Below are 72089 nucleotides of genomic sequence, written 5' to 3' on the forward strand. Positions count from 1 at the left end.
TCCGAGAGGATGGTGCACATCGGCTTCCTCCATCACCTACGGCGACAACATCAACGCTGCACCTCCTCACCTCCCGCTGCGGCCGGGATTCGGCCGGATCTGTGACCACCAGTGAGGAGAGAGATTGAGTGGACACTATCATCTTGTTTTGATATGGAGAGGGTGAGATAGCGAGATGCAAGAAAACCTATCAAACAAGAGGCTATATATACAATGGAGTAAAAAATCTCTCCATAGCAGTGGTATTAAATAGAATATGCGCGTTCCCGGAAAAAAAGAAACGAAAAAGAAAGAAAACTCGATCAAAAACACGCCCCCGCTTCTAGGTCGCGAGAGTCGTCGTGCACACACACCTAGACATAGACATGCATATCCGTGTTTACGTAAAATTCCATCTCCATATCCATCTCCAATCATATTTGTCCAACTGGCACATTATTTACGTTCTTAATTATATACACAACAATATTAACGTACATCATCTCTTGTTTGTGGGCGTCCGGACCGCTGCCACGCCCGCTCCTGACCAACCCGAACCCTCTTCATTACCCGCGCGTGCTTCCCGCCCAAAACAGTCAGTGCCGCATTCATGCCCGGCCAGAGCGGACGCGACCTCTCATTGGCGTCGGCATTGAAGCGGTGCGCTGGCCGAGAGAGCGTTGCCCGCGCCACTTCTCGGTGCACGCGACTGCTCCATGTTCAAAGGTCGCAATAGCCATCCACAACATGCATGTAAAATGTTCTTGGGAGTCCGTGTGACAGCTAGCTGTCCTGCCACAACTCGTCAATCTCTTCCAGTAGTGCTAGTACTACATGGCGCGATCCATCGACAAGCAGGCGGGAAAGTTATCGTTTACTCAGTTTGCGGTGAATGGCATGACAAGTGACTGTTTGGAGTGGATCCGTGGAGGAGGATGAGACATGAATGTGATAGACGTGATTTAAACGTTAGTTTTGCTCGATGGCACGATCCAACAAAACGAAACGTTGGTTTCTCTCCGTTTCCATTTTTTCTCCGGAAAAACGGAAACTTTCCACTCCATTTTCATTCCTACTCCAAGGTTGCCCCATTACAACATTCCATCAAATACAAAGGAAAACTAACACGCATGCTAATGCATCTCAATGATTCATAGATCATAACCAATTTTTACTTCACAACTAAAGACAAAAGTTGTGAGAGCGTGTAGAAAAGAAAAACTACTGATGGGGTCACTACGACTTAAACCCTAAACCCTAAAGAGGATTTAATTTCCTGGCTAGGTAGAACCTGTCGAAGGAAAGACGGCTGGCACCCTCGGATCATATGATGCTTTTGTGCAGTTCCACTAAAATCGAGCTGAGCATCCCTGATGGCAAAGATATTGAAGAAGTGTGATTATAATAATAATACTGGCACTAGTTCAAGAGACATAAACTCATCAAAAATAGAAGCCGGTAGAAGTAGAGAAAGATCGACATGGAGATGGAGCTACGTGGGGAGCTGCAGCAGTGGAGCAACCCGGCTCCAAAAGGAAGATGTACTACTACCTGGGATGTCGGGTTGTACCTAGAAGGGTGGTTGGGACGCACCGACTGTGGGTTTTCTCCCTTGCCGATGTTGACCGTGTCTACGCAGAACATTGTTCCCTTCCCCCAGCGGTGGGATCAGGCCGGATATGTGACCGGAAGTGTGTCCACCGTCGTTCTATGCTTGTGAGGAGAGCAACCCAAGCAAGCAGGCTTGTAGCTCAGGCTCCTGCTAGTGTATATATAGTGGTTTTCTTTTTCTCTCCATATCAACCATTTTATATTGCGTATGTGTCATTGAAGAGTGAAATGATGGTTGCTTCTTCCGACTAACTTACTATGTGATTTGACTGCTCCTTAGTGGCCCCTACACGTACCCCCCCCTACGTGTATGACTGTTCCCGAGTCTCACTTGTACTTATCTCTATTTTCTTGCATGACATGTAGACAGGACGCGCATAGAGGAATTTTACAGCATGTTGTTACGTAGTACTGTACTACTAGTACCTACTCCCTCCTTCCGGTTCACTACTGGTACTCCCTCCGTCCTGGCTTATTGGTCCCCTTTGTACTCAATTCATGGGCTCATTTTCCTCAAGAAATTTTCTTTACCAACATATTAATATCAAGAATGCATGCGTGAACAATGAATGATTAAACCTTGCATGCAACATTTTGACAAAGCATTGACTTACGAACATGTGAATGTGAGGGACTACAACCTTGTGCATGCATGCAACGTTTTGACAAAGAATTGACTTACGAACATGTGAATGTGAGGGACTACAACCTCGTGCATGCATGCAACAGTCACACGTACACATGGATGCAAAAACGCGCGCGACGCCCTAATGCATGCATGTCCGAGCACACGACGGAACACACACGGTCACGCTCAAGTGCTCAACCTACACGTGCATGCACACACATACTCAGCCAGGGTGAGCTAGTGACCGTATAAACAACAGAATATATATATTGAGTGCAATGAGCATATTATGAAGTCTACTGACTGTATTTTTACAAATATATAGTGACAGACAGTGTATTTATCTTGTTTGAAATTAAGCCATATTAACCGGAAAGGAGGCACTATGGACTAGCATTACTTTGTTGTGTCCCGTCAACTTGCCGAACAAGGAGAAGCTTGCAGGACGGGAGAAGCTTGCGCGCGGTGGCTCATAGGACAAGGAGAAACTTTTGACTAATGCAAGGTCTCCCTCGCTCAGGCGGTGGATGTGCAATCGTTAATTCGGTGTTAGGTTGCCAGAAGCATACACTATACTAGTACTATTATTGTTCGACTTCCCGAAGAGGCGAACAACCAAGCGCAAAGTTTACTAGTACTAGTACTAGTACTATAGAGGTATGTACTATACTACTAGGAACCGGATGGAGGAGCGTATGCACTCTTATTATATTTTAAAAATGTGATAAAGCAATCTTCAACACATTTGGTTCTCTTCGAGGGTTCTCGCATGTGATAATGGAAGTTGATTGCATGGAACACTCGCCACAATTCTCGCTTAATTCTGGCTCATATCCTGTTACAAATAGGAGCGCTCAGTAATATTTCCTCTTTTTTGTTATTCAGCATGTACACAGGTCAACAAACCTTGCGGCACATCTTTGTGCGAACCGTGCTTGGTGCACTTTGAATGTGGCCGAGAGCTGGCTTGATGAAACACCTCGCTTCCTTCTTTTTTGCGGGGTACATCACTTCCTAGTGAGTAGTCTCTTGACTGATCGTCCTAAGAATGCTTATATATGAATAAAGCTCTCTCATTGACCCGCAAAATGGATTAAGCCATATTAACCGGAAAGGAGGGAGTATGGACTAGCACTACTTTTTGGTGTGTCTAGTCAACTCGCAGAATGAGGAGAAGCTTGCAGGACAAGGTGAAGCTCGCATACGCCTTTTGCCTAATGCAACCTACCCTCGCCCAGGCGGTGGACATGCAACTGTTCATTCGGTGTTAGATTGCCAGGGGCATACATTGTAGTACCCAACATGCGGCGTACCGTCATTGTTTGACTTCACGAAGAGGCGAAGAGCCAAGCACAAGGTTTAGTAGTACGAGTAGTACTACTACTAGAACTGCATGCTGGAGCGTCTGTACTCTTATTTTATTTTGATCTCTGATAAAGTACACATTTATTCAGGAGAAGGGCGGAAAACGGCAGCCCAATAGTATAGTATTAAAAACATCGAACATGTAATGGTGATATCGATCAACCATGCTCGAATATATCTTGGCCTCCGTGCGAGCCCGTCTATTTTTTCTCGCTCCTCGTCTCTCTCATGGAACGGCGAGTATGCCATTTTGCCGTCAATTGAGATCGCTTTGCTCACACTATGGTCCCACATGTTAGTGTTATGCCAAGAGGAGGTGCGTTGACCGACTGGCCAAATGCGTTCTTGGTTTTGCACCTTCATACTACTCCTCCCTCGTCATAGTTTACAGGGCGCGCTTCATTCTGATGCATTTCTCTCAGTGCATTTCCACCACTAGAGAGACTTTAGACGTGTTTACTTTAATGCTCTATTAATTAGGGCGTGATAACTGCAATCAAGTCCACAATTTTCTCTTGATGTACTACGGAGTGGAGTAAGTGCATGCATGTGTGTACCCAGGGTGGAAGCACTGCATGTATGTGTGTACGCATTATTTCCTCTAGTAATAGATGTCGTGCTATAACTACCAATGCTATTTCTCAGGCCGATCGCTAGTCGCCTTGGTCCCAGAGATTTTATTATTATTTTTGAAGCGCACTCTATAAACAGTGACGGATGGAGTAGTATGAGCGGATTCAAAGAAGAGCGTATTGATGGTTGCTTATTCCGAGCAACTTATAGTGGGAAAGGTTGGGCTTATGATTTGACTACTCATTACTCACTATTAATGTGGCGCAACGAGCGGGCTGAGTCTCCCATGCGGTTGTGCACTACTCCCTCGATTCTTAAATATACTCCGGAGTATTTGTCTTTCTAGAGATTTCAACGAGTGACTACGTATGAAGCAAATGAGTGAATCTACACTCTAAAATATGCCCATTTGAAATTTGTAAAAAGACAAATATTTAGGAATGGAGGAGTATAATTTTGTGCATGGCACATGGACCCAGATGCTGAAGAGGCTTCTGGCAATGCTATCAAGCTTCCAACATTTTGTTTACATAATTGACGTACTATACAAATAATTTTACAATGACATGAAATTGTACAATGCTCTGAGCTTTCAGCTTTTGTTTCGTGTGTCTTGCCATCAATGCTCTTTCGGAAACAATAAAAAACTAACTTCCTTGCTAATGCATCTCAATGATTAGCAGATCAGAGCTAATATTTACATCACAACTGAAGACAAAGTTGTGAGAAGGTGTTAAATTAAAATTGATCCATGCTTTCATTGGCAACAATGTCCCCCACCAAGATTCAGAGACAGATGACCAGTCTTATTCCCCCACCGAGGTGTATGCTCTAACTTGGCACGGTTATACTTCTCATCCATGCATATGGTGTCTTGAATTGCATAGTTTAGACATCATATACACAATATTCAACACCATGTTCTTAGTTCAGACATCATATGAATGCCCTCTATTTAGCATATAAATCACATATGTGAATTAAATCATGCGATCCTGATTACTTAGATAACATGTATGTGAATTATGTCATGTGATCCTGTTTAGTTATTCATCATATCTTTGCATTATGTTATGCTATGCTATGCTATCCAGTTTAGATATACATCATATATGTGAAATTATGTCATGCTATCCGTTTTAGTTAAACAATATACATGCCAACTATTTTATGCCCTCTTTTTTCTACACTATCTATTGCATCTGTCTCTCATATAATGTATGTACATTCAACTATGTTTCTTGTTTACCAGCCATATAATTGGAGCGGGTGATGGCAGTATCTAGCAGAGTAAAAACACAGTCTTCAAATAAAACAGTGCTACCTCTTGGTGGAGATAGCACCCCGGTTGTACATGCACGATAGCCAGCCCTACCACACATAACCCAAACTCTCGCAGATTGTACCCCTACTGCGACGGTGAGAGAACCAGCTTCACCCTATCTAACCCCAGCAGATAGTAACCCAGTTCATGTTGAGACAACACCATCTCCAGCACAGAGCTCCCAAACAAGAGCAGTTAGTAAGGCAGCTCTGGTGCCCAAAGGGCCAGTACTACCATGGCGAACGCCAACTCCACTAGTTAGTACGCCTATTCCTGTGGAGGAAGCACAACTATCCAGTCGTAGTTTAGCATCTATTGCATTTGATGTTGTTAAATTCTATGCGCGGATCTTCCCATCTTGGAAATATTATACTGAAGATGAAGGAAAATGCCAGTTGCAGGTGTTTGTCCAGGAGTTATGTGTAAGGAAATATTATACTTCGCTTTGTCCCATACATTCTACCTCCATGATGGTTATAATACAGCAAATTTTCCCATTTTTATCTATAGAGAAGGACCGATTTGGAAACTCAGGATGAGGTAACCTATGCTAATACCTCTGCTATCTTCAAGAATGCTTGGTGGCAGTATCGAAATTACCTGAAGAAAACGTACTTCACTGGCAAAGAAACTCATCAAATTCCCTTACGTTCTCCTGAGACGCATTTACTGGACGATGACTGGGAACGCCTTGTTATGTACTAGTCCCGAACGAAGAATGTGGTAAGGTCTATGAGCTCATTTATTTAAGTATTGTATTCTTGTGTCTTACTGTACTCTGTTCATGTAGAAAAAGTGCTTAAACCTGAAGAACAACTATTCTAATTTAAGATTCCATTGCTATCATGCATACTACTTTGCTCTTGTATCACTGTATTTACTCATACAAACTTATTTTAAAATTGAAGGATCCAGTCAAAACTCCAATGGCACAGCAGGTATGTTCACGCATGTTTCTTCAACAGGTTTGCTCTTATCAATAGCTCTGTTGATTTCAATTTCAATTGTGTATACAGTTGACTTCTCATATCATGCACATTACTAGCATCACAACAGAGCCAATAGTGTTGTTGTACATGTAGACCCGGCGTACCCATCTGAAATCTTGTTGTGCCTTGTAGTTTCCCACGCTTTGTATTTTTTCACTACTGCTTTGTCTTGAACTAATATGATTTGAATCGTGTCTCTATTTTGATTTGGCAAGACAATGCAGTGACCATAGGACATAGATATATGTTTGTTTGATGCTTTTATTAGGTACTAGTACTTGGCAATAGAAGACTTAGTAGTTTAGTGTCCACCTTACTAATGAACTGGTTCACCGAAATGAGTTTCATATACTAGTACATGCTAAAACTGTTATGTGTCTGCTTGTTGCTGACAGAATATTGGGGAAGAGTGCCTTATTAAGCAATGGTAAAGGAAGTAATGCAGATAAGGTTCAGGATAGTGAGATATCCTTGTTGGTCTCCAACAAAGATGATAAAACAGCTTAGGAAGACTATCTTGAAGACAGGGAGACAACCCCAAAGTCCTGTCTTGGTTTAGTGTTCGAGTTACTGGCCACTACCGCTTGCACAAGCTATTCAAACTCACTGTCTGAATCAGTTCGGTTTCTTGAGTCTCAACTACAAGGTGAAAGACATCGATCAGCTATGCTGCGACAAGAAGCGGAAGGACTGCAGAAGTCCCTGGAGCATTCAGATGCATACTTTCTGGTGCAACAGCAAGCGTTGGAGGATTTTAGCGCCAAACAGGACAAAGCTAGTAAGCTTGCTAAACTTATTGCCAGCATGGTGGATACCCATGATAAGGTGTCTTGAGCTCTTCTGAAGTTGTTTCAGTTATGCTCTTGTTTTTCTGCCGCGTTTATTTGCACTGGTGGCCAATTTTGATGGCCAGTGTATGTAATATGCTGCTTTGTTCCCTATATTTGCACTGGTGGCGAACTTTGATGCCCCGTGGATGTAATATGTGTAATAGGTGTAATAGGCTAGCGTTAGTTGCTTGCTTATTTATTTCCTTATTATCTTGTTTAGTTGTTTGCTTGTAGTCACTGCAGTTCTTTTTCTGCGTTTTTGTAGTGGCCACAATAACCTATTTTTGGTAACTAGGCCACAATAATCATGGAAACACACGGACTGTTGTAACCATGGGCCTCCTACGGGTCGTAGGATCCATGGGCCTTCTACGGGCCGTAGGATCCATTTGTCTTCTACGGGCCATAAACAACTGGGTGCTCCAGGGTGCCCCAACCAATCCACCCAGATGTGTATTAAAGTAGCCACCTTAAGTTAACCATTGAATAATAACTCTCTCATCTGTCATGAATTCTCTCAAACCAAATCCATGTCTACGAGCATAGCATAGCAATATGAGCATAACGTAAAAGTAACTCCCAGGGTTTGAATGCAGGGCAATAGGTTCCTACCTCATCAACTACTTCCCGATACCCACATGTTATAAATGCCTAACCATGCAATGTTTGAGGGTGAAACTAATGCATAAAAACTGGGTATGAAAGGGATATGATCAAAGTGTGAACTTGCCTGCAATGCTGATGAAGATGATTCGCACTCATAACTCTTGATAGTTCTACTAGTCACACTCCGTTCAATCTATCATAGGCAAGCAATAGTAACCACACATAAGCAATGACTCAAAAGGTCGAAAAGAACGAAGAACAATTCAGAAAGCATCAAAACCAAGCAAATAACTCTTGCAACATAAAACAATTTCTAACAGTACCAAAATTATGTGTATTTGGCCTTATCAGAAAGTTTAGGTCAAGAGCTTCGATTGGCAAAAACAATCAACTCAAACGGAGCTACGAAACGCAAGTTATGATCAAATGAAGTTTGAATTCAAATCTGGTATAATTCAAAATTTTAAACTTTCGAAAACATGTTTGAGTTGGATTACTGGATAGAGGAGATCATAATGAAGACGTGAGCATTTGTTTCGTTGGATTTTGATAAACGGGTAAAAAGTAGTGATCGTTTGAAGCAGAGGGACTAATCTGTAAGAAAATTCATCATGAATAGGTCCCTGACCGAAAACTAAAAAGAAAAAGCAAAATCCTATCGAGCGAACGCTCGCTAACATAACCTAACGACCGAAACCGTTCGCTGCTAAGACCTAACCTAGCGAACGTTCTCTAAATAACCTAACTAAAATAATAAAACTGGCTAAAAGAAAAACCGAAGAAAACCAAAAGAGAAAATAAACCGGATCTAGGGTTTGGTGGTTTTACCAGTTCGGCCGGTTCGGTGAGAAAAACCGCGGCGGCTCCGGCGAAGTGGTGAGATCCGGCGATGACGGGGCGGTTCCGGCGACGGTGCGAGATGCGGGCGGCGGCGCAGGCGAGCGTCGAGGGGAGGTGGCGAGCGGCGGATGCGGCAGAGGGCAGCGCGGGCAGCGGCGCGATGCGACGGCAGCGAGGCGAAGCGCGGAGCAGCGTCGGCGGCAGCAAAGTCGGCGGCGGCGATGAGATGCGGCATGGGGTGCGGCGGCTTCGGCGAGTGTAGGTGCGGGGAGGAGAGAGAGAGGGCGGTGCGACGGATCTCGCCTTATAAAGCCCAGGGGAGGGGCGGGTGTTGCGTGGGCGAGGGGTAGAGCGAGGAGGACGCGGAGTCCGGCCGGACTCCGGCGGCGGCGCTCCCATGCGGGAGTCAGTCTCCTGCGGGAGATCGGGGACGAGGCAATGGGCGAGCTGGGCTGGGCCGGCCCAGTTCGACAGAGGGAAGAGTCTTTTTTTGTCACACCCTGATTTTCATGCCTCAACACTTAAGCTAATAAATCATGATAAAATGTGGTTTGACAAAAACTTTTGAGTGTTTTGGAACTTGCCTTGATTTGGATTTTTGTCTCTTGTTTGCAAGTGCTCTAAAAATCAAATAAATCCTCCAACTCCTATACTTCATCTCCTTGCTCCAAACTCTTGAACCAATGATCATGCCATGTGTATAGGGACATAAAAATAATTTCTTGCAAAAATAATTTGGCCAAATAGTATTTTCAAAAATTACTTTTCCAAAAACCCCTGAATTAAGATTTGTACTGCAAGTACTTAATTCAGGGCAGTAAAAATCTTTCCAAAAATATGTTTGACTCCTATTAGATATAGGATACCCAGAAACCACAGAAATGTAATTTTAAAAGTTATTTTCCTATTTGATTTAAAGGCTTTTTCTTAAAGCCAGAAATGGTCTTTAATAGGGAAAAATTATTTTATTGTTTCAAAAATATTTGACAAAAATCAGGGAAACAAAATAGACATATATTGTCCATATATAAGAGTTTCAACACATGGTCATGTTCAAAATATTGGTCAAATCCCTCAAAAACCATTTCTGCCCATTTCAAGGATTTGAAATATTTCTACAGGAAATATTCCCCAACAATTCCAAGAAAATTCTAGCATGTCACATATGACATATTTGATGATCTTGCCAAGTATCATGTCATGGAGAATAGTATAACCCCATGAAATCTCCTCAAAAGTTTGAGCAACTTTACATTGCCAAACATGTCCAAATGTTCTCAAACCTTGTGAACATGCTCAAATGGTCTAATTATTCATCTACACCAAATGGCACAAGTTGGAGAGAATGTTATCTTGCTCAAAGTACCCCAAAACCCTTCGTGTTCAGAACCAAATTGGAACAACTCTACATTGGCAACTTTCTCCTTTTGATCTTAACTTTTTGGACATGTTCATAACCTCAAATGATGACACTACACCAAGTGGTGCATCAAGGAGAATAGATATGCATGACTAAACCTTGGTAAAGCCATTTCTGTTGATTTCTAGGGTTTACCAAAGTTACATTGGCTACTTTGCCCAAATGAGCTCAAACTTGGTGGAACATCCTACTTCTATGTGCCATTCCATCCTGTTAATTCTCATGGCAAGTGGAATTAATTTTCTTGCCCAAACCAACAACAAACACCTTCTGCCATTTTTCCAAAAACACCATTTTGACCCCTTGCACTAATCTCCTTGAGCTCAACTTTTTACCACAGCTCCTCCTAGTCCCCTTTCACCTCCAGTAACAATGGCAAATCCACAGCTCACTTATTGGATGGGTAAAACCTCTCTCTCCCTCTCTGGACAGCCACTTTCTCTCTCTCCCTCACCCTCTTTCCTCTCCTACTGGCTCTCCAGGGCATCCAATGTCCCTCCCCTCTTCTTTACTCCCTCCTAGAGCTGCCAGACATCAGTGGCCGCGCCCACAGGGCATATAATATGCCATGGCATGCCAAATGCACACTCCAGAGCGCGCTACAGTGCGGCTAGGCACTGTAGCCGCTCTCTGCCCAACGCCTCCGACGACCTCGGGCCTCCCCCGCGCGCCTGCCGATGCGCCTCGGCGTCCGCAGCACACTACGCGGTCCGCCCCCTCCTCTCTCCTCCTCCCCGCGCCTCCACGCTAGCAAACACCGGCCGCCCGGGCACGCCAATGGCGCGGCTCACACGCGCGCACCTCTGACCTCTCCCCACTCCCTCTCTCTGTCCCTCCCGACGTAGTCGACGTCTAGGAACGCCCCAGACATACCGCGACGAGCTCCTGTGACCCGTGGTGACGGCAACGAGCTCGCCGGCGCACGAGTCCTCGGTGGACCATCGCCCGCCTTATTAAGGGCCTCCCCGAGCCCTCCTCTCCTCACCACTCGCCCTCTCTCCCTCCCAGAGACCCACGGGACGAAGCCAAACCTCTCCCCGAGCCCTCCATCGCTCCCCATGGCCGGAGCCGAGCCGCCGGCCTCCACCTAAATTCAGCCGAGCCCGTGCTCTTCTCCCTCTCCTCTCTCCACCAGCAGGCTCCCCTGAGCAAGGCGGAGCTCCCACGCTCTTTCCCTCGTCCGAGGACGCACCATAGCACCGTGCCCAATCTCGCCCAACGCCACCGTCCGCCGGCATCCAAGCCGTTGTCGCCTCGACCATCCCCGGCAGCCGTGGCATACACGAATGGATGCGGCGCTCGACGCCGAGCTCATCCATAGCCAGAGCATCGCCAGAGGTGCTTCATAGCGCCGGCAGTCGCCGTCGGGGCTCTCTGCTCCCTCGGCCAGGCAAGCGCGCGGGAGGAAGAGGAAGACAAAGGCCCTGCAGGCGGGCCCCGCTCGTCAGTGGCCCAACCACTAGGCCACGCTGGCAAGTGGAGGCGGGTTTGCCCCCTCTCGCGTCCCCGCGGATAAGGCGCACTTCGCGTGGGCGCCTTCGACGTCGCCTCGGTCACCCCGCGCGGCCATTCGGCTGGGCCGGCCCACGGCCTATCTGCCGCCCCGTGCGCAGGATAAGGTTAAAACCTTATTTCCTTTTTCTTTTTCCAGTCAGCTTCAAAAATCCATAAACAATTCAAATTAACTCTAAATTTGATGATTCAAATTTCTAGTAGTTTCTAAATTCATTCCCTACCACATGGTGCTACATGCACATTTTTATAGAAATATTTCTTTCACAAATAATTAGCAAATCCTATTTTTCCATTTCTGTGATAAACTTTAGAAAATCACAGAGAGCCCATTTTTGATCCAAATTCCATGATTCAAAATCCTAGGTGTCTATAAGTTCAAAACTTAGTTTTTGAACATATTTACTAATACTTTCTGTATCACCTCAAATAATGGTCTATTTCTTCATATTTGTCAACTTTGCAAATTCATAGGAAAACCATTTGAACTCCAAGACCAGTGAAACCAACTCCTAGATGCTTCTAAAATCATGGTTTGTTAAATGGGTGCCTTTGCTCATTTTTCAAAAATATGTTTCTCTACACTTCTTGCAAATCCATAAACCCCTTGATTCCATCATATCAAAATGTTTAGAAATATCCATTGATCCAATTCCAATGAAATCACTTTGGTCATTCCTCACATGACCAGAGGTATCCTAGAAAAGTCAAATCAATATTTTTGGAGCACTTTTATTTCTGCCTTGTTGTGTTGCTTATTATAGTTGCTTTCAACGATAGTTGACAAAGTAGACGAAATGCTTGGAGTTGGACCAGAGCTATTTGAAGACCTCGAAGACTTTGTTAAAACAGGCAAGCAGCCCTTTGACCATGATGAACCATTTTTTCCATCATAATAGCATTTTCGTTGTTTCATCGAGTGCATGATGTATATCTTGAATGGCAACCTTGCTAGGCTTGCCTCCGTTGCATACTCCATTGATAATTGCATTGTTCATGACTCTACCCTTGCTTAGAGTTGTGTTGGTGGGTTGTAGAAATATGCGATAGTAAATGGCTACGCAAAGTGGGTCAGGGTTATGCATGGAAAGAAACAAGTGTGGTTTGACATACTTGCAAATAGCCCAGTGGGTGCCACTAATGCCCCTGGGAGATGATGATGAACTTGGGCACTACTTGGTGGAGAAGTAGTGTACCGAGGCTCGATAAAAGTGTTTTTTACGGATTAGATTTAAGATTTGTCGACTATCCCAACCTTACATGCGCAACCACTCTACCCTTATATGGGAAAGGGCATTATTGATTACCTAGGCCGATACTAGCTTGGAGCCCGCATTACTAGTGACGGGAGAGTTGTTGGTGCACTCTCTCGGGACGGGGTCGTGCCAGGTAGGGCGGCCATGACTGTTTTCACAGGGCACCGGATACACCGTTGTGTCCCCTCTCGGATGTTACAATCTCGAGTGAGTCTCGTATGATGTACATCATGAGGATACGGAACAACGAGTGGACTCCTTGTTAGTGTCGTCTAGGGAAAGATAGTGATCGGGTGCTTACGCCGGGTACTTGAGGTACCGCGGGTCGTGGATGACACGGAAGTTCCCCGGATCTTGTGGGTAAAGTGTGCAACCTCTGCAGAGTGTAAAACTATTCGAATAGCCGTGTCCACGGTCAAGGATAGTTGGGTGGTGCTGCTTAGATTACGTCCATATGTTTCTGACAAACAACACGGTTTGGTAAATCTGTTGACGTGATTTGTGAGGAAGTCACGATGAGCTTGAGTATGAGTTGTTCACAACTCTATCCCGATGTTGATGTCTGTAACCTCCTGATACTTGTTGCAGACGCATTCATATCCTTGATAAATGTTGATCATACTTGCATGAGAAAAACTAGCTTTCCGCAAAAATGCCAAATTAGCAGTAGTGCCTTGCATAATTATTCTGTTATCTCCCTTGGGTTGCTTGCGAGTACATTCAAAGTACTCATTGGCTTGCCGCTGGCTATTTTATTAGCCAGGCATGAAAGAACATAATATGAAGATGAGTACCTCGGTGACGAACATGCGAGCTAGGACGCTTCCCAGTCAGAATGCCTGTAGGGTTAAGGCAGATGGCATGGGTCCAAGTTATCGACGAAGATTTCCGCTGCGATGTTATACTCAAGACTTGACCATAATGGTCCTACTTGTCTAATACGGTATGTATGGATGTAAGACTCTTGTTATTCAGCTTCTGTGTGTTCAGTGAGCATTGATCTCTGGGATCACTGTACACGTGCATTCGGTGATCGCGACTTATGAATCGGGGTCCTCACATTTTTTATAAACATTTTCTCAGACAAATAAAAACAAAATAAAAAAATATTATATAGGCAGATAATATATGAATATTTTTAGAAAAAGATTGTCTACAATGTGAACATTTTCCTAGCATTAAATAAAATTCACACAAATTTAGATAATTCAAAGAGTGCTACTGGTCTAATAAAATCCAATAAAAATCGTTTTAAAAATACAAAAATGATTTCAAATTTATTTATCTCCAATTTTCTGATGTAGGGAATCACGTTACCCTATTTTCCGTATAGTTTATTTTTGGAGAAAAATAATTTGAATAAAACCCAAATAACTCCAAATTGAAAATAATTTCCAAAAGGTCTTTAAATTTGATCCTTTTAAACTCCCACCTCATATTTCATATGTTTTGAAGAAGTCATTTTATCTTCTCTCATGAAAATCATTGAGTCACTTGAAGTTTCTGAATTTGAAATATTTTCAAATGAAATTCAAATCATTTCATAACCCTTTATCATTTATTTAAATGGAAGAAGTCATATTATCTTCACTCCAGGGTTTTGTGATGAAAAGAATTTGAATTCATTGAGATCAAAATGCAAAAGTGAAAGTTTGGGAAAGTCCTTTTATTCCCTCTCATTTAACTTTCAAAAAGTTTCAAATTCACTCACTTTCAGTTAATCAATCAAAGAATCAATCAAATCTATCTATTTATTATAACATTCCAAAATTTAGAATTTTGGGAAGTTACACGGAGTGACCGATTCGTCATAGACTTAAACTTCCAAAATCTCTTTGTGCATTTCGGTCTGACCGATTCATCCTTTTCGGTCACACCGAGTTCACAGAGTTGATCTAGGTTTTCAATCTCGGTGCAACTAATTAGAACCATTCGGTCACACCAAGTTGCAGTAGCCGCTTGCGATTCTGCATCTCGGTGCCACCGAGTTGTTCCACTCGGTCACACCGACAGGGTCAGGATATATATACCGATGGGTCAAATTTTGGAAATTCCTCCAAAACCTCTTCGCCCGCGTGTGTGTTGCTTTGCCGACTTGGGTCTCTCGATCGTCCTCTCATCGCCAGCGACCCCCACTGTTGGACTCTGTCGCCGTCAACAAAAATCTTCACCGCCATAGCGAGCTCATCACCGAGTTAGGGTATGAGTTTGAATCTTTGTGCAATTCTTTCCTCTGATTCTTAGCACAATGCAAATGCCATGATTCTTACCACATATGAGATCATCCTATCCAGCAAAAACTTCCTTTAGATTTGTTTTGATTCGAAAATTTAGGGTTAGGTTTCCGTCGAACTCATCTCGGCCCGACCAAGTTGTGGAAATCGGTCTCACCGACTTGGCTTAGTCCATTGAACTTGTAATTTTTGATCAGACCGAAACTTGCAAATCTGTGTGACCAAGTTCAACTCCCAGTGAAACCCTAGCAATCTCGGAGTCACCATTCTGTGTCTTGGTCTGACCGATTCCACTAGTTTAGACTCCAAAAGTTGTTTCGGTGTCATCGAGTTTAACAAATCGGTAGCTCCGAAATGATTTCTGTGGAAAACTAAAACTAAGTTTTTGAGTCATTTATTTTACAAAACCTCTGCACTTTGTGATGATCATCCACTCTATCTCATCTATAACTATTCATAGGGTCAGCTTTCAGTTTGCAATATCAACCATGTCTGATCAAAGTGATAGCTAGAACAAGTCTGAGGAGCAGGTGAATCTGAGTGAGGGAACTAGTCCCTCTGACAATTATGATGATGGCAGCAGAAAAACTCCTACCAACCTGCCTAAGGCTGCTACTAGGCACATGAGGAAGAGAAATTCGATTCTGAAGATGAAGATTATATTGCTGCTGAGGAGGAGGTCAGCTCCAAGAAAAAGGTTGTCAAGAAAGAATTTGGCACAACTGTATCTACAAAGCCTGGTTTGAACAAGAAGGCTCCTACAAAGAGAGTGCGCATGTCAAAGGCCACAGCCACCACTCTTGAAGCTTCCAAATCTAATGTTGAAGAGGCTGCTGGTGAGGGCAAGAAGAGGAAGGATAGGGCCAAGAAAACTATGGCCAAAGTCATAGGCAAGCCCTCTATGATGATTCAGTCTGATGAGGAGGAAGAGGAAGAAGAGGATGCTGCACCAGCACCTAAAGCTCAAAAGCTGATGGGGGATGCCATCAAATCTGGGGCTGCTCCTTCAAAGCCCAAGACTGCCAAAAAGCCTCTGCTTCAGCCCCCAAGACTGCACCAAAGAGGAGCACAAGAAATATCCCAGTTGCTGAGAAGAACAAGGCCCTAGTGCCTGAAGTTGAAGAAGAAGATGATGAAGCCCAAGTGCTCAGGAAGCTCAAGCCCAAGATCCCTGACCATGATGACAATCATCAAGTGGCTGAGAACATGAAAATCAGAAAGGATGCAGGACTCAGATTATGGAGACAATTAGATCCATATGCTGTGAGGAGAGGGATTGCTGTGGACTATAGGTTTCATACCAAGGAGCAGCAGGACTTCTATGAGACTATTCTGTTGGACAAGAAACCCATCATCCGTGATATGAAGTGGGCAGACTGGAAATACATCGACAACAATGAAGACCACTTCCCAGGAGTGCATGAAAGTTTTAGGCTATGTGGAGTAGTGTGACGCCCGGATAATTAAGCTACAGTAACCTCACCCTAATGGTGCCACGTCATCACCTTTTTGCTAAGCCAAATGTCACTTGATCAAAATTCCAGTCAAACTCAATTTAAAATAAAGTAAAAATAATATTTTTTTCAAACGGCAAAATAAAAATGTTCATAGTGTTACAAATATTCACTAACAAATTGTCTTAAAGTATTCAACATCAAATTGGTTATTTGAAATGCCCTTAACCTAACAAAAGGTGAACCCGCGACTATTAATTGAGCCAATTCTTTTAAACAAATGTTTACAAATGTTTTTACTTTTCAAAATGATTTGAGACTTGGTGTGCTAGTTGAAAAAATTCCTACTAATTATTTGCCAAGTTTCAACTCAAACAAAAATTGTTTGCTATTTTAAATAAATGCAAAACTGAGACAATTGTTCGGCAGAATAGAAAAAGAAACAAAAAAAGGAAAAGGAGAAGGGCCAACTAGCCTAATGACCGGCCTAGCCCACCTCCCCTCTCCTTCAACCTGCTACAGGGAGAGAGGGGATCGTGGCGCCCATCCGACAGCCATGCCGTGCGTGGCGGCCACCCCCGCCTCCCCGATGGCTACAAGGGCACCCTCAAGCCCCCCCTCTTCGCCGGTCAAACCCTAGCCGCCACTTCTTCCTCCCTCGCGCCTTTTCTTGCTTTCCTGCACACACCCGAGCGCCATCAACGTCGCGTCATCATCCATCCCGCGGCCACCATGCTCCTCGAGCCCCGCTAGGATGTCCCGAACTCCGTCATGTCCGTCTTCTTCGACTACGTCCCTGGATCAAGCGAGATCGGCCCCACGTCGTCACCTTCGTCCATCTACCTCAACTTCAGCCACCACCGCCCTCGCCGTTGATTCACTGCACTCCGTCCACACCTTGACTACTCGAATAGATCATTGCCTAATCTGTGAGCTCCTCTACTCCCCCTCTCCTCCTATCCTTGCTCCTCATCTCTAGCCGTCGCTAGACACCACCGCATCCCGGCCGAGCTCTGCCATTGCCACCGAGCTTTTGGTCAACGCTATGGTCCACCCCCGGACCCGCTGAGCTCACCAGCGAGCTCAGGGCGTCGCTCGGACCTCGCCTATGCCCTTGGAATCAGGAATGCTTGCACGTGGCTTCGTTGCCGCACACCACTCCGCTCTGGCAGCTGCTCCTTACCGTGCCCTCGTAGCCCCGTGCTGCCGCTGCTTCTTGCTGCTGCGGCTACCGCCTGCTGCCCTCGCTACTTTGCCTGCTACTGCCGCGTTACGCGCCGCGCGCCCGTGCCATCCCATTGCGCCATCCTGCCTCATTCGCGGCCGCGCCCACCAACGGCCGCCGGTGCCGGTGCCGCGCACGCACCCCACGCCACTGCTGCTCTGCCTAGCTGTCACCGCCTACCGCCTCCGGCCTCCCCTGCCGCGCCCCGCCTGCGCCGGCTCCGCCCGGCCGCACCCGCGCTCTCCCAGAGCGTGCTGGCACCCGCGCCGCGTGCGATGACCGCGCGCACCCCACGCCATCGCCCCACGCCCCACCTCTGCCTTCATCCCCACGGGCCATCGCCGCGCCTGCCACCAACTCCGGCGCCCTGCAGCGCCCCGCTTGAGCTCTCCCGCCTCGCTCCTCTCTGGTCGCCGTTGTCAGCCACCACCGCCGCCGCGCCCGCGTGCTACCCTCCCTCGCTGCTCCCTTGCCGCCTGTTCCCCCTGGACGCCGCCGGCGGCGGTCACCTGCCCTGAGGCCACCACCGGCCGTGGCCTCGTCCCCTTCTGGGCTGGTGCCCGATCGGTCCGCCCCCGCTTTGCGCCTAGCGCCCGCTAAGGCCCATGGACAATGAAACGCGGGGTCCACTGAAAATGAAAAATAAATAAATGAAAAGATATAAAAATTATAATAATTAGTTAATTAATTAACCAAATGAATTAATTAATCTAATTAATCTTGTTAATTAACCTGTTAACTACCTAATTAGTCTAACTAAAACTGTTAGTTAACTAGGCAGTCAATGACAGGGGCCCACCCTCTATTGACCAGTCAAACTTTGACTGGTTAACTGGGTCCCCTGGCCCACATGTCAGCCTCTGTGTACATTCTGTGCACACAGGGCTGGGTACCCATAGCATTTTGTCTATTAATTTTGAATTAATAATAATTTTAGAAAATGAATAAAACTTTGAAAAATCATATAAAATAAATCATAACTCGGATGAAAATACTTTGTACATGAAAGTTGCTCAGAACAACGAGACGAATCCGGATACGCTACCCATTCGTCCACCACACACTCCTAGCGTAGCGAGCACGCAACTTCCCCCCTCCGGTTCATCTATCGGAAAACGCGAAACACCGGGGATACTTTCCCGGATGTTTCCCCCCTTCGCTGGTAGCACCTAGTACTGTGTTAGGTCACCCCAAGCACCGTGTATTGCCATGTTATGCTTTGTGATGCTTTGATTGTTCTGTTATTTATTGGGTTCCCCCTCCGTTACTCTTTTCCGATAAACCCCGAGATCGCGGTTGAACCTATGATCGACTACTTCACCTTAGAGGGTCAATTTTTTTCTGCAGAGCAACCAGGGAAGCCCCCCCGTTGATCACTAGATATCGCCTATTCTTCTCTCTACTGCTTGCATTAGAGTAGTGTACCATGTTAATGCTTTCCGTTAATCCTATTCTGATGCATAGCCTGTCCTTGCTACTACTGTTGTTACCTTACCTGCAATCCTAAATGCTTAGTGTAGGATGCTAGTATCCCATCAGTGGCCCTACATTCATGTCTATCTGCCATGCTATACTATCGGGCCATGATCACTCGGGAGGTGATCACGGGTATATACTTATATACAAAATATATGATACTTGTGGTGACTAAAAGTCATGTCGGCTCGTAGAGTACCCGCGAGTGATTCACGGATTGGGTCGGAAAGGACGTTTGTCCTGACGGCCCTCTGAGTGAACCTTTGTGGCGGAGCGACGGGGTAGGTTGATACCACCTCTGAGAGAGGTGGGCCTGGCCATGGTCGGCGTCCATGGTTAATTCAATCAACACGCTTAACGAGATCTTGGTATTTGATCTGAGTCTGGCCATTGGCCTATACGCACTAACCAACTACGCGGGGACTGTTACGAGCACTCTACGTCGTGGTATCAGCCGAAGCCTTCGTGATGTCAGTGACCGAGCGGCGCACTCCGGATTTTACTGGAACGCCTGCTCTTGTATTAGGGAGGCTAGGTCTGTTTCCGGCCGCCCTCGCAACATGTAGGTGTGCAATGGGTGATGGGCCCAGACGCCTGCGCCATAGGATTTAGACCGGCGTGCTAACCTCTTTGTTGTGCCTAGGTAGGGCTACGACGTGTTGATCTTCCGAGGCCGGGCATGACTTAGGAAAGTGTGTCTGGCCAAAGGGGATCGAGCATGTTGGGAAATGTGGTGCACCCCTACAGGGAAGTATCTATTCGAATAGCCGTGATCTTCGGTAACAGGACGACTTGGAGTTGTACCTTGACCTTATGACAACTAGAACCGGATACTTAATAGAACACACCCTTCCAAGTGCCAAATATAACACGGTGATCGCTCTCTCACAGGGCGGTGAGGGGAGGATCGCCGGGTAGGATTATGCTATGCGATGATACTTGGTGAACTTATTACCATCTACTCTCTTCTTCTGCTACAAGATGGAGGTTACCAGAAGTGTAGTCTTCGATAGGCCTAGCTATCCCCCTCTTTTTCTGGCATTTTGCGGTTCAGTCCACATATATTACCCCTTTCATTTGGTACATTGCATATGTAGTGTAGCTCCTTGCTTGCTAGTACTTTGGATGAGTACTCACGGTTGCTTTGCTCCCCCTTTTCCCCCTTTCTATACACGATTGTTGTGACCAGACGATGGAGTCTAGGAGCCAGATGGCACCGTCGACGACGACTCCTACTACACTGGAGGTGCCTACTACTACGTGCAGGCCGCTGACGACGACCAGGAGTAGTTTAGGAGGATCCCAGACAGGAGGCCTGCGCCTCTTTCGATATGTATCCCAGTTTGAGCTAGCCATCTTATGGCAACTTGTTTAACTTATGTCTGTACTCAGATATTGTTGCTTCCGCTAACTCGTCTATGATCGAGCCCTTGTATTCGAGCCCTCGAGGCCCCTGGCTTGTAATATGATGCTTGTACGACTTATTTTATTTGTAGAGTTGTGTTGTCATATCTTCCTGTGAGTCCCTGATCTTGATCGTACACGTTAGTGTTTATGATTAGTGTATGGTCAAATCGGGGGCGTCACAAGTTGGTATCAGAGCCAACTGCCTGTAGGACTCCCCTTTCCACATTCCCTGGCCGAAGTTGAGTCTAGTCATTGAAAAACTTTTACTAACATTGCTGTATGGCTTACAGTCCCACGTCGCCATTGGGTGGTGTTAGGATCTTTTATTCCTCATCTATACTCTGGGATTCTGAACTCTCTTCTATTCGGGTTAAATGATTTTGCTAACTCTAAACTCTAGGTTCTCATAATTACTTCCTCCCGGAGAGCCCCTCACTCCAGATGATTGCTTGGTGCAATGAAGGATTCCGAAGATACTCTCCGATTTTCTCTCGAGACTTTGTGCCCATTGCTTTTGCAATTCCCTACCACCGAAGTATCCCTATGGATGAATACATACACCTGTCATTATTACTTTTACCCAAGCTGATCTTGTTATTAGAAGATAACCCAAGGTTTTCTCTATTCTTTCGAGAATACCTTGTGCCTACTGCCTTGTAGTTCTTTGCCACCTGAATACCCCTATGGATAATTTCCTGCACTTATCAACTACCTTCTCATCCCCAGTTGATTCATGTATTTCAAAAAGGTCTTCGAAATACCATTTGATATTCCAAAAAATCCTCAACAGACTATTGTTCTTGAAATCCTTGCTTTCTTGCATTATGGTTAATCCCATAAGTCTAGTAATCTTATTGGCACCTGTCGGTGTCAAAACCGATGGATCTCGGGTAGGGGGTCCCGAACTATGCGTCTAAGGTGGATGGTAACAGGAGGCAGGGGACACGATGTTTTACCCAGGTTTGGGCCCTCTTGATAGAGGTAAAACCCTACGTCCTGCTTGATTGTTCTTGATGATATGAGTATTACAAGAGTAGATCTACCACAAGATCAGAGAGTCTAAACCCTAGAAGCTATCCTATGGTATGATTGTATGTCGTCCTATGGACTAAAACCCTCCGGTTTATATAGACACCGGAGGGGGCTAGGGTTACTCAAGGTCGGTTACAAAGGAGGAGATATGCATATCCGTATTGCCTAGCTTGCCTTCCATGCCAAGTAGAGTCCCATCCGGACACGGGACGAAGTCTTCAATCTCGTATCTTCATAGCCCAACAGTCCGGCCAAAGGATATAGTCCAGCTGTCCGGAGACCCCTTAACCCAGGACTCCCTTAGTAGCCCCTGAACCAGGCTTCAATGACGATGAGTCTGGCGTGCAGTATTGTATTCGGCATTGCAAGGAGGGTTCCTCCTCCGAATACACCACGGAAGAGTTTGAATACAAGGATAGTGTCCGACCCTGCAAAATAAGTTTCACACACCACCATAGAGAGAATAATATTTCCATAAATCTAATCTGCTGACATGTTTTGATAGCATGACATCACGCCACGGCCCGGTCATTATTTGAACCGTTTTTCTTTAACCAGCCCCGCACATAATGCGAGGAAGTTTCTTAACACGTCTTGTCAAAGCAGAGATCGTCTTCCCCTTATCACGGGATTCTCATCAATACAAACGTGGGTAACCCAGCCATGCCTGTTGGTATGACTCCTAGATCTTAGGTAAGTCTCGAACGGCCACGAGGAGGACGCCTGATATTCATCCCCTTTATAAAGGGACAAGGCTTTTTCTTTGTCCCCTCTCGTGCTCAATCGAATCCTCCCCCTGCCTTGAGTTCGAACACCCAAAGCTCAGGTCAGGTGCTTCGGACCTTCAATCATGTCCGGATCCAGCCTTCAAGGCCGGTGGATGCCTTCCTCCATCACGGAGGAGGACATCAAGAAGTTGAGGGAGGCCAGATATCTGACCGTCGAAATTCCGCATAGGCTGCCCGCCCGAGGGTAGGTCGTCCCTACTCCCGAACCCAAAAAGAGCGTTGTGTTCGTCTCCCACTTCCTCCGAGGATTGGGCCTCGCTATGGATCCCTTTGTTAGGGGTCTTATGTTCTATTACAGGCTGGATTTTCATGATCTGGCCCTGGATTCCCTCCTTCACATCTCATCATTCATTGTCGTATCTGAGGCCTTCCTCTGCATTACCCCTCACTTCGGCCTGTGGCTCAAGACCTTCGATGTGTAGCCGAAGATGGTCAAGGGGTAGTACGCAGCGTGCGGAGGTGCTTTAATAAGCAAAATTGCTAACGCTCCATGGCCAAAGGGTTCTTTCTAGAGGTGCTCGGATTGTGGCAGCGGGAGTGGTTTTACATCACAGCTCCCCGAAGTGACAAATGGGTAGCGGCCCCCACCTTTCGCTCGGGCCCCCCACCACAACTGACGTCATGATTCAGCAGGGGCTGAGCTGGGGTCCAGCCAAGGACGTGCCAATACTGCAGAGCCGTATCCGAGATCTCTTCGAGGGAGATTTCAGTCTGGTTATGGTAATGCAAGTTATGCTGGTTCGTCAAGTCCATCCTTGCAAACGCTGACCCCTCCGCATGTGGGAATTCAACCCGGAAGGACCGCGCACTATTAAGCATTTCCTCGGCATGACGCACGAGGAGATGTGCAGATCGTTCTTCGGACCCCAAATAGAGTGTCTGGACACCACTGAGGACGTGGGCCTAAGCTGCAACCGCCCCGCTGCCCAAGTAAGTAATCCCATGGCCGAATGCACTGTCCTTTTATTTATTATGACATCATTATGAAGAATCGCTCTTTGACCAGGACTGGATAACAAAGGCGAAGCTGATCCGGTGTTCGGCTCCCCTTCCTGAGGGCTTGGACAACCCAGTGCTGGAAAAGATGCTCGAGCTAGCACCTTGTCTAGTGCCCTCAAAGGAAGATGAAGGGGGGAATAAAGAGGGCGAAAGCGGGCCTCCATCGCTACCTATTCCAATCAAGGGAATGAGCGCCTCCACGAGGGAGGATAACCAAGGGGAAGAATCTGACATTCTCTCTCCCCAGGGAAGGAAGAGGACTACCTCTGAAGATCCGGAAACTAAGGTTTCCAAACGGGGGAAGAAATCTTCGCCAGAGGGACCTGCCTCGGAGTGTATTCTGGCTGCACAATGTCCGCACGGGGATTAGCCCTCTACTGAGCTGTGAGTAATCAAAAAGTACTTAATAGTGAAGATATCCTATCTTACTTCCGAAGGCAATGACCGATGCTTATAAATTGTAGTCCGAATCACAGCCCTTCTTGACAAAGTTCATCTTCGGGGGATCTTCTTCCGGAGATGATGGAGAGCGAAACGCCTCCCCCAGACTCCCCAGCTCAAGAAGCGGGCGACCTTGAAGTGTCTTCGTGAAGGGTATCTCCGGATCCACTAGGGCTAGAGGATAACCCTTTGGCTGCCCGGCATCCCCGGTATTCGGCTCCTGAGGGGAGCGACAGCAAGGGTCCGTACAGTGTGCGGTCGGACGCGCTAAAGGATCTTCTGGGGCATGCTATCATCTCGGAAGCGCATCATATGCTAATGGGTACGGTGATTGAAAGGATTTCATCCGCTGAAAGCAGTTTGCACGAAGCTTTTATGAGTCTGCTGAAAGGCTTCAAGGTACGTGAAATAATCTATGCTTTTAACAGTACTGCATACGTGAGGTATGCCCATGCAAATAGTAGCCCCTGAAACTCTGGTTGTCGTCGGGAACAATGGCAAACAGAGGATCATAGTCCCAGGTAATAACCAGATTGCCTTTATGTGCAGGTGGTTGAAGCTCCGGTGGTTAGCCGAACTGATGGTTTTGCCGAACTAAAGCGGCAACTGGATGCGGCAGATGCCGACATCGTGCTTGTCAACAAGCGGCTTGACAAGGCATAGGGTGAGTGATTTTTTTGGTGATCGTCACGTAATAAGGGCAGCATGATGCCAGTATCGTTAATATGTTGTGACTATAGATGGAGCTGCCACCGTGGAGACCCTTCGGGCGGAGCTTGCCCGAGCCAAGGAGTAGCAATACGGCCGCTTTAAAGGCGGCTGAAGAGTTAAGGGACGAACAGGCCGCACATTGCGAGAGCAAGGAAAAAATAGCCAAGATGGCTGTAGAGTTAAAAGATGCTGCTGATCGTTACCAGGTTCTTGAAGAAGAACACCGGGCGAAGGCGACAGACCTGGAGAATGCCCGGGTGGCCGCCAAGGAAGCCCGCTCCAAAATTAGAGCGACGAAGGAGGAGCTGAATCAAGCTGCAGATATCGTGTCTGGGAAGCCCTTCTTGTTGCAGACTAAGTTCAGAGATCCGAAATATGCTCCTCTGGATCGGCTATGGAGTTCTGCGGACGCGTACATGGATTTGGCTACAGGTGCTGCTGACGCAGCCGAGTACTTCAAGGATCGGAAAGGTCCCGAAGTAGAAAAGCTGTTCTGGTCACAGTTTCACGCCCTAGTCCGCCCGTTGCTACTGAATGAGCGATTGACCGGTTGGGCCGAGCTCCATAGGTTGTCCGGACTTGCCATGAGGTCCGTTGTGGATCACCTATGGCCTGGAGGGCCAAGGCCGAGTAGCTACTTTAGCTTAGTGCTACAATTCCTTGAAGCTGTGCCACACGTCGATGCTGTAAAGAGATCAGCGTGCATAGAAGGTGCGCGGATGGCCCTTGCGCGTGTCAAAACATACTGGGCGGAGATGGAGGCCACCACTGTTGCGGCACAGGGTTCGGCCATAGGCCGAGTTGCTGCCGAGCACTACTTTGAAGAAGTCCTTGAAGGCGCTCGTTCGATAGAGGCTCAGTGCTTGAAGAATATTATTTTCAAGTGACATGTAGTCCCATTGTACAAACAATGTTTTTCAGAATTAATCAAGGCTGTATTTATACTTTTGCCTGGAAGTACTATGATGCCTCATGTGCGACCGTTTATGTATGTTTGTATATAACCTAAAAGTTTGCAGTGTCGGCTTCCGCCCCCATGCATATAATGCGGGGGTGTTCGCAAAAGATGCATATTCACACTTGATCCAACGTCTTGGTCCGTTAAGGAGGTGATAGCGTAGCGAACGAGGCAATCAGACTATATTGCTTTAACACTTTCACTTAGCCATAGGAGTTTGACAGTCACTACAACAAGAACATACATACACCAACACATACTTAGCAACGAAGAGACATCATGCGTTGTTGGGCAGTAGCCTCAACCTCTCCCACCTCACCATGAATAGCTAACCTCCTCCCCTTCCTTTTCTCCTCTCCACTAAAAAAAAGCTAACCGCCTCCCCGTAGCCACCTGCTCCTAATCTTCCTCTCCGTCTCCACAATCATCTCCTCTCCACCCTTGGTTGGTTTTCTGATCAAACGCAGATCAAGTCTCCCAGCATGCTTATCCCGGAGCAAGGTACTGAGATGCAGGGTCGAGAAAGGATCAAGAAACACCAGCAGAATCCCCTCACCCAAATCTTTCTCGCAGGAAATTTTGGAATTGATTTACCTGATGGCCGCCACGATCTGGGGCGACGGCGAGGACGTCCGGAACGCCGACCTATCCGAGTTTGAGATCTAGGCCAGGTTCATGTCTGGTATGCCGTCTACAATGTCTCCATCAAGATGGTGAGCCAACTAGAGCTGGACACCGCACTCGCAGCCTAGTTCGAGCGCAGTTTCAAGGTCTCCCTCTGCCTCCGCCACCACAACATCATCATTCATCGTAGGTACTGCTCCTCCTATTTTCTCAGTACAACCTTTCTCAGTCGCAAGTCCTGCCTTCCATCGATCTGATCCACAAGCGTCGGTGGCGACGCATCCATGTTTCTTTTCTGGAATTTGGATCCTTGAATTCTTAGTCATTTTAGTATTTCAACATACCTGCGCTAGATTTCCCGCTGTAGTACTGTTGTAGAGCAGGGCAGGCCCAAGCGCCCGCTTCTCCTTTCTAGACGTTCAATTTTAGGGATGTTTAGGCCTCTTTTGGTTCATAGGATAGGATTATCATAGGAATAGGAATCTTGTAGGAAATGAGATGACATGTATCTCAAATCCTATGAGTAGGAATAGGAAACAAGATGTCATTTGGTTGACACCAAAGGAATTTTTCCATTGAGTCTAGGTTCTTTTATATTTTCCTATGAAATGTGGAGGATAGGAACCAATCCTATGTAGGAATAGGAATACATTCCTATGAACCAAAGGGCTCTAAAGGAAAAAAATCCTATAAGAATCCTATCCTTTAGAATTCCTATGATATTCCTCTAAACCAAAGGAGGCCTTACTATCTAGTTCTCCATGTGCTAGTTGTTTCTACTTAGCTAACTAATTAGATATATGGAGCCGCTGTGGCTATCTGTGTTAATTCAGGAAGAATATTTGCTTCCTCTTTTTCTGACAAACTGTTTTTGTGATGCATTAGATTTTTTTTTTGATTTTCTTGCTGCTATGTAGGTGAATACTTAATTACTAATATTTTCAATTGAAGTTGATCCTCATAGACTCGTTCAATTAGCTGCCATATTATCTCAAATTTATCCTAGTTGTGACCATGTTATCAAAGAGGATTCCTTTAAGGATCAATAGGACAACACTACTAGCGATTAATGATATTTTGATTACTTTGAGGATAAAAAAGATCCCCTTGTCAGTGTGAATCTCATTAGTTTGTTTGACACGCTTTGTACTAAAGGAATGAGTTAGACAGGCACATCCCTACGCATCTTAACTTGCTCCTCTAGGTTCTGTATGTTTCTTGTGCTGCCCCACTTCATATAATATATTTTGGTGTCTGCACCATCAGTTACACCAATATTATCCATCTGGTTGCCCTTCCAGCCTCCACTATGATCATTTTTTGGTTTAAAATTTGGCTTAGTTGTCAACGTGCAGGGGAGGAATAAAGGATCCTTGATGGGATGTACAGGCGGAGGTTCGGTGCGTCTCCTTTATGGATAGCAGCGACTCGGCCATGCTATGCAGTGAATATATATAATGCAAGATGCAGCACTGAGACGTTATATTGATATAAGTGGGTATACTTGCAGCTATTGATTTTCTTCTGGTAACTGTTTGGCCAAGGGGAAAAGTTAGTTGCATGTACTGTACTAGGAAAATTAAAATGACATAACCCCAAGATGTTTTGTTTTTGCATTGCCCATCTCATTTAGCAATGTACTTTAAACTGACATAGTATTCTTTTTTGCAGCAATTTTTTGGGTTCAAACGACACTTACTGTACATTGTTGAAAAAGTAGCATGCCTATTAGGATAGTAATCACTTGCGTGAAATACTAAACCATGTCCCTTGAAAAATCTATTTATTTATTAGATATATTTTTGGCATACTAATATCACTTTCTCAAGATTTCAGATTAACTCAGAGTTCATATTCAGTATACTGTAATTTAAAAAATGAGGTAAACAATTTGGGCTCGAGACCTGTGCATGAATAATGATTTATTAATGACTGACAGCTGATCTACACTGTGTTTTGTAAGGTCAGAAGTTAAATTTTTTTTCTCCTGTTCACCAAGGGTGTTATTGGCTCACAAGGTTACAATTTGTCAATCGATCAAATTTAATGTCAGTATACATATATTTGATCTTATAAATTACAATTCCATATGTTGAATCTGGAGTTTAAAACAAAAGATATATAATCTGTGTACAGAGCTACCATGGTGCCCCTCCTTTCAAAATTTACTGCTTTAACCTGATTTTCTCCATAAGTTACTCATCTCATTTATTTGTTGTTGTAGATTGCCAAGAAGTTGATGATGCTTGGCTCAGATGTTGATTGCAAGGTCAAGAATTTGGCCAGTATTAGATAATTAGACTGTCATTTTAAGGGTCAATGTTTCAACCATTGTAGTTGATTGCAAGGTTGACAATTGGGCTACTACTAGATAGTTTCACATCTTGTAATCTTTGGAATGTGTTCTCTGTAATGCAACACGATTGATTTAATACATCCGACTTTTTTTATTGTATATTGTGGCTCCTACTCGTTACCTCGTAATTCTTGATGGCAATGTATAAAATATCACTCATTGTTCATGCGATCTAACAAAGTTTCTATTCATTGCAATGATCTCTTATGTCCATTTGAAAATCCTTTTGTGGAGGGCATCCACCAACGCATATGAAATGTTGTTAAGGTCTAACTCTATGTGTTGTTATCTTACAATGCTTCTACACGCCGTTTACCAACGCATGTATATATGTTGTAGTAGACCCTTGCAATGGCACCAACGGCAACACATACTAATCCCTTGGTGCAGACCCTAGCAACATATATATGGACATACGACAACGTATGCGTTGCTGAAGGGGGGTTCCTGTTGTAGTGAGTGGGGCTACTATATAGCCCCTGGTACTTCTGCGCTCGTCCGAATACGGTGCGCGTACGTACATGACCGGGAAACGGCCCTTTGTTAATGCGGAGGAATCATGAAGATTCCGATTAGTCATCGAGTGGTTGACCAGTCTCTCGCTATATCATGACAGTCAGTTTTCGGCTTTCTCTACTGAGGTGCTCATCCGGATGAACCAGGGCACAATCGCAGTAGTTCTCCCAGTGCTACGTTAGCCGATATAATGGAATGTAAGGTACCAAAACATGGGATCCGGGCAAACCCAACATTTGACCAAAGACATGATTCGGAGTTGATGCATATATGGCCAAACTCGCGACGCCGAACACTCCCTAAGGTGTTTGGTATTTATAACATATACCGGGTTAAACAATGCCCTTTATAAGACACCCCATGTGTTCAGGTACGTGCAAAATCCTGGCGTGGCCACATGCCAATAACGCCGGCATCCTTCTCGGTTGTTTGGAGTATTCGGAGGATGTGAGCAACAAGAGATAGTAAAAAAGGTTTACATAGGGACTTAATCTAAAAAGAAACCTTTGGGTGGGTCCCTACTGCATGTCTGCGCCTGTGTGTCCGTTGTGCCGTGTCCTGGACGGGTGTAGCATGAGTGTCATCTGCAAAAGGAAAGAACATAGGTGAAAGTTGTCGTGCCAAAAAGAATAATGAATTATCAAAATTCCAGAGAAGCTTAGTTGAGCCGGGCTGGCCCTGATTACACGCGGGAAGCCCCTGGTATCGTTTTATGAGGGTTTCAAAACCAATCTCATTTATGTATGATGGAGCGTCGGACTCGTATAACCGTGTCTGTGGTCTTGACGACCTGCCATTTTTTCTGGTTGGTGAGGCCGTCTAATGTGCGGCTGTTAGAGCCGCCGCGTCCTCCTCCGTTCATAAGGAACGGTTGGTATTTCCGCTAACTGTGATGACGCCTCGTGGACCGGGCATCTTGAGCATGAGAAAATCATAATGCAGTATTGCATTAAAACGAGCGAAAGCCGCTCTTCCGAGCAATGCTTGATAAGCACTTCGGAGTGGAGCGATGTGAAAATTTAACGTTTCGCTTCGGAAGTTATCCGAAGAACCGAATACCACCTCTAGTGGTAGAGAGCCCGTACAGCGGGCCTCTTGGCCTGGTATTACTCCCTTGAAGGTAGTATTACTGCGGCTTATTTGTGTCGGGTCTATCCCCATTTTGCGGACTGTGTCCTGATATATCAGATTTAGATCACTGTCGCCGTCCATTAGGACCCTTGTGAAATGGTACGCGTTTATTATTGGGTCTAACACCAAGGCCGTCAGTCCTTCGTGCCAGATATTTGTATTGTGATCCCTACGATCAAAAGTGATTGGGCAGGCCAACCAAGGGTTGAGCCTAGGGGTGACGGGCTTTATGGCGCGTGTGCATCGGGGTGCGTGATTGCTTCTCCCCTTTGTCACCTGGATCATGTTTACTTTTTTAACCTCTGGTGGGAACTTTTTCTGTCCTTCGCCGCTTTGCTGGCGAGGTTCGTCCTCGTCTTCGCTTGGTGTCTCTTCCCCTTTGTGTTCGGCGTTTAGCTTACCGGCCTTCTTGAAGACCCAACATTCTCTATGGGTATGATTTGCAGGTTGGTCTGGGGTGCCGTGAATCTGACAGAGTTTGTCAAGAATTTTGTTTAGGCCAGATTGTCCTTCTCTTCTGCCCTTGAAAGGCTTTTTCCGCTGACCTGGACGAGAGACCCTGAATCCGACATTTACCGCCGTGTTATCTGGGCTACCTTCTTTATTTCGACGCTTGTTTTTGCTGCGTCGTGGTTTACCATTGCCATCCCTGACTTCGGATGTGCTTGGGTCGCTGGTGCTGCTACGGGCGAACCAGCTGTCCTCACCCGCACAAAAGCGGATCATGAGGCTTGCTAAGGCTGCCATTGTTCTCGGTTTTTATTCACCGAGGTGTCTGGCGAGCCATTCGTCTCGGACGCTGTGTTTGAAAGCTGCTAAGGCTTCGGCGTCCGGACAGTCGACAATTTGGTTCTTCTTAGTGAGGAACCTGTTCCAAAGCTTTCGGGCGGACTCTCCGGACTGTTGTGGATTATATGACTTAAATCGTCTGCATCCAGAGGTCGGACATAAGTCCCTTGAAAATTGGCCCGGAAAGCGTCCTCGAGCTCTTCCCAACTTCCAATTGAGTTTTCGGGGAGGCTTTTCAGCCAGTAACTAGCTGGCCCTTTAAGCTTGAGGGGAAAGTATTTAATGGCATGGAGATCGTCTCCACGAGCCATATGGATGTGGAGGATGAAGTCCTCTATCCAGACTCCAGGGTTTGTGGTTCCGTCGTATGCCTCTATGTTCACTGGTTTGAATCCCTCTGGGAATTCATGGTCCAGCACTTCATCAGTGAAACATAAGGGGTGTGCGGCAGACCTGTATTGAGATGCGCCATGGTGTTCGGACGGTTGTAGTATTCAGTGTTGGTTGTGTACCGTAGCGCGCTTCCTAGATCCGTAGATAGATCTGGTCACGCCGGATTTTTGACGCAAGTTCTCACGTAGACCGTGTGAGGGAGTCCTGGATTAGAGGGTCTCCGGACAGCCGGACTATATCCTTTGGCCGGACTGTTGGACTATGAAGATACAAGATTGAAGACTTCGTCCCGTGTCCGGATAGGACTCTACTTGGCGTGGAAGGCAAGCTAGGCAGTACGGATATGGATATCTCCTCCTTTGTAACCGACCTTGTGTAACCCTACCCCTCCGGTGTCTATATAAACCGGAGGGTTTTAGTCCGTAGGACAACATACAATCATACCATAGGCTAGCTTCTAGGGTTTAGCCTCTCCGATCTCGTGGTAGATCAACTCTTGTAATACCCATATCATGAAAAATAAATCTAGCAGGACGTAGGGTTTTACCTCCATCAAGAGGGCCCGAACCTGGGTAAAAAATTGTGTCCCCTGCCTCCTGTTACCATCCGCCTTAGATGCACAGTTCGGGACCCCCTACCCGAGATCCGCCGGTTTTGACACCGACATTGGTGCTTTCATTGAGAGTTCCTCTGTGTCGTCGCCGTTTTAGGCTTGATGGCTCCTACGATCATCGATAGCGATGCAGTCCAGGGTGAGATTTTTCTCCCAGGACAGATCTTTGTGTCCGGCGGCTTCGCACTGTGGGCCAACTCGCTTGGTCATCTGGAGCAGATTGAAAGTTACGCCCCTGGCCACTAGGTCAGGTTTGGAAGCTTAAACCACACGGCCAATATCCGCGGAGACTTGCTCTTCGACGGATTCGAGCCCCTGCCTTGTGCGCCACGTGGTCACGATGAGTACGATCTAGCTCTACCATCGGACAGTGTTCAAGAAATCACACCGGCAGCCGCTCCGACCCTCAATTCGGAGCTAGTCGCGCCATCCGTGGACGGGTGGATAGACCCCACCACGGAGGCCGTATCCTCTGCGGCGATCGAGCCAAATATCGACCTTACCCTTCACGAGAGCCATGTTGCCAAACTGCCGGATCCTTCACCGGCCACGGATTCCAAACCGCCTACGCCCGTTCCTGTCGAATCCGATTGGGCGCCGATCATGGAGTTTACCTCCGCGGATATTTTTCAGCACTCACCCTTTGGCGACATACTGAACTCATTAAGGTCTCTCTCCTTGTCAGGAGAGTCCTGGCCGGACTACGTCCGGCAGGATTGGGATGCGGATGACGAAGAAATTCGCCGCCCACCCACCACCCACTTAGTAGCCACTGTCGATGACTTAACCGACATGCTCGACTTCGACTCCGAAGACATCGACAGTATGGACGAGGATGCAGGAGATGAACAGGAACCACTGGCCACAGGGCACTGGACGCCCACTTCATCACATGACGTATATATGGTGGACACACCCAAAAAAAACAACAACGAGGAACAGAAGGACGAAGCGAAGGGTTGTTCCCTCAAGAAGCAGTCAAATCGGCGGTGTAAACGCCACTCCAAATCCTGCCTCGGCAAAAATAACGATCATATAGACCTAGCGATAGAGCAGGGTGAACCATCGCCTGACCAGGGCAACACGGGGAATTAAACCGAACAACCCAACTCCGTCGACGATAACAGTCCGGACGACACCACACCGGACAGGCGCCAGGAGCAACACAATGCCCACCAAAGGCTTGTTGCCATGGTGAGGAGCCTGAAAAAACAGAAGCAAAGGCTCAAGGCTGCACAAGAAACACTCAAAATCAAATGGAGTGAAGTACTCAACACTGCAGAGAAGTATGGCAGTAATGGCCACACCAAGAGCTATCCAAAGCGAATGTTGCTACCTGAATTTGATGAGGAGGTCTTAGATCCTCCACAATTAAAAAATAAAACGGCCATCAAGTCGGATACACGACCTCATAGCCAACATAAAGCGGCAAACGACGGCGCACATAAACCAGTACGCGATCCGCGTAAGGGCTCGCATCAAAAGGACGGCGCAACCTGGTCCATCTATGGACCACGCAAGCGCGCTCCAACATACAATACAACACAACAAACATCTGAACACCACGGTACACCCAAATACAGGGGTGCCGCACACCCTCTATGTTTCACCGACGAGGTGCTGGATCATGAATTTCCAGAGGGATTCAAAAATGTAAAAATAGAGGCGTACGGCGGAACAACATACCCTGGGGTCTGGATTGAGGACTACATCCTCCATATCCATATGGCTCGAGGAGATGATCTCCACGCCATCAAGTACTTACCCCTCAAGCTCAAAGGGCCAGCTCGGCACTGGCTTAAAAGCCTCCCCGAAAACTCCATCCGAAGCTGGGAAGAGCTCGAAGACGCCTTTCGGGCAAATTTTCAAGGGACATATGTCCGACCACCGGATGCAGACGATTTAATTCATATAACTAAACAGCCCGGTGAGTCAGCCCGAAAACTTTGGAACAAGTTCCTCACCAAAAAGAACCAAATAGTCGACTGTCCGGACACCGAAGCCTTAGCAGCTTTCAAGCATAGCGTCTGAGATGAATGGCTTGCCAGACACCTCGGTCATGAAAAGCCGAGAACAATGGCACCATTAACAAGCCTCATGACCTGTTTTTGCTCGGGCGAGGACAATTGGTTAGCCAGATGTAGCACCAGCGACCCAAGCGCCGGAATAAGGAAGACATACCGAAGAGAACGGCGGTAAACACCGGATTTAGAAGCTCTCGGCCAGGCCAGTAGAAGCCGCCCTCCAAAGGCAACAGAGACGAACTGTCCAGCCTAAACAAAATTCTGGACCAAATATGTCAGATCCATAGCACCCCTGATAAACCTGCAAATCATACCCACAGAGAATGTTGGGTCTTCAAACAGTCCGGCAAGCTCAACGCCGAACACAAGGGGCAGGATACACCAAGTGAAGACGAGGATGAGCCTCGCAAGCAAAGCACAGGGGAACAGAAGAAATTCCCACCAGAAGTCAAAACAGTCAACGGTTTACACGTGATAAAAGGGAGAAATAAAGCGGCACCCTTAGAGAAACATGCCCCAGGGCCTATCATCGCAGAGCTCCGCCACTGGTCGTCCCAACCAATCACCTTCGGCCATCGGGATTACTCGGCAAGTATCCGGCGGGCAGGATGGGCTGCCTTGTTATTAGATCCAATAATTGACGGATACCACTTCACACGAGTCCTGATGGACGGCGGCAGCAGTTTAAAACTGATATATCAGGACACGGTCTACAAAATGGGGATAGACCCAACAAATATTTGCCGCGGCAATGCTACCTTTAAAGGAGTAATGCCAGGCCCGGAGGCTCATTGCAGGGGCTCTCTGCTACTAGAGGTTATATTCGGCTTCCCGATAAATTCCGCAGCGAAAATTTAACTTTCCACGTCGCTCCGTTCCAAAGTGGCTATCAAGCACTACTCGGATGCGAAGCTTTCGCTCGCTTTAACACAATACCGCATTACTCTTCCCTCAAGCTCAAGATACCCGGTCCATGCGACATCATTACGGTAAACAGGAATATTGAGCGCTCCTTGCGCGCCTAAGACGGTGCGGCCGCCTTGGCCGCCGCACACTAAACGGCCTCACCAACTCAAGCATTTGACAGGTCATTAAGACCACGGACACGGCTAGACGAGTCCGGCTCAGCTATATGTAATTAATACAGGTATGATGGCTATACCCCTATTACAATACAAGGGGCTCAACATGCGCACAAAAGTGGCAATAAGGCTCACCGTTACTCATTTTCAACTATATATTGTTTATTATAACTTAACTTTTGCACGGAAACTTTTCAATTAAGTTCCTCTCATTTTCAGATGACCATCGTGCTACACCCGTCCAGGATACGGCACAACGGAGACACAGGCGCAGACATGCAGCAGGGATCCGTTCCAAGGATTCTTTGTAGATTAAGACCCTGCATAAACCTTTTTTACTGTCTCTTATTGATTTACATCCCTCGGTTTCTCAGTACAATCGAGAAGGATGCTGACGTCTTGGCATGTGGCCACGCCAGAATAATGCACGTACCTGGACACCAGGGGCTTATTACAAAGGGTACTGTTTAGACCCGGTTTACACCATAAAGACCGAATACCTTAGGGAGTGTTCGGCGTCGCGAGTTTGGCCTTATATGCATCAGCTCCGAATCATGTCTTTGGTCAAATGTTGGGTTTGCCCAGCTCCTGTGTTTTGCTGCCTTACGTTCCGCTCTATCGGCTAAGGCGGCACCAGGAGAACTACTGCGATTGTGCCCTAGTTCATCCGAACGAGCACCTCAGTAGAGAAAGCCGAAAACTGACTGTCATGATATAGCGTGAGACTGGTCAACCACTCGATGACCTATTGGAATCTTCGGGATTCCTCCGCATTAACGAGGGGCCGTTTCCCGGCCAGGCATGTACGCACCCCGAATCGGGATAAGTGCGGAGCCACCAGGGGCTATATAGTAGTCCCACTGTCAAACTCCTATGGCTAAGTGAAAGTGTTAAAGCATTATAGTCCGGTTGCCTAGTTCGCTGCACTATCACCTCCTTATTAGGACCAAGACGTTGGATTAAGTGTGAATACGCGTCTTCTGTGAACACCCCCTCATTATATGCGTGGGGGCTGAAGCCGACGACTGCAATCTTTCAGGTTATATACATGTATACATAAACGGCCGCACAAGGGGCATCACAATACTTTCGGGCAAAAGTATAAACACAGACTTGATAAATTCATTAACACGTTGTTTTTACAATGGGAATACATGTCACTCAAACATAACATTCTTCGAGCACTGGGCCTCTATCGAACGAGCGCCCTCAAGAAATTCTTCAAAATAGTGCTCGGCAGCCACTCGGCCTATGGTCGAACCCTGCGCCGCGACAGTAGTGGCATCCATCTCCGCCCAGTATGTTTTGACACGGGCAAGGGCCATCCGTGAGCCTTCTATGCACGCCGACCTCTTCATCGCATTGATGCGTGGCACCGCACCAAGGAACTGCTGCACCAAGCTAAAATAGTTGTTTGGCTTCGGCCTTTCCAGCCACAGATGATCCACGACAGACCTCATGGAGAGTCCGGACAATCTATTGAGTTCGGCCCATTCGGCAAGATGATTAGTCAATGGAAGTGGACGCTCTAGAATGTTAAATTGTGACCCGAACAGCTTGTCCACTTCAGGATCTGTTTGATCTCAGAAGTATTCGTCCGCATCGACAGCGCTCGCCGCCAAGTCCAGATATGCGTTGGCCGAACTCCACAGCCGATCCAGAGGGGCATACCGCGGATCGCCGAATTTCCTCTGCAGCATAAAGGGCTTCCCAGCCACAATATCCCCGGCTTCACACAGTTCCTCCTTCTTTTCTCTCATTGCAGAGCGGGTGTCTTTGGTCGCCATTGTGGCCTTTTTGAGGTCCGTAGCCTTCGCCCGGTTTTCTTCTTCAAGAAAATGGCAGTGGTCGGCAGTGTCTTTTAACTTCACAACCATTTTGGCCATTTTCTCTTTGCTCTCGCTATGCGCGGCCTTCTCGGCTCTCAACTCTTCGGCCACCTTCAAACCGGCCGCATTACTACTCCTCGCTTGCTCCTTGGCTCGGGCAAGCTCCGCCCGCAGGGCCTCCACGGTGGCAGCTCCATCTGCAGTCACAACATATTAAAGATACTAGTATCACGCTACTCTTACTATGTGACATTCACTATAAACATCACCTACCCTGTGCCTCGTCAAGCCGCTTGTTAACAAGCTCGATATCTGCATCCGCCGCATCCCGTCGCCGCTTTAGTTCAGCAACCCCATCAGTTCGGCTAGCCACCGGAGCTTCAGACACCTGCACATAAAGGAGGTCTGGTTATTACCTGGGACTACGATCCTCTGTTCACCACCGCTTTCGACGACAACCAGAGTCTCAGGGGCTACTATCTACACAGGGCACACCTAAAATGTGCGGTACCATCACAAATGTATATCATTTCACGTACCTCAAAGCCCGTCAGTAGACTCATAAAGGCTTCATGCAACCCGTTTTCGGCAGACAAAATCCTTTCAATCACCATACACATTAATGTACGGTGCTCTTCTGAGATTGTTGCTCGCTCTAGCAGACCCTTCAGTACATCCGACCGCACACCGGATGGTGCCAGACTCTTTTGATTGTTCTCTTCAAGAGCCGAATACTGAGGGCTTCGGATGACCATGGGATTACCTTCTGGCCTTGCCGTATCTGGAGAAACTCTCCATGACGACACTTCAAGGTCGCCCGCTTCTTGAGCCGGGGAGTCCGGTGGAGGCGTTTCGCTCTCCATCATCTTCGGAAGAAGATCCCCCGAAGACGAGCTCTGCTGTGAAGGGCTCAGATCCGAACTGCAAGATAAATGCTTCGGTTATCTTCCTCAGAAGTAAGGTAGTATACCTTCACTATTAAGTACTTTTTGATTAATTACAGCTCGTTAGAGGGCAGATCCCTACATGGACTTTGTGCGGCAAGAGCACCCTCCGCGGCAGGACCCTCTTTTGGAGTTTTCTTCTCCCGTTTGGAGACCTTGGTTTCCGGATCTTTGGGGTAGTCCTCTTCCTCCCCTGGGGCGATGGAACATCAGATTCTTCCCCTTGGTTATCTTCCCTCATGGAGGCACTCGTTCGCTAGGTTGGAATAGGTAGCGGTGGAGGCCCTCTTTCGCCCCCTTTATTCTCCCCTTCGTCTTCCCTTGAGGGCACCGGGCAAGGTGCTGGCTCGAGCATCTTTTCCAGCACCGGATTATCCAAGCCTTCGGGAAGAGGAGCCGAACACCGGATCATCTTCGCCTTTGTTATCTAGTCCTGGTCAAAGAGCGATTCTTCAGAATGATGTCATGATAAGATAAAGATAGTGTGTTCGACTAGAGCATTACTTACTTGGGCCTTGGTGCGGTTGCTGCTCAGGCCCACGTCCTCTGTGGTGTCCGGACACTCTATGTGGGGTCCAAAGAACGACTTGTACATCTCCTCGTGCGTCAGGCCGAGGAAATTCTGAATAGCGCGTGGTCCTTCTGAGTTGAATTCCCACAAGCGGAGGGGCCAGCGTTTGCAAGGCTGGACTCGACGAACCAGCATGACTTGCACTACCATAACCAAACTAAAATCTCCCTCGAAGAGATCTTGGATGCGGCTCTGTAGTATGGGCACATCCTTGGCTGGACCCCAGCTCAGCCCCCTGCTGATCCATGACATCAGTTGTGGCGGAGGGCCCGAGCGAAAGTGTGGGGAAGCTACCCACTTGGCACTTCTGGGAGCGGTGACATAGAACCACTCCCGCTGCCATATTCCGGACACCTCTGGAAAGGAACCCTTTGGCCACGGAGCTCCAGCGATCTTGCTTATTAATGCACCCCGGCACGCTGCATACTGCCCCTCGACCCTCTTTGGCTTCACATCAAAGGTCTTGAGCCACAGGCCGAAGTGAGGGGTAATGCAGAGGAAGGCCTCACATACGACAATAAATGCCGAGATGTGGAGAAAGGAATCCGGGGCTAGATCGTTGAAATCAAGCCCGTAATAGAACATCAAACCCCTAATGAAGGGATCCAGAGTGAGGCCTAGTCCTCGGAGGAAGTGGGAGATGAACACGATGGCTTCATTGGGTTCAGGAGTAGGGACGACCTGCCCTCGGGCGGGCAGCCGATGTGAGACTTCGGCGGTCATGTATCTTGCCTCCCTCAACTTCTTGATATCCTCTTCCGTGACGGAGGAGGGCATCCACAGGCCCTGGAGGCTGGATCCGGACATGATTGAAGGGCCGAAGCACCTGACCTGGGCTTTGAGTGTTAGAACTCGAGATAGGGGAAGGATTCAATTGAGCACAGGAGGAAAAAAGTAAAAGCCTTGACCCTTTATAAAGAGAGTGAATATCAAGCGTCCTCCTCGTGGCCGTTTGGGACTTGCCTAAAATCTAGGAGCCCTAGGCGCGGCTGGGTTACCCACGACCATATTGATGACAATCCCGTAATAAGGGGGAGACGATCTCTGCTTTGACAAGACGTGTCAAGAAACTGCCTCGCGTTATGTGCGGGGCTAGTTAAAGAAAAACGGTTCGAATAATCACCAACCCATGGCATGCTGTCATGTTACCAAAGCGTGTCAGCGGATTAGATTTGTGTAAATATTATTCTCTCTACGGTGGTATGTGGAACTTATTTTGCAGGGTCGGACACTATCCATTTATTCGAACTCTTCTGTGGTGTATCCGGAGGAGGAACCCGCCTTGCAATGCCGAAGACAACACTACGCGCCGGACTCATCGTCATTGAAGCCTGGTTCAGGGGCTACTGAGGGAGTCCTGGATTAGGGGGTCTCTGGACAGCCGGACTATATCCTTTGGCCAGACTGTTGGACTATGAAGATACAAGATTGAAGACTTCGTCTCGTGTCCGGATAGGACTCTACTTGGCGTGGGAGGAAAGCTAGGCAGTACGGATATGGATATCTCCTCCTTTGTAACCGACCTTGTGTAACCCTAGCCCCCTCCGGTGTCTATATCAACCAGAGGGTTTTAGTCCGTAGGACAACAAACAATCATACCATAGGCTAGCTTCTAGGGTTTAGCCTCTCCGATCTCGTAGTAGATCAACTCTTGTAATACACATATCATCAAGAATAAATCAAGCAGGACGTAGGGTTTTACCTCCATCAAGAGGGCCCGAACCTGGGTAAAACATCATGTCCCCTGCCTCCAGTTACCATCCACCTTAGACGCACAGTTCGGGACCCCCTACCTGAGATCCGCCGGTTTTGACACCGACATTGTGTGTTGACTTATGCGTGACTTTGTTAGCCGCTCTATCGCGTTCACAGGGTGGTGGATCCGGCCGGTTGGTTGTATCACTTTTCCGCTGTATGGGCTCTAAGGCCTCATCCTCGAATTCTGGTAATAGCTTGCGCTTTGGATAGCTCTTTGGATGGTAACTTCCACCAGACTTTGTTACTTTGTTCCACTTGTTGTTGAGCGTATCTTGTGCGACCTTGAGCCTTTGCTTCTGTTTCTTCAGGCTTCTCGCTGTGGCAGTAAGCCTTCTGCGAAGGTTCTCTTTCTCCAAGTGTGTTTTCGGGATGATGGGTGCATCTTCGTCTGGACTGCTTTCTTCCCTAGACGGGGATTCATCAGGCTTATCTTTGGCGTCATCGTGTTCGGATGTCGGATCCGCACTATGTTTGCAGTTTGCATCTTGATCGTTTTCTGCCACTGGGGTGGTGCAGTTGTCGTCTCTTCTAGAGTCGCATGGACTATTATTATCGTTGTTCTTGATATGGCCGGGCTTAGAGCGGCGCTACTGATGTCGGCGCTTGGGTTGCTTCTTGGAGGGGTCATCCTCCGTCTTCTCATCGCCATTGGCTTATTTGGGGGTGTCCACCATGTATATATCATATGATGAGGTGGTGGTCCAGTGCCCTGAGGGTGGTGGATCCTGTTCGTCTCCGGCATCGTCGTCCATACCGTCGAAGTCTTCAGAGCCAAAGTCGAGCATGTCGGTTAAGTCGTCGACAGTGGCTACTAAGTGGGTGGTGGGTGGGCAGCGGATTTCCTCGGCACCCGCACCCCATTCTAGCCGGACATAGCTCGGCCAACGTTCTCCTGACAGGGAGAGAGACCTTAAAGAATTTAGCACATCCCCGAAGGGTGAGTGCTGAAAGATGTCCACGGAGGTGAACCCCATGATCGGCGCCTAGTCGGACTCGACAGGCACGGATATGAGCGGCTCGGAGTCCATGGCCGTAGATGAATCCAGTGGTTCGGCGACACGGCTCTCGTAAGTGGTGAAGTCAGTAACCGGCTCTATCGCCACTGAGAGTGCAGCCTCCATGGCGGGGTCCATCCCTCCGCTCTCGGATGGCGCGACTTGCTCCGGATTGATGGACGGAGTAGCTGCGGATGCGATCTCCCGAATACTGTCCGACGACGGAGTTACGTCATGCTCGTTAAGACTGTACGGCGCGTCCGACATGGGCTTGAATCCGTCGAAGATCATGTCTCCGCGGGTGTCGGCCGTGTAGTTCAAGTTTCCAAATCTGACCTGATGGCCAGGGGCGTAGCTCTCAATCTGCTCCAGATGGCCAAGCGAATTGGCCCGTGGTGCAAAGCCGTCGAATATGAAGATCTGTCCAGGGAGGGAAGCCTCACCCTGGACCACATCGCTAGCGATGATTGAAGGAGCCATCAAGCCTTATGGCGACGACACAACGGAACTCTCAATGAAAGCACCAATGTCGGTGTCAAAACCGGCGGATCTCGGGTAGGGGGTCCCGAACTATGTGTCTAAGGCAGATGGTAACATGAGGCGGGGAACACGCTGTTTTACCCAGGTTCGGGCCCTCCTGATAGAGGTAAAACCCTATGTCCTGCTTGATTGTTCTTGATGATATGAATATTACAAGAGTAGATCTACCACGAGATCAGAGAGGCTAAACCCTAGAAGCTAGCCTATGGTATGATTGTATGTCGTCCTATGGACTAAACCCCTACGGTTTATATAGACACCGGAGGGGGCTAGGGTTACTAAAGGTCGGTTACAAAGTATCTTGCCTTCCACGCCAATTAGAGTCCCATCCGGACACGAGACGAAGTCTTCAATCTCGTATCTTCACAGTCGAACAGTCTAGCCAAAGGATATAGTCCGGCTGTCCGGAGACCCCTTAATCCAGGACTCCCTCAACACCCTTTGTCACTATTATTTTGAGTACATTAATTTGATATGTTTGCGAATGCTCGCAATCATCAAGCAATTAGAATTCTTCCCTTCAGCTTAGACGTCACTCTGGACATGATCTGGTTCTCGACCAATCAATTTGCTGTCGATTGTATCCTCTATGTCTATTCGACTATCCATCTTTGATCAGAGCGTTTGCTTCTGATCCCTTGATTTGGAAATCATAATTCCTTTGCATCTAAGCTTTGGTTAGTCAGTTGGTTCTATAATCCAATGCGTTTGCATTGTTTCTTCCACTGATCGTGTGCTAATGCTCACATCAGCCCCGTTATGGACAGTCACATCCTTTGTTGAATTTTCATCCGACAGTGTCCTCTGTATACAAAACCCTCAAGAAGTTCTTTCCCTGATATATAATGCCATTGGTAAATCCTATTGTCTGATATGGCCAATGATGCTCTACTTTCAAGCTTGAGTTATTTACTACTGAACTTGTAGTATATGTTCCTAAGATGCCCCGACAGGTTGAATCTATGCCTTCCTTAATCTGTGTGAACCAGAAGAGTTGTCACGAGTCATACTATTCTAGTGCTTTGCCAGATAACAATTCAACACTACAACTTCATCGAAAGCGAGACGTAAATGAAATGATATGCATTGAAGAAGTGGGAGTTGACCTTGAACTTTGTGTTCATGCCCATGGACACGATGTAGATCTTATCATGGAAGCTTCTCTTAAAATTAATTATCCCCTTGGTATAAGATCATCTTATATCTAGGATTTGATCCTTTGCAACGGTGGTTTTAACCATGATTGTTCCCATTTGATTCCATTTCTTGGATAAGTTAAGGAACTTGTCTTCTATGGCTAAAAGCATCTTCTCAATCTCTATTTTGATCTTCCATCGAGTATTACTGTAACGCCCCGAGACCGATGCGCCAGGTGTCTTCCAGTTATTCGCTGTTGTTGCCCTGTCATTTGCTTGCGTGTTGAATCTTGCCATGTCATCATGTGCATTGCATCGGCATGTTTTCAAAACTTGCATCCATCCCAGTCTCCTTGTTCTTTCCGTTGTCCGTTCTGAGCCCAAACACACTTGCACGCGCCCGTGGCATGTCCAAAATATTATTTTATAAGTGTCGGTAAAAATGTTCTCGGAATGGGTTGAAAGTTGGCATGCAGTGTTGTTTTGTTCTAGGTAGGCCGTTTGCCAAGTTTCATCGCGTTCGGGGTCCGTTTGAAGCCCCAACGGATAACTATAGCGATAATATAGTCGGTCTATCGTCGGACGTTTCCGGTCTCCGGAAACGGTTGCTGGGTTGCTTTCCTCCTTTCTCTTCTCATACCAACCGCACACTTGACCTTGTCCATCTAACCCTCTCTACACAGTGCATCGACCCCCTTGCGTGTCCGAAAGTTGTCCCGAACCCGACCCGGACTATCGCTACCGTTGGGTCCGGATCATCCCCCAACATCTATAAAACATCTCCGTTTTGTTATTTGATCTCCCTAGCCTACTTAACTGGGACCGTCCGATTAAGATCGGAGGGACCAAATGCCCCTAAACTTAGCCCTTTTGCTATATGTAGATCAACCAATAGCCTATTTTGGACAAACCCTAAAATCTAGGGACTTGTCCCTGCCGTCGCCGCACTCATCTCCCAAATCCCCATCGGGATCCACCCCGATCCACCAGCCAACCAGCGCCATGCCCCGCGTCCTTTTCTCCTCCTCCCTGTCTCCCTCCGCCCCTGCCTTCGTTCCCTGCTGCAGCCAGAAACCCCGAGGACCCCATCGCCGGTAGCAGACGACCCCGCGCCGGAGTCCCTCATGCTCGGGCGTCTCCGTCGACCCCGCCATCGGCCGACGACCTCGTCAGCCAGAGCTCGCCTTCGCCGGCAGTAGCAGCAACAGGTCACCGCGCCTCCTTCCCTTCCCTCCTCTCTCTTTGCTGTCTCCTCAGGTCTCTCTCGCTCTCTCAAATTCTCTCTCTCTCTCTGTCGCCAGGTACAAGAGCAACAGGAGGTTGCCCCTGCTGCCATGGCCACCGTCCCGTCACCGTCTCAGGACCCACCATGCAGGACCCCGTTGCCCGCCAAGTACCTCGCCGGAGTACCCAACCAGGCTGGTCCTTCTGCAGTGCGTCACACCGCCCTGCCGGGACATGCCCCCGCCGTCTCCTTCCCCACCAGGCCGCTGCCTTGTCGTTCCTCTCCTTCCGTGCTACTTCGGGACCCCGATACCACCTCGCCGCCAACGACAACCAGGCCATGACCTCGACGCCCTCCACCCTATGTTGTCTCTCCTAACCACTCAACCTCTCTCACGTTTCTCTCCGTCAGGGGACCGAAGCCATGGCCGCACCTCCCGTTGACCTCAACGGCCATGGCCCCCGCCCGTTCGTCACCCCCCGCTGCTGGATCCGGACAGCTCCAGCCTGTCCCCGCCGGATCCGTGTCATCTGTCTCCCTCCGCCTCGCCAAGTCCCACACTGCCGCTGCTCTTCTTCCAGTCGAGAAGACAGGGATGGCGCCTCTGTCACGAGGGAGATGAGCGCCTCGCCCGCACCCGTTGACTGCATCACTCCCCTGCTTCGCTCGCACAGGCCGGCCTCGCTTGCCGTAGATCTGGCCCAGCCAGCCGCGCGTGCTTCTGGCCAGATTTGGCCCAATGTGAGCAATCACCCACATATCCCCCTGTGCATGTTGGCCCGATAGCAGATTCGGCCCGAGGTGTTTTTTTTCCTGCTGCGAATTTGTCTAATTTCCAGAGAAAGACAGTTGTCGGCGTTCTGGGAACGGGGGTCCCCAGACTTGCTTGCCTGCGGTCCGCGGCGTGGATGAGACAGCACGCCGTATGACCCATGTTCAGTAACAAAGCACTCAAGACCCTCGCGAGGGGGATGACACATGACCTCCTCCGGAGTAGCCTAGCTGGGTAGGCTCACAAGGAGCGAAGATATCAAGGCGGGGCGAACCTCACGAGGTTTTCGTGACATGAACCGTCACGATCGACACCAGGCGGGCGCTAGCCCGCACAGCGTCCTTGTTTCCTCTTTGGTGCAAAGGGGGCAAGCCCAGCCGCGGAGTACCGAGGCATCAGGCAAAGGTTTCCATTTCAGTGCAACAAGACCAAGACCAAGGAGAGCAAGACAGAGGTCATCGTGGAGCCCAGAACAGCGTCACCACCAGAACTTTGTGCAGGCGAAGACTACTTTTGTCAGGATAGCTTGTACTAGCTGTCCCCCTTCAAATTAGCCCGCCATTGTTGGCTGCTTTCCCGCTCGATATTTGGGAAGAGGACCGGGGCCTCTATAAATAGGACTAGCCACCACAGTGGAGGGAGGGGGACAAGTTGACTTAGCCCAAGAACGCCTCAACCTCAGGAGGCCTTTCTTCCCTTGTATTGTTCATCATCAGCCCAAGAGGCAATCCACCACCACACTGGGGTAGGGTGTTACACCGCAACGCTGGCCCGAACCAGTATAAACCCTGTGTCCATCTGTGTTGTGAGTTTGTCGAGTTCGTCCGCGAGATCCTAGCAAGCTAGAGCGTAGATCGGTTGGAGGGATAGACTTCACGCGCACGCCAGTGTTCGAACCTTAAGGGTTTGCCGGGACCCCAACCCTGACATTTGGCGCGCCAGGTAGGGGTGCGCCGGAGCTTTTCTCCATCAACCAGCGCCCCGTACCGCTGCACCGCGCTCCCATGACAGGTACCTCACCACCGACCTCCTCGGCCGGTGCATGTAGCGCGGAGTTTGGGTACCGAGCCCTGGCCCCCGCTCTCTGGCGTGTGCAGTGGCCGGTCAAGTTCAGGCCGGAGATACCGCTGCATTACAACGGCGCGGCAGACTCGGCGCTCTTCCTGCTAGCATACGAGGAGGCCGTCCTCGAAGCCGAAGGTGACGACAAGATCATGGCCAACTTGTTCCCCATGACACTCGCCAGCGAGCCGCGCGCCTGGCTGATCGGCCTCCCGGGATCCATGGTGACGTCCTAGGGGGGACTCCGTGACCTCTTCACTGTGTGCTATGCGACACTGGTACACCATGCAGTCGCGGCACTGCTGGGCGGCTCCCAAGTACCTCCTTCAGATCGCCATGTCAAGCCTTTCTTCCGCCAGATTGGGGCCGCCCGCAAGCGCCCGGGGGCTCCGCCGGGTTGGGCCACACCGGAAGCCGACCTCAACTTCGAATCGGAAGACCACCCCGACTCCACCACCGGCTCAGGGATGCTTCCGATGCTCTTCACGCCCACCATTTGCAACGTGGCCGTCACCAAGACCCTCATCGACGGCGGCGCTGGTCTCAACCTTCTCTCCGTGGAAGCTTTCAGCTTTCTTCATGTGCCGCTCGAACGGCTCGGCCTTAGCAAGCCCTTCACAGGGGTGGGCGGTGGAGCTGCTCACCCCTTGGGGCAGATCCGCCTCCCTGTCACCTTTGGCACGCAGGATAACTATCGCACCGAGCTAGTGGACTTCGACATCGCCCGCATCGGTCTCCCATACAATGCCATCCTCGGGTACCCGGCCCTCGCTCAGTTCATGGATGCAACTCACCCGGCTTACAACCTCATGAAGATGCCAGGGAGCAAGGGTGTCCTCACCATCCAAGGGGACGCTAAGGAGGTCGTGATGGCGCTTAGGCTCGCCTTCAAGACCGCGGCAGCAGCGCAGCCAGCCGGCGCCGGTGCACCGAAGGCCAAGGAGGCCGCGCCCATGAAGAAAAAGCAGTTGTTCACCCAAGACAAGGAAGAGACCAAGCAGGTGCCGGTCAATGTGGATGGCTCTTCGGGAGCCACCTTCACCATAGGAGCCGGCCTCAACCCGGGCAAGAAGAAATTTTGGTGAGGTTCTTGAGCACGAACAAGGAGATATTTGCATGGGAGCCAGATCAACTGGTAGGGATCCCGAGAGAGGTAATCCAACATCATCTAAAGGTGTGCCCCAACGTACGTCCCGTGAAGTAGCAAGCAAGACGGCAGTCCACTGAGAAGCAGGCCTTCATCGTCCAAGAGACATGCAAGCTAGAGGCGGCAGGTACAATCCAAGAAGTTTGATACCCCGAATGGCTGGCGAACCCCGTTGTAGTGCCGAAGAAAGGCGGGATGGAACGGATGTGCATCGACTTCACCAACCTAAACAAGGCCTGCCCCCAAGACCCGTTCCCCCTTCCGCGCATCGATCAAATCGTCGACTCCACCGCCGAGTGTGACCTGCTGTGTTTCTTGGATGCGTTCTCTAGATACCATCAGATCAAGATGGCGGTGGAGGATGTGGAGAAGACGGCCTTCTTGACACCATGTGGGGTGTACTTCTACACCTACATGCCTTTCGGCCTTCGCAACGCGGGCGCAACCTTTCAGCGACTGATGCACATCGCCTTGGGGCGGCAGCTCGGCAGGAACACAGAGGCCTACGTTGATGACATAGTGGTTAAATCTCGCAAGGCGAGGACGTTGATTCAAGACTTGGAGGAGACCTTCGAGAGCTTGCGCCAAGTGAACTTGAGGCTTAACCCGGAAAAGTGTGTGTTTGGCATCCCATCCGGCAAGTTGCTAGTGTTTCTCGTATCCCAAAGAGGGATCGAGGCGAACCCGGAAAAGATCAAGGCCATCGAAGACATGAGCCCACCATAGACCCTCAAGGAGATGTAAAAACTGGCAGGATGGGTAACCGCGTTAGGGCATTTCATCTCTAAGCTAGGCGAGCGTGCCTTGCCCTTCTTTAAGCTCATGAAGAAGAAAGGCCCCTTTGGGTGGACCCCGGAGGCCGACCAGGCCTTCCAAGACCTCAAGAAATACCTCACCAGCCCCCCGGTGATGGTGGCACCGCGACCTCTCGAGCCTCTCTTGCTCTACCTTGCCGCCACCCCGTACTCTGCCAGCGCGGTGTTGGTAGAGGTTCGAGAAGAGCGTCAAGATAAGGGTAGAACTGATACAGCACCGGGCCGGAGAGGTGCAGCGAAGCCATCAGCGGCGGAAGACCTAGCTCAGAAGAGCAACATCGCGAAGGCTCCCGAAGGCGGTCATGTCTCAGGAGACCATCACTTCAGGATATGTCGCAACCTACACGGGACCCGAGACTCAACGGTGTACCGGCCCTTGTTGAGCCCACAGTATACTTTGTCAGCACTGTACTGCGGGACGCGAGGGCGCGCTACCCCATACCGCAGAAGCTCCTGCTCGCACTTTTGGTGGCCTCGCGCAAGCTGCGCCACTACTTCCATGGGCACCCCATCAAAGTCGTCTAGTCTTACCCATTGGAGAGGATACTCAGGAGCCCAAACTCAGCCGAGAGGGTCGCTGAATGGAACATCGAGCTGCAAGCATTTCAACTAGAGTTTAGCACCACTAGGGTCATCAAGGGAGCCGCGCTTGCCGATTTAGTGGCAGAACGGACAGATGCCCCGGATCTTGAGGATGGAGAAGACCGGTCCACTTCCCCAGGAAGCGAGGCGCCAGACGGCTGGGTCATGTATTTTGACGGCACCTTTGCGCACCAGGGCACGGGGGCTGGAGCGCTCATCTCGCCCACCCAAGATAAGCTTTGCTACATCGTGCAACTCTGCTTTCAGCATGGCGAGAAGGTCTCTAACAATATCGCAGAATACAAGGGCCTCATAGCCAGCCTACAAGCTGCGGCGGCTATGGGGGTGAGACGCCTTACCGTCAAGGGCAACTCACAGCTCCTCGTCAACTTCTCCAACAAAGTGTACGAGCCAAAGGACGAGCACATGGAGGCCTACCTTGCTGAGATGCACAAAATGGAAAAGTAGTTCGCAGGCTTGGAGCTGCAGCACGTGCCCCGGGGCACCAACAAGGAAGCCGATGACATCGCCAAGAGAGCATCCAAGCGGCAACCGCGGGAGCCCGGCATCTTTAAAGAGCAGCTCTTCAAGCCATCAGCTACGCAGCCTCTTCCAAGCACGACTCAGCCTCGGGAAGAGCTCCCTCAGCCCCCGGCCTCGGGAGCCCCAGATTGCGGCCCGACCTCAGGAGCCCGGCTGCTCTTGGCGCTCGAGCCCCAGGAGGAGTGCTGGACCAAGGAATTCAGGGAGTACCTGATGGACGGGACACTGCCGGAGAAAGAAGAGGACACGGAGCACGTGTCCCGAAAGGCCACGACATACTGCATTCAAGATGGCAAATTGTACAGGAAACGACCGAACGACGTCACGCTGCGCTGCATCCCCAGTGATCAAGGGAGGGAGCTGCTGACTGACATACATGGCGGGGACTGTGGACATCACTCGTCATCACGGACCCTTGTCGGTAAGGCCTTCCGTAGCGGATTCTATTAGCCTACAACACTTAATGATGCAGCCGAGCTGGTGAAGTCCTGCGAATCTTGCCAATTCTACTCCAACCAAATCCATCAGCCTGCTCAGGGCCTCCAAACCATCCTGCTCACGTGTCCATTCGCGGTCTGGGGGCTGGACATCCTAGGCCCGTTCCCGCGAGCGCCAGGGGGCTACCGCTATCTCTACGTCGCCATCAATAAGTTCACTAAGTGGGCGGAGGTGGAAGCCGTCCGAACCATTCCAGCCGGCTCTGCCGTCAAGTTCATCAAGGGCCTTGTGACCCGCTTCGGGGTCCCCAACCGCATCATCATAGATAACGTCTCGCAGTTCACTAGTAACCTCTTTAAAACCTACTGTGCTAACCTTGGAACGCAGATCTTCTACGCTTCGGTAGCCCACCCCAGGAGCAATGGTCAGGCCGACCATGCCAACACAGATATCCTGAGGGGCCTCAAGACCAGGACCTTCAAGAAGAAGCTGGAGGCCTGCGGCAGGCGCTGGCACGACAAGCTTCAGTCCGTGCTATGGTCCATCCGCACCACCGCCACCAAGCCAACGGGCGAGACTCCGTTCTTCCTCGTCTACGGGGTTGAAGCAGTCCTCCCTCATGAGCTCAGGAATCGCTCCGGACGGGTCCTGGCGTTTGACGAAATGCAGCAGGACGCCATGTGGGGGATGGATCTCATGCTGGGGGAGGAACAACGTCGCGAGGCTGCATTAATGGCAGCAAGGTACCAGCAAGCGCTGCGGCGCTACCACTGTCGCAACATTCGCTCCAGGACGCTCGAGACGGGTGACCTGGTCCTGAGGCGGGTCCTCTCCAGGGAAGGCTTGCACAAGCTCTCACCCATGTGGGAGGGCCCTTTCAGGGTCATTCACATCGCCAGGCCTAGCGCCGTGCGCTTGGAGACGCAAGAGGGGACACCCATCCAAAACGCTTGGAACATCCAGCACCTCCGGAAGTTCTACCCATGAAGCAAGGCCCAGAGCCTGAGAAGCAAGGCCCCGAGCCTAAGAAGCAAGGCCCTGAGCCTGAGAAGCAAGGCCCAGAGCCTAAGAAGCAAGGCCCAGAGCCTGAGAAGCAAGGCCCGGTGCCTGTGAAGAATCGCCGCCTATGGCACTCTCACGTAATAATGAGTTGGGGATGTACATGCCCCGGAGTATCAGGAGTGCCGGCCTCAGGCCCTGGGGATCCCTCCCACTCCTAGTGGACAGCACTTAGCTCCGCGCTGGTGAGAAGACTCGAAGACTGGATTAGGTGCTGGACGCAGCTTTTCATTTGCTTTCCGTAGTTGGCTTGCTTTTCCTTAATCGAGTTTGCCTTTGGCGTTCCTTGCTGATTTGGTTCCTTCTCCTTTTACCACGTTTTTTCGGCACTGGTTTACTCGTGATCTCTCTCTCTCTCTCCCATACCTCGTGAGGGGGCTAGGCAGGTATGTGCCCTCGTGAGCTTTCCCTTCTCTCTTCCTTCTCGCGAGTCACCCTCGTTCGAGCCTGGAAGCTGGCGCAACTCTCCTAAGTCCATGCCCCTCGGGTACTGCGATGCAAAGCGCTAAGTCAAGTTTCGGGTGAACGGCAAAATCCCCTAGCGCACCCCCTAACAAATTTTTGTAGTTCCTGAGCACATGCGGATATCTCATGAAGGAAGGGGCATCCCAAACACACCAGGTTAGGTTATCTCTTCGCAAAATAACCGCATGGCATGGGAATAACTCGCATGTTGCATTAACCAAGAACCGTAGTTCGATACACGCCCCTCTAGGCCCATATTGGTTTCATTTTCTGGTGCAGGGAAAGAAAGTGAAAAATCAAACAAAGCGGCGTTTCAACAATCTGCGGGGGCAGGCCCTTAGCGATGCCCAGGCCTAGCCGGAACCCTCCTCGCGCTTCACGGAGGCGCGGCGACGAGATGACCCGCTGCCTCCTTCGAAGTGAGCGCGACGGCTGATCATAGCCACTGCTGCTGGAGCTATCACAGGAGGGAGATCCGCCGTAATTGGAGGAGATGCGGTCGCCGCTGAGGGCAGGCTCGCCCTCACCCTCGTCACGACCGTCGCCAAGGCCAAGCACCTCCTCGCCGTCGTTCGTCTCGAGGCAGCATCCGACGCAGCGGCCATCTTCCTCGAACACCCTCATGAAGAGGGTGAACCTGCAATCATACTTGAAGTGGAGCGTGCACCGCCTGCCCAGGCCGCGCGCGCGGGCGAACGTCTGCCAGGCGCGAACCAGGGCTATGTTGCCCACCGCAGAAGTCTCGACCGTGACCCAGGAGGCCTTTCTGCAGCAACCATCCGCCTGCAACCAGAGCCCCCTGGCCCAGGGGCCGACAGCTCATCGACAAAGACGCGCGGAAGCTGGAGCCAGTTGCCAGCCGAGTTTTCCGACCAAACAATAAACTCTGGAGACGCCTCCGTTGCATGGAAGCGCGGGTGGGGAGGCCTCGCCACCATCGCGCACCTCCCCCCGTCAGCTGGACCGCCATGGTTGGGACGGCCCCCTCTGCGTGCCATGGCGCCGCCTTGACGGTGGGCCGCAGCGGGGGTCGCAGCATGCTTGCGCGGGCGGCCGTGACCGCGCTTGGGCACCGGGGAACCAGGGTCCTCGCGAGGGGCCTTTCCCTTCTCGGTGGCAGAGAACTTCCTTTGAGGTGCCATCGGAGGCACTGAAGCAATGGAGCAGGAAGGAGGGAGCAAGCAAGGAAGAGATGGGCAACAGGGGCTTCGCCCCCCTCCCCATTAATAGCAAGAGAAGGCCAACCAGCATCTCCCACAATCACAGGTAATGATGGTTCCCCTTGCATGTCGCAAGGACTTCTCAAGTCGTGCAGTCGCCGAAACAGCGTGGGGAAGCGGAGACGCCCACGTTCAATCAACCGTCAAATGTCAACCGAGGCCGCAGGCTTTTGGGGCCCGCGGCGCTTCGAGCTTGACCCTTGGCTTCGCCATGAAGCCAAGCCCACGCTCATCTCGCCCACCCAGGATAAGCTTTGCTATGCCGTGCAACTCTGCTTTCAGCACGGCGAGAAGGTCTCTAACAATATCGCAGAATACCAGGGCCTCATAGCCGGCCTAAAGGCTGCGGCGGCTATGGGGGTGAGACGCCTTACCGTCAAGGGCAACTCACGGCTCCTCGTCAACTTCTCCAACAAAGTGTACGAGCCAAAGGACGAGCACATGGAGGCCTACCTTGCTGAGGTGCGCAAAATGGAAAAGTAGTTCGCAGGCTTGGAGCTGCAGCACGTGCCCCGAGGCACCAACAAGGAAGCCGACGACATCGCCAAGAGAGCATCCAAGCAGCACCCGCTGGAGCCGGCGTCTTCGAAGAGCGGCTCTTCAAGCCGTCAGCTACGCAGCCTCTTCCAAGCACGACTCAGCCTCGGGAAGAGTTCCCTCAGCCCCCGGCCTCAGGAGCCCTAGATTGCAGCCCGACCTCAGGAGCCCGGCTGCTCTTGGCGCTCGAGCCCCAGAGGGAGTGCTGGACCAAGGAGTTCAGGGAGTACCTGATGCACAGGACACTGCCGGAGAAAGAAGAGGACATGGAGCGCGTGTCCCGATAGGCCACGACATACTGCATTCAAGATGGCGAATTGTACATGAAACGTCGTGCTGCATCCCCAGTGATCAAGGGAGGGAGCTGCTGACTGACATACATGGCGGGGACTGTGGACATCACTCGTCATCACGGACCCTCATCGGTAAGGCCTTCCGCAGTGGATTCTATTGGCCTACGGCACTTAACGATGCAGCCGAGCTGGTGAAGTCCTGCGAAGCTTGCCAATTCCACTCCAAGCAAATCCATCAGCCTGCTCAGGGCCTCCAAACCATCCTGCTCACGTGGCCATTCGCGGTCTGGGGGCTAGACATCCTAGGCCCGTTCCCGCGAGTGCCAGGGGGCTACCGCTATCTCTATGTCGCCATCGATAAGTTCACTAAGTGGGCGGAGGTGGAAGCACTGGTAGAAAAAGGGCCTGTAGTCCCGGTTCGTAAGGGCCTTTAGTCCCAGTTCCTTAACCGGGACTTAAGTGTCGGTACTAATGCCCTGACCATTTAGTCCCGGTTCAATCTAGAACCGGGACTGATGGGCCTCCACGTGGCCTGTGCGCGGAGCCCAGGCAGGAGAACCTTTGGTACCGGTTGGTGGCACCAACCGGGACCAATAGGCATCCACGCGTCAGCATTTCTGTGGCTGGGGTTTTTTTTGAAAGGGGGGGGGGTTGGGGGGTTTTGGGGGGTTAATTTAGGTGTTTCATATATTGTGTTAGCTAGCTATAATTAATAGACAGAAGTGTCCTCTCTTATGTCCGTGCTTGGTCGACGCTACGTACTATACATACGTATAGAGAGGACTAGACACGCTAGTTAGCTAGTAAGCAAACGAAGGAAACAGAAGATCGTCATGAACATATATGCATACAGAGAGAAGTGATATCGACCACCTCTCCTTCTCCGAGAGATTGGTCGAACAACAAGTTCTCGTATATCTATCCGACACTACCTGCTACATATATACAATAATTATCTCTTACAAATATAATCATACGGACTCATGGTCCACATAGTATTCTCCTTCTTCAGTGATCACTTGGTCAAGAAAGAATGCCGCCAATTCCTCTTGAATTGCTCGCATGCGAGCTGGTGCTAGGAGTTCATCCCGCTTCCGAAACATCTAATTTGAAGAAGGGGGTCAATACATATATATATGAATGAATGAAACTCAATACAAATGATGGTAATAAAATAAAATTGTGAATGTTGTTATTTACGTACTTCATATTGTTCGTCAGAGTACCCGCCCCGCTCACAGGTCGTGTGGCGGATGGACTCGCAGACGTAGTATCCACAGAAATCATTCCTTTTTTCCTGCCACAACCACTTTACAAGAAATAGAGGTCAATCAAACTGATAAGAAAGAATGCTAAATGGTATTGATGAAACTAGCGCTTGAATCACTAGGAGATGCGTGGAACATGCTACTATAGTACTTACTTTCGGGTGTCTAAATTCCAGCTCCTTCAGCAGTCCTGGAACTTTTCTGGTGAATTTTCTCCAAACCCTGCCGGACAAAGAAAACAATTACTTGATATCAGGAAATGAACAAAGTTGCTGATATGGTGGATAATGATCGATTTAACTTACTTCTTAAGGATTCCAGTCATGTCCGCATACTCCTGGGGATCTTTTCATTTAGAGTCCAAGACGGTTACTACTCCCTGCTCAAGCCTAATCTCTAGGAGAATATAGTGGAAACTGCACATGCATGCATAACTCATCAATTACATTACTATAACCTGGACTAATATATAAGGGAAACTGAATATGCACAAGATAGTAACACTCACTTGAAGTTGTAAGGAAACTAGCGCTTGAATCACTAGGAGATGCGTGGAACATGCTACTATAGTACTTACTTTCGGGTGTCTAAATTCCAGCTCCTTCAGCAGTCCTGGAACTTTTCTGGTGAATTTTCTCCAAACCCTGCCGGACAAAGAAAACAATTACTTGATATCAGGAAATGAACAAAGTTGCTGATATGGTGGATAATGATCGATTTAACTTACTTCTTAAGGATTTCAGTCATGTCCGCATACTCCTGGGGATCTTTTCGTTTAGAGTCCAAGACAGTTACTACTCCCTGCTCAAGCCTAATCTCTAGGAGAATATAGTGGAAACTGCACATGCATGCATAACTCATCAATTACATTACTATAACCTGGACTAATATATAAGGGAAACTGAATATGCACAAGACAGTAACACTCACTTGAAGTTGTAAGGAAAGAGTATTATATCTTTGTTTTCATTTTTTTTGAATGATCGTAGCAAGTTGGCCTCGGTATCTCCGGGACAATGTTGAACCTCAGTTGCATCTATGAGATATGTGTTAACGAACCCAATATCACCGATTTGTCTTTTCTTCAATTCGGCGATCTTCATTCTGCATAATATAGTGAGGATAATTATAAATACATGCAATGAAAGAGATGAGCTATATAGAGAGATTTAATGACAGAAGTAGTAGTACTTATAGACAGTAGCAGGTGACCGTTGTTTTATCGAGGGCCAATTGATTGAAAAACTGATAGAACTCCACAAATGGAATAGGCAACAGTTCAATTCCAACGAGGTCATGCTCCGGTTTAACTCTCGCATACAAAGTACTCCTCCCCCCAGACTCTCTGCAGATTTTCAAGTACCAATCATGTAATCTTCGCATCATCGTTGTTAAAGATTTTTCATCTTTGACGAGAGGCTTCCCGTACTCGTATCTGTGTATCTGCACCTCCATGGGATCATAATGTACATCGTCGGGTAGGTAATCGTCACCATTGCCATAACCGGGAACCATCCTCGGATGGACGATGTTGCTAGGCACCTTGAGGGGGGGCACGATTGCTTCGCTTGTTCGCCGAGCTGGGAAATTTGTTTCCCAGCTGCTCGTCGTTCTTTCAACCTTTGATCACGGACTGTACTTCCCGACCGCTCCGCTTCGGCCCATGTCTTTGCAATAATGTGCTCATAGTTGCCTTTCGGCGGAGACTTGGGTGGTTTTGCCAGGGCAGCCAGAGTGCGCTTCACTTTCACCGGATCTACCTTCTCCTCCGGAGGTGGATGTCTCTTTGCTCTCAACCCTTGAAACCAGTCATCCACTTCGGTTCGCGCGATCTCGGTGTTCTCCTCCGGGGTCCTCTCATATGGTAACTTCTCTGGAGTCTTCAGAGAAGGACCGAATCTGTATGTCATCCGGCCTCTTGTCGTACTGCTAGACGCCGACCGAGTAGAAGGAGCGGTTGTCTTGTTTACTTGCTTACGAGGCGGAGGAGAAGGACTACGACGCGCCGGAGCAGCTGGAGCGGCGGCAGGTCTCTTCCGCCCTTGCTGACGAGGCGGAGAAGGAGGAGGCTGGCTGCTCGGGCGCGTCGGCGCAGGCGGAGAAGGAGGCGGAGTGCCGCCACGCGCCGGAGAAGGAGCCGGCCGAGGGCCCTGATCGTCACTCGCCGGAGGAGGAGGCAGTGGAGGAGGCGGAGTGCCCTGACTCGCCGGAGGAGGAGGAGGAGGCGGAGGCGTCCAGTTCGGAAGGTTGATGAGCTCCTTCCGCCATAGGCATGGAGTCTTCAGAGCAGACCCCAGCCGAGTCTCCCCTTCACCGGTAGGGTGGTCAAGCTGGAGGTCCTCAAATCGCTCCGTTATTTCATCCACCATCACCCTAGCATATCCTTCTGTAATCGGCCGGCAGTGAAAAGTTGCGCCGGGTTCAGTAGGATAAACAGAGCCAACAGCCGCCTTGACCTTCAAATTCATCCATTGCGTCATAAGGTGGCAATTTTGAGACTCCGTGATAGCATCCACGGGATAGCTGGCAGGAGTCATCAAGGCATGCTCCGGCTGAAGCAGCTCGGTGGAAGCCATGCTGCTTCTGCGCTGAGATGGCGGGGTAGCTTCGGGGGAGGCTTCGGCAGTACGTTTCCTGCGATTTGCTTCTCGTTCCTCTATCGCGTCTACCCTTGCTTGCAGCGCCTACATTTGGGTCTGCTGCACTTTTTTCCTCCTCTCATGGGATTTGTAACTGCCTGCGTCCGGAAACCCAACCTTCCACGGAATGGAGCCTCGCGTGCCTCGTGTCTGTCCAGGGTGCTCAGGATTCCCGAGGGCCATTGTGAGCTCGTCGTTCTCTCTGTCTGGAAAGAACTTCCCTTGCTGCGCTGCTTTGATATACTGCTTAAGCTTCCTGACTGGTATGTCCATTTGATCGTTCATCCAAATGCACTTCCCTATTAAAGGGTCCAAGGTTCCGCCAGCCCCGAAGAACCAAGTCCGGCAACGGTCTAGCCAGCTAATTGTCTCTGGTTCGATCCCTTTATCAACCAGATCATTCTCAGTCTTGGCCCACTTAGGCCGGGCTACGAGGTAGCCACCTGCCCTGTGCGATGGTGAAGCATCTTCTTTACAGCATTTTGCTTGTTTGTCGCCGACATCTTCTTACTATTTTCCGATGTCTTGTGGGCCACAAATGCGGGCCAGTGATCTCTGATCTTCTCATATCTGCCCTTGAATTCTGGTGTCTCATTATTTTTGACAAACTTATTCAGCTCTTTCTTCCACCTCCTGAATAGTTCTGCCATCCTCTTAAGAGCAAAAGACTTGATTAATTGCTCTTTAACTGGGTTCTCTGGATTATCCTCTGGCAGTAGGGTGAAATTTGACTTCAGCTCAGTCCAAAGATCATTTTTCTGCATATCATAGACATAAGACACCTCAGGGTCTTCTGTAGACGGCTTAAACCATTGCTAGATGCTTATCAGGATCTTGTCCCTAACCAGAACCCCGCACTGAGCAACAAATGCGCTCTTTGTCCGAAGGGGTTCAATCGGTTGGCCGTCGGGCGCGATTGCTATGATCTCAAACTTTTCATCCGAGCTCAAATTTTTCTTCGGGCCTCGTCTCTTTACCGAAGTTGTGCTCGATCCGGAGGGCTAGAAAAAAGAACAAAGACTTAATTAATATGTGTACATACCAAAACCATGAATGCATCAATCAGCTAGTCAGCACAGGCTTAACTAATATATATACCTGGCCGGACTCGGTTCGATCACCGGAGCCGTCATCACGGTCTCCTTCTTGCACCGGCATTGGGTCACCGGAGCCGTCCTCATGTTCTTCTTCTTGCACCGGCATTAGGTCACCGTAGCCAGCTTGTTCACCCTCTCCTTCCAGACCATCGGTGTCGTTGAGAAACAAAGATGGCATCACTTCCTTCTGCGATTATGTCCCTCAACAACGCTTATTTTGCTTGGTCTAGGGCGGTGTCCATAGTTTCTACAAATATTTACAACATGGCAATTATTATTCAAACATGATAGATGGATATATTAGTGCCAAACGTAGAACTAGCTACCTAATCATAGTAAGGAACCATATATATTAATTAGTGGCCTCGACCCCCCCACGTGTTGAAGCTATCGGGAGGGGGTATATATCGACAATGACGACACTACATCTATATGTCCCTCGACGACCCTCGTTCCCGATAAAAAAGAGGACGAACAAGAAAAAAAAGAGGAGAAGAAAGAATAGAGGAGAAGAACTCCTCTATTCTTTCTTCTCCTCTTTTTTTTTCTTCCTCTTCTTTTTTTATCCTGTTCTTCCACTCATGTACAAGAGGATCGTCGAGGGGTCGGAAGGTTGCCTAGTGTCAAAGGATTCAACAAAACCATGTCTTCATCATTAGGCGAAGGTAACATGTGCATGATGGTATGAAGCTCTCCAAAGTTATTTTGGAATGGAGTCCTAGATAAGATAATTCGCTTTTTGGTACAAAGTTCAGCAACACCTTCCAAATATTGTTATTTGGAAGGCCTTTGCTGAAATTCATACAAAAAGGCAAATTATCCTATCCGGGACACCATTCCAAAATAACTTTGGAGGACTTCGTCATGCCCTGGTTACTTCCGGCTAATGATGAAGCCATGGATTTCTTCAATACTTTGACACTAGGAAACCTCTCTCGACCCCTCGGCGATCCTCGGCCCCTCGAACCCTCGACGACCCTGGAACCCTCGACCCCTAGACGACCCTGGAACCCTCGACCCTCGATCCCTAGACCCTATAGAACCCTCGAACCCTCGACCCCGAAACCCTCGACCCTTGACCCCTTAACGACCCTCGACCCTCTACCCTAGCTCCCGACCCTCGACCCCTCGGCGATCCTCGACACCCTCGTTCCCGATAAAAATTAAGAAGAAGAAGAAGAAGAAGAAGAAGAAGAAGAAGAAGAAGAAGAAGACGAAGAAAGAGGAGAAGAAGAAAGGAATAGCTAGAGGAGAAGATCGAAGAAAAAAAGAGGAGAAGAAGAAAGGAATAGTGGAGAGGAAGAGAAAATAGAATATTCTATTTTCTCTTCCTCTCCACTATTCCTTTCTTCTTCTCCTCTTCTTTTTCTTCTTTTTTCTTCTTCTTAATTATTTATTTCTCCTCTTCTTTTCCTCTCCTCTTCTTCTTTCTTTCCTCTTCTTATTTTCTTCTTTCCTATCCATCTTTTTCTAAAATTGTAACTTTTGCGTATATAAAACTTTTCTAAAATTGTAACTTTTGCATATAGAAAGGAATAGAGGAGAAGATCGAAGAAAAAAAAGAAGAAAAAAAAGAGGAGAAGAAGAAAGGAATAGAGGAGAAGAAGAAAAAATAGAAATTAAATTTTTTCTATTTTTTCTTCTTCTCCTCTATTCCTTTCTTCTTCTCCTCTTCCTTTTCTTCCTCTCCTCTTCTTCTCCTTTTTCCTCTTCTTATTTTCCTTTTCCTCTCCAAAATATATAAAACTTTTCTAAAAGTGAAACTAACCTAAAATGTACTAAATCAGAGAACATATATAGATAATCCTTTTCTAAATATATAAATCTAACTTTTTTGCATATATGTACATATATACACAGAAAACATACATACATTTTAATAAAAAAACAAAATACAAATCATCATATGTATGAAAAAGAATCTGAAAAGAAGCAGCATACACAATACATATACTCACATATATACATATATATATATAATCTGAAAAAACAAGCATATAATATATGAAAAAAGGAACAAGGGAGGGGCGGCGCCGGCCGGACCAAGGGAGGGGCAGGGGTGCGGGTTCGGCGGCAAGGACGGCGATGGGGCAGGGGGCGTGCGTTCGGTGGCGAGGAATGGGACGTGGCAGGGCGACGGCGATGACGGGGGCGGGCAGGCCGGGGCGCGCGACGCGCGTCGGGGCAGGGCGGCGATCGGCGACGGCGTCGGGCGAGGGCACGGGCGACGGCGAGCGGGCAGCGGCGGCGACCTCGGGCGGCTAGGGGAGGCAACGGCGACGTCGGGGCAGGGGCCAGCGTCGAGGAGCAGCGCAGCAGCCTGGCGGCGTTGGAGAGAAGAATGGCGAGTGGGGGAAATTTCTTAAGTGTTTGGTTATATAGAAAAGGCTTTGGGCCTTGTTCGTGGCTTCAACCGGGACCAATGCCCCCCTTTAGTCCCGGTTGGTGCCACCAACCGGGACCAATGGCCTTGTGCTGCCCCGCACCCAAAAGTTTAGTCCCACCTCGCTAGTTGAGAGGGCTCGGGAGTGGTTTATAAGCGCTGCTGCGCCCATCCTCCCGAGCTCCTCTCAACTGCAGGCTTTCGGGCCTAATCTATCACTGCAATGCCTGTGGGCCTACTGGGCCTGCTGCGGGCCTGAATCCTGGCCCATGGTAGGGTTTCTAGTCGTATTCAGGCCGTGGTGGCCCAGTAGGTGGCATTTTTTGTTTTTTTGTTGCTTTATTTATTTTCTTTTGTTTTTTGCTTTATTTTTTAATTCTTTATGCTTTTAGTTTTAGAAAAATTATAAACTTTTTGTTAATGCCATTAGTTTTCAAATTTTATTTTGTGATTAACTTTACTATAAAAATAGTTTTTTCCTATTTTTTTGATTTGTTTTTTGCATTATTTATTTTCTTTTGTTTTTTGCTTTAATTTTTAATTCTGTTTGCTTTTAGGTTAGCAAAATTATAACCTTTCTGTTAGTGCCATTAGTTTTAGAAAAATTATAAACTTTCTGTTAGTGCCATTAGTTTTCAAATTTGAAAACACTTTTTTAGTTTTTTTTGTTTTCTTTGTTGCTTTATTTATTTTATTTTGTGATTAACTTTACTATAAAAATAGTTTTTTCCTGTTTTTTTGATTTGTTTTTTGCATTATTTATTTTCTTTTGTTTTTTGCTTTAATTTTTAATTCTGTTTGCTTTTAGGTTAGCAAAATTATAAACTTTCTGTTAGTGCCATTAGTTTTAGAAAAATTATAAACTTTCTGTTAGTGCCATTAGTTTTCAAATTTGAATAGTTAAAATTTGAATTCTTTGAAAATTGTTTGAATCACAAGTTCGTGATTAACTTACTAAAAAAATGAGAATAGATGCGCTTATAGAGAAAATTCAACCTAAATTCCTAGTAAATTTCTATGAAATTTCAGAGAAATTCACTATGAATTTAGGTTAAACTTTTCTCTATTAGGGCATCTATTTTCACTTTGAGAGGAGCTCAACAAGGCAGAGAGGGAAGGGCTTATAAATCGGTGTGAGCCCCCTTCGGTTGGCAAGGTGGCACTAAACTCGGCCCGCAACGAGGACCAACCCTTTAGTCCCGGTTTGAAAGTTGGCATGGGCCAGGGACTAATGGTCATGGTATTATGAGGGCCGAACCATAAGACATGAAAGCATTTCAAATGAACTTTGAAAAAGTTGAAAGTTGGGATGGTATCATAATTTCACCCACATAGCATGTGCATGTACAAAACGGACAATGGTAGCATGTTCGTGTGTTACAAAGTTGCGGGAGAAAGTCTTCACTTTTTCTTCGCTTGTGTCATTTGCTTATTGCGCCGTAACCATGGATAATCTTCATTGTTTATCAGGATGCTTGGGTCAGCCTTGACATTGAAGGGAGGAATTTCATGAAACTTTTCATAATCTTCAGACATGTCTGTCTTGCCGTCCACTCCCAGGATGTCCCTTTTTCCTGAAAGAACTATGTGGCGCTTTGGCTTATTGTATGATGTATTCGCTTCCTTATCTTTTCTTTTTCTCGTTTTGGTAGACATGTCCTTCACATAGATAACTTGTGCCACATCATTGGCTAGGACGAACGGTTCGTCAGTGTACCCAAGATTTTTCAGATCCACTGTTGTGATTCCGTACTGTGGGTCTACCTGTACCCCGCCGCCTAACACATTGACCCATTTGCACTTAAACAAAGGGACCTTAAAATCAGGTCCGTAGTCAAGTTCCCATATGTCCACTATGTAACCATAATATGTATCCTTTCCGCTCTCGGTTGCTGCATCAAAGCGGACACTGCTGTTTTGGTTGGTGCTCTTTCTATCTTGGGCGATCGTGTAAAATGTATTCCCATTTATCTCGTATCCTTTGTAAGTCAATACAGTCAAAGATGGTCCCCTGGACAACAAGTACTACTCATCACAAATAGTGTTGTCACCTCTGAGACGTGTTTCCAACCAACTGCTGAAAGTCCTGATGTGTTCACATGTAATCCAGTCGTCGCACTACTCCGGGTGTTTGGAGCGCAGACTGTTCTTGTGTTCATCGACATACGGGGTCACCAAGGTAGAGTTCTGTAGAACTGTGTAGTGTGCTTGAGACCAAGAATATTCGTCCCTGCATATTATTGAGTCTCTTCCAAGAGTGCCTTTTCCAGTCAGTCTCCCCTCATACCGCGATTTAGGGAGACCTATCTTGTTAAGGCCAGGAATGAAGTCAACACAAAACCCAATAACATCCTCTGTTTGATGGCCCATGGAGATGCTTCCTTCTGGCCTAGCGCGATTACGGACATATTTCTTTAGGACTCCCATGAACCTCTCAAAGGGGAACATATTGTGTAGAAATACGGGCCCCAGGATGACAATCTCGTCGACTAGATGAACTAGGACGTGCGTCATGATATTGAAGAAGGATGGTGGGAACCCCAGCTCAAAACTGACAAGACATTACGCCACATCACTCCTTAGCCTTGGTACGATTTCTGGATCGATCACCTTCTGAGAGATTGCATTGAGGAATGCAAATAGCTTCACAATGGCTAATCGGACGTTTTCCGGTAGAAGCCCCCTCAATGCAACCGGAAGCAGTTGCGTCATAATCACGTGGCAGTCGTGAGACTTTAGGTTCTGAAACTTTTTCTCTGGCATATTTATTATTCCCTTTATATTCGACGAGAAGCCAGTCGTGACCTTCATACTGAGCAGGCATTCAAAGAAGATTTCTTTCTCTTCTTTCATAAGAGCGTAGCTGGCAGGACCTTTATACTGCTTCGGAGGCATGTCGTCTTTTTCGTGCAAACGTTGTAGGTCCTCCCGTGCCTCAGGTGTATCTTTTATCTTCCCATACACGCCCAAGAATCCTAGCAGGTTCACGCAAAGGTTCTTCGTCACGTGCATCACGTCGATTGAGGAGCGGACCTCTAGGTCTTTCCAGTAGGGTAGGTCCCAAAATATAGATTTCTTCTTCCACATGGGTGCGTGTCCCTCAGTGTCATTCAGAACAGCTAGTCCACCGGGACCCTTTCCAAAGATTACATAGTGTAAATCATTGACCATAGCAAGCATGTGATCACCGGTACGCATGGCGGGCTTCTTCCGGTGATCTGCCTCGCCTTTGAAATGCTTGCCTTTCTTTCGACATTGATGGTTGGTCGGAAGAAATCGATGATGGCCCAGGTACACATTCTTCCTGCATTTGTCCAGGTATATACTTTCAGTGTCATCTAAATAGTGTGTGCATGCGTGGTATCCTTTGTTTGTCTGTCCTGAAAGGTTACTGAGAGCAGGCCAATCATTGATGGTCACGAACAGCAACGCCTTAAGGTTAAATTCCTCCTGTCTGTGCTCATCCCACGTACATACACCGTTTTCATTCCACAGCTGTAGAAGTTCTTCAAGTAATGGCCTTAGGAACACATCAATTTCGTTGCCGGGTTGCTTAGGGCATTGGAAGACAACTGGCATCATAATGAACTTCTGCTTCATGCACATCCAAGGAGGAAGGTTCTGCTTCTGCTTCATACATAGGGTCACGGGCCAGGTGCTGTGATTGCTGCTCTGCTCCCCGAAAGGATTAATGCCATCCACGCTTAAAGCAAACCATACATTCCTTGGGTCCTTTGCAAACTCATCCCAGTACTTTCTCTCGATTTTTCTCCACTGCGACCCATCAGCGGGTGCTCTCAACTTCCCATCTTTATTTCGGTTCTCACTGTGCCATCGCATCAACTTGGCATGCTCTTCGTTTTTGAACATACGTTTCAACCATGGTATTATAGGAGCATACCACATCACCTTCGCAGGAACCCTCTTCCTGGGGGGCTCGCCTTCAACATCACTAGGGTCATCTCGTCTGATCTTATACCGCAATGCACCACATACCGGGCATGCGTTCAGATCCTTGTATGCACCGCGGTAGAGGATGCAGTCATTAGGGCATGCATGTATCTTCTCCACCTCCAATCCTAGAGGGCATACGACCTTCTTTGCTGCGTATGTACTGTCGGGCAATTCGTTATCCTTTGGAAGCTTCTTCTTCAATATTTTTAGTAGCTTCTCAAATCCTTTGTCAGCCACAGCATTCTTTGCCTTCCACTACAGCAATTCCAGTACGGTACCGAGCTTTGTGTTGCCATCTTCGCAATTGGGGTATAACCCTTTTTTGTGATCCTCTAACATGCGATCGAACTTCAGCTTCTCCTTTTGACTAATGCATTGCATCCTTGCATCGACAATGACTCGGCGGAGATCATCATCATCGGGCACATCGTCTGGTTCCTCTTGATCTTCAGCAGCTTCACCCGTTGCAGCATCATTTGGCACATCGTCTGGTTCCTCTTGATCTTCACCAGCTCCCCCCGTTGCAGCATCACCGTATTCAGGGGGCACATAGTTGTCATCGTAGTCTTCTTCTTTGCCGTCTTCCATCATAACCCCTATTTCTCCATGCCTCGTCCAAACATTATAGTGTGGCATGAAACCCTTGTAAAGCAGGTGGGAGTGAAGGATTTTCCGGTTAGAGTAAGACCTCATATTCCCACATTCAGTGCATGGACAACACATAAAACCATTCTGCTTGTTTGCCTCAGCCGCATCGAGAAACTCATGCACGCCCTTAATGTACTCGCGGGTGTGTCTGTCACCGTACATCCATTGCCGGTTCATCTGCGTGCATTATATATAATTAAGTGTCCAAATTAATAGAAGTTCATCATCACATTAAAACCAAAGTGCATACATAGTTCTCATCTAAAAACATATAGCTCTCCAGAGCATCTAATTAATTAAACCATACATTGAAACTATGTAAAACATTTCAATGCGAAAACAAATGCGATCATAATCGCAACCAAGGTAACAATTGATCCAACGGCATAATGATACCAAGCCTCGGTATGAATGGCATATTTTCTAATCTTTCTAATCTTCAAGCGCATTGCATCCATCTTGATCTTGTGATCATCGACGACATCCGCAACATGCAACTCCAATATCATCTTCTCCTCCTCAATTTTTTTTATTTTTTCCTTCAACAAATTGTTTTATTCTTCAACTAAATTTAACCTGTCGACAATAGGGTCGGTTGGCATTTCCGATTCACATACATCCTAGATAAATAAAATCTATGTCACGTTGGTCGGCATAATTTTCATAAACAATAAATGAACCAATAGTTATAAAGATAATATACATACCACATCCGAATCATAGACAAGATGAGGGCCGACGGGGGCGGATACCAAAACCATCGCACTATATAAGATGCAATAATAAATGTAAGAAAATGATACAAGTATCTATCTAAACATACAAGTAAGAATATTTTTCCTTTCAGAAAGAAGATAAGAACAAGAGGCTCACCACAGTGGTGTCGGTGATGAGATCGGCGCGGGTGATTGACGGCGGTGAAGACGGGGACGGGGCGTGATGGACCGCTAAATCTAGACAAATCTCGAGGAAAATGGAGCTTGGAGGTTGAGCTTCGAGAGGAGAAAGTGTCGGAGTAATTGGACACGGATACCCCGAAGACGGCAAGACGATATTTCGAGACATCGGGGCTAGCAAAGCCCCTCAGTCTGCCTGCCGGCTGCCGACTGCGCCAACCAGCCGGCTGCCGACTGCAGCCCGACCCGACATCGACAAGACACCGACGAGACGGCCATACCGCGGACAAGACAACCGTACCGCGACGACATCATGTACAGTGTCACTTGTCCCCTGGCACTATTTATGAAGTGACCCAGGGGACAAGCATGACATGCACCATGCCTTACCCATGCCTACCCACATAGCTTACATAGTAAGCTAGCCCACACTATAAAAGGGGCAATCATCCATCCATGCAGGAGGATGGACTCCCACGGCCACAAGCCATGGCCATACATGGCCGGCCACTAGCATGCCTCGAATAGGCATATACTAGATCAGATGCACTGGTCACTGATCCGAGATACAGCTCCAGGAGCACTTTGTACTGCCCGATGTACACCCAAGATAGATACACTCAGACATGCAGCAGTAGGAGTATTATCTCTACGGGGAGCTCCGAAGCTGGGTAAACCACCGTGTGCTACTCGCATACCCGCTCCCGGGCCTATCAGCAGCAGTCTTACCCACACACTAAGCCCTTGTGGCATCTGTCGACTCCCAAGCCCCCCGTGAGAAATACCACAATAGTTGGCGCCCACCGTGGGGCGGTACTACTACTACGCTACCACGCTGCTGCTGGTTTCGCTGTTCGGGCGGGACCCTTTTTTCTTCATCGCCTCCGCCGCGGCGTCGCGGCGTCTCTCCGGTAGCGCTCGGGGGCTCGACTTCGACCCGCCCCCGGAGCGGCCGTGCGGGACGGCGTGCCCTCGCCGTCGGCTTTGCCATCTTCGTCATCACCAACGCAGCGCCGGCCATCCATCCGCGCGCATGCCGCACGCAGGGCCTAGCTTCGGTCGGCCATGATCGTCCCCTCGCCGCTCGCGTCTGCTTTCCTCCGCGCAGCGCCTTGCTCCAGCCTCCGTGGCTGCGCTCATGCCTCCTCCACTCCCATGGCTCTTTTCCTGCCTCCACTATGAGCTTGCTCGCCGCTTGCTGTAGCTGCATGCTCGCATCGCTGTAGGTGTCGCTGCCATGCAGCGTTTCGCTGTAGCCGCAGTTACGGCCACGCCTTGCTATCGCTCCTGTAAGTACACGCCTTCGTGCATGGCTAGCTAGCTAGCTAGCAAACCCAATGGATTAGGCTGCATGCATGCTTGCTAGCTTGCCCCGTGCAAGCGCCTGCGGGATGTGGCTACGTGCGCTGGCCGAACACATCTCGCCACCGGCTCCGCTTACTCCTCCCGCGCGCGCCGGCCCTGTGACGACACCGTCGCTGCCGTGTCCGCTTGCCGGCTGGCTGCTCCGCCTCCACGCGCTCGCATCAGCCGCCTTCGCGCCTGGGCGCGCCAGCTCCAGTCGACTCCTCACTCCGCCGGCTTCGCCCCGCGGCCGGCTTCCTCCGTATCCGCGCGCCCGCCCAGACCTGCTCCGGGTCCGGCCCCATTCACCAGCCGGCCTTGCCGGCATCTCGTACGCGCCTCCGGCAGCTGGCTCCAATTGCCCGCAGCGCCGCGTTCGCGCCTCCCCAACAACCCGGCTGCGCTGGGCCGCCTCCGCCTCGTCGGTCCGCAGCTGGCTCCGCACGCCTCGCGCGCCCCTCGCCGGCTTCTGCTCCGAGCCACCTCCGCCACTCGGCCTATGTCGGGCCGGCTCCGCATCGCCGCAGCGTCGACTGCTGCCCAAGCCGCGCCTGCGGCTACGCACCTACGGGACTTCCGCCGGCCCACCGTCTACACGCGCGCCCGGCCAGCCGGCTCCTACACTGGCTGGCTCCCCTGCAACTCGGCCTGCCGGCTCCTCCGCACCCCGGCCTGCCGGCTTCGCCCTGGTCGGCTCCCCCGCTCTCCGGCCGGCTGGCTCCCGCGCTGGCCGGCTTCCGCCCGCTTCCCGGCCTGCCGGCTTCTACCGGGACCCGGACGCCGGCTACTGCCATCCCGCTCCTGCCGACTGCTCAGGGCAGTGAAAGGAAAGAAAGAAAAGTCAAAGGGCCGACTGCAAAAGAAAAGAGGCCGGCTGGAAAAGAAGTGGCCGGGTACCCACAGCCAGCTGCTCCCATCAAGTCGGCTGAAAAACAAGTGGCCGACTGCCCAAAAAAAAGAGTCGGGCCGGCTGGAGAAAAGAAAAGGAAAGGCAAGATGAGAGGTCGGGTGCTCGGGGAAAATAAAAGAGGCCGAGTGCCCAATCCGGCTGAGAAGTGGCCGAGTGCACAAAAAAAAACAGAGAGAGAAAAGAAATGTGCGTCCGACCGTTGGCTACCTGGCCGGCTACAAAGAGCCCGACTGCTTTGTCGGGGTCCGCCCGCCCAGCCGTCTGAAGAAGAAAAAGAAGAAGACAAGGTAGTTGCCGGAAGATCCGGCCTGACTGCTCAGTAGTCGGCCTGAATCTCGGGGGCTACACCCAGCGGGTGCGCTGACGCGCCCCCACGAAAAAGAAGAAGACAAGGTAGTTGCCGGAAGATCCGGCCCGACTGCTCAGCAGTCGGCCCGAATCTCGGGGGCCTACACCCAGCGGGTGCGCTGACGCGCCCCCGCGAGAAAGAAGACAAGGTAGTTGCCGGAAGATCTGGCCCGACTGCTCAGCAGTCGGCCCGAATCTCGGGGGCTACTCCCAGCGGGTGCGCTGACGCGCCCACGCGAGAAAGAAGACAAGGTAGTTGCCGGAAGATCCGGCCCGACTGCTCAGCAGTCGGCCCGAATCTCGGGGGCTACACCCAGCGGGTGCGCTGACGCGCCCCCGCGAGAGAAAAGACAAAGTAGTTGCCGGGAGATCCGGCCCGACTGCTCAGTAGTCGGCCCGAATCTCGGGGGCTACACCCAGCGGGTGCGCTGACGCACCCCCGCGAAGATTACAAACAAGAGAAAAATTATGTCCGGCAGCCAGCAGCCGGCAGAAGAGGAAAAGAAGAAAAAGGGCGTTGCAAGACGCCGCGCCGCCTGGCCGGTCGAGCCTGACCGGCCGGGACCCCCCTTCGAGCACCCGGGGGCTCGAAGGCTGCACCCAGCGGGTGCGCCGACACGCTCCGCGAGCGCCGAGTCGCGCCAGCTGTCTCCGACGACCGCGACTACACGAAAATCAATGTGAGCTCCTCGCCCGCATATTTTTGCATCACGCAAGCACGGATAACCCCGAGCGATGCTCGGGGAACTATCTCCGCATTTCATTACAGCTGCATCACTGTTCGCCCCGGTGCTAGCCAGAGTTGGCCCCGGGGCTGGCCGCTTGGCCTGAGACATTAGTTCCCATAGACGGCTTAGTACTGTGCGCGGTACCAAAGGCCCACTCTTAGTCACAGACTGTAGAGCGGCTGTCCGACTAGCAAGAGTGAACGCTGGAGGCCACCCACACGAAAAACGCCCGAGAAGAAAAACGTTCGGGCGACCCGGCCGTTTTCCTTTACAAGTATCTACTCGGTTGAATCTGCTCCTAGACTCTGAGTACTGTACACTCCACTTCGCGGCCCACTCTTAGCCACAGACCGCAGAGCGGCTGTTCGGCAAGCGAGAGCACAAGCCAAAAAGCGGAGGGAACACAAAAAATATTAAGGGGGCTCGGACGAAACCGAGTCGGCACCCTCCGCATAAAACTTGCAATACTAAAAGCAAGTATACGATATATTTGCGTGGACTAACTTTGTCCTTTTTTATGATCATTTCCATGAACATTTGCCAAAAAACCTCTGCCCAACTTTGCCAAGTTGCCCGGAGGCTTGGGGGCTACTGTCGGAGTAATTGGACACGGATACCCCGAAGACGGCAAGACGATATTTCAAGACATTGGGGCTAGCAAAGCCCCTCAGTCTGCCTGCCGGCTGCCGACTGCGCCAACCAGCCGGCTGCCGACTGCAGCCCGACCCGACATCGACAAGACACTGACGAGACGGCCATACCGCGGACAAGACAACCGTACCGCGACGACATCATGTACAGTGTCACTTGTCCCCTGGCACTATTTATGAAGTGACCCAGGGGACAAGCATGACATGCACCATGCCTTACCCATGCCTACCCACATAGCTTACATAGTAAGCTAGCCCACACTATAAAAGGGGCACTCATCCATCCATGCAGGAGGATGGACTCCCACGGCCACAAGCCATGGCCATACATGGCCGGCCACTAGCATGCCTCGAATAGGCATATACTAGATCAGATGCACTGGTCACTGATCCGAGATACAGCTCCAGGAGCACTTTGTACTGCCCGATGTACACCCCAGATAGATACACTCAGACATGCAGCAGTAGGAGTATTATCTCTACGGAGAGCTCCGAAGCTGGGTAAACCACCGCGTGCTACTCACATACCCGCTCCCGGGCCTATCAGCAGCAGTCTTACCCACACACTAAGCCCTTGTGGCATCTGTTGACTCGCAAGCCCCCCGTGAGAAATACCACGACAGAAAGCTTAAGTAGTGTGGCTCGGGCATTCCATCGAACACCTCATGTGCATAGGAGGTGAGCTAGAGCACCACAAAGCCCTCTCCCCCTCGGCCAGAGAAAAACAGAGCACTGGGGTGCTCTGCTCGCGAGCGAGGGGTATATATAGGCACCTCATTGGTCCCGGTTGGTGACATGACCCGGGACTAAAGGGGAGCCTTTGGTCCCGGTTCAAGCCACCAACCGGGACCAATGGTGGTGGGCCAGGAGCGAGGCCTATTGGTCCCGATTCATCCCACCAACCGGGACCAAAAGGTCCAGATGAACCGGGACCAATGGCCCACGTGGCCCGGCCGGCCCCCTGGGCTCACGAACCGGGACCAATTCCCACATTGGTCCCGGTTCTAGACTGAACCGGGACTAATGGGCTGACCCGGCCTGGACCAAAGCCCTGTTTTCTACTAGTGAAGCCGTCCGAACCATTCCAGCCGGCTCTGCCGTCAAGTTCATCAAGGGCCTCGTGAGCCGCTTCGGGGTCCCCAACCGCATCATCACAGATAGCGGCTCGCAGTTCACTAGTAACCTCTTTAAAACCTACTGCGCTAACCTTGGAACGCAAATCTGCTACGCTTCGGTAGCCCACCCCAGGAGCAATGGTTAGGCTGATCGTGCCAACATAGAGGTCCTGAGGGGCCTTAAGACCAGGACCTTCAAGAAGAAGCTGGAGGCCTGCGGCAGGGGCTGTCACGACGAGCTTCAGTCCGTGCTGTGGTCCATCCGCACCACCGCCACCAAGCTAACGGGTGAGACTCCGTTCTTCCTCGTCTATGGGGCTGAAGCAGTCCTCCCTCATGAGGTCAGGAATCGCTCCGCGCGGGTCCTGGCGTTTGACGAAATGCAGCAGGACGCCATGCGGGGGATGGATCTCGTGCTGGGGGGGAACAACGTCGTGAGGCTGCATTAAGGGCAGCAAGGTACCAGCAAGCGTTGCGGCGCTACCACTGCCGCAACATTCGCTCCAGGACGCTCGAGACGGATGACCTGGTCCTGAGGCGGGTCCTCTCCAGGCAAGGCTTGCACAAGCTCTCACCCATGTGGGAGGGCCCATTCAGGGTCGTTCACATCGCCAGGCCTAGCGCCGTGCGCTTGGAAACGCAAGAGGGGACACCCATCCAAAACGCCTGGAACATCCAGCACCTCCGGAAGTTCTACCCATGAAGCAAGGCCCAGAGTCTATGAAGCAAGGCCCAGAGCCTGAGAAGCAAGGCCCGGTGCCTGTGAAGAATCACCGCCCGTGGCACTCTCACGTAATAATGAGTTGGGTATGTACATGCCCTGGAGTCTCAGGAGCGCCGGCCTCAGGCCTTGGGGCTCCCTCCCATGCCTAGTGGACAGCACTTAGCTCCGCGATGGGGAGAAGACTCGAAGACTAGATTAGGTGCCGGACGCAGCTTTTCATTTGCTTTCCGTAGTTGGCTTGCTTTTCCTTAATCGAGTTTGCCTTTGG

Source organism: Triticum urartu, chromosome 7 (assembly GCF_003073215.2).
Source record: "Triticum urartu cultivar G1812 chromosome 7, Tu2.1, whole genome shotgun sequence".
NCBI lineage: Eukaryota > Viridiplantae > Streptophyta > Magnoliopsida > Poales > Poaceae > Triticum > Triticum urartu.